Below are 71,864 nucleotides of genomic sequence, written 5' to 3'. Positions count from 1 at the left end.
CAGGGATTAGCGGTTGCTCTGGGTTCAGTGGCAGAAGACTTTGTGGAACGTGTCTGGGGTTTCTTGAGTGTAAAGGAGGGGCTGCGGTCACGGCTGAAAAGCCAAACCAGCAAGGAGAGGGAAGACCACACTAATCAGGCCACTAACCTCTCCCTGACCTATCACTTTCTCACTCCCCTCACCAACCTGGTGGTGGAGAAGCCTGAGGTCCTGGCTGATGGCACCATGGCGCCGGCGCCCACCATCACCCCAGCAGGTGGTGAGACTATCCCAACTGCCAATGAGCTGCCAGGTGACACAGAGGAAGGAAAGCCACAGAAACCTGACGGGAAGCCCTGGCAGCCAGACTTCATCTCTGAGCAACACAATTGGTGAGGTTATGTCTCCTAAATGTGGTTGTAGAGGGTTAGTGAAAAGTCTTTCACCACAGGTAAACACAACTTCTCTGAAAGAATACTCACAAAAATCAAAATACTCACTGTGATTCTGAAAAGGTGGTCCAGTTTTTCCCTGGTGGATGACAGCTCTAGTTAGCCTGGATTATGGAAAAAGAGAAGTAGCATAAATCCAAGGGCACTCCTGCACCATAATCCACTTCAACACAGTTCATAAGCAAAAAAAAAATTTTTTTTGCCAAAATATAGCAAAATAAACAGCTTCCATTTGTTGCTAAGATGGTCACCTTAAATTGTCATTAGCAACTAAGCTTGTTAACACTGGGTCAGCTAATTTCAAACAGTAAACAGCTAATGTCAATGGCAAGAAATAGGCTATTTATTAAACTATAGACATTTACATTTGTTTACATTTGTCATTCATATAAATGAAAATATAGATCTTAGAATATACATGACCAGTGAACACACTGGCGACAAACAAAAACGTGTAGCCACACCCTTGAGAAAATATAGCTAAATACACAGCTTCCCTTTGCTGCTAACATGGTTAGCTCTTTACAGTTATGTATTTATCTACATTTTATTTTTATCCATATGACCATATAACATTTCTCTCCCTTCAGACACCCTGTAATCCACTAATAAATTATCCACCAATGGTTAATGTTACTCATATGGAAGATTTTAAGAGGAAGCACTACACAATGGTAGCCCTTTGACTCATTGCAATGAATAAATATTCTCTTCCTTGTAGGCAAAGTTGAAAGGAGACCAGCCAAGAAATCCATCACCATCTCCAAAACATCAGGTGACTCCACATTCTTGCTCTCTCTCATGTAAACAGTTATACATGTTTCATCTGATAGCCTCTGAACCCTATATAGTGTGTAGCATATATGCACAGCTCCATAGTAAAACATAAAAGAGAGGAGAGGGGGAATGTACAGTAGACTCTCTCTCTACACTCTGTGTGGGCGGCCTGTAATTTGGATGTTCGTCAGACAGTCGGCCGTGATCACACAGACGGCGAGGGGTTCAGGGATGCCTCTGAACATGACCTGGAAAGAGGAAAGAGTGTGCAGGGTCTAATTGAAATACCAACACAGTCCCTACGTGGCACTTTAAACATGCAAGTGCGTGTTCATGAGCACACACACACACACACAAAGGCAGTTTGAGATTAGAAGTGGATGTTGTGCATGCGTTACAGTAAAGAGTAGGAGCCCATCAGAGTCAGTTAGTGAGGGCTAATGACCCTGTCATTACTGTTGTTGCTCTATCATCTACTCTCATCTCATCGCTACTCGTTTGAGCTGGTTCTCACAAGCCTCAGGAGAATCCGGCTAAAGATATAAACTGTCTCATAGAACAGCTCACTAAAACACTGTGAGGAAAATGAAGACAAGGAAGTGTTTACATACATCCAGCAATTCCATCTTTCTGCTCATACCATCAAATCAAAGTCCAGCCTTCTCCCTAGCTCTCATCTCACTAGTTTACACTCAACTTCAATCCAAAAAGTCAGATTAAATAAATGCTTCTTACAGGCCCTCTTGCTACATCCCCGTTGTTTGCAGCTGTGTCTTTAAAAGGTTTCTTTCTTTCTCTCTTTTATCCCCTTTGACAACTTCAGCGGATGGTGACCCTCACTTTGTGGTGGAGTTCCCTCTCAGTAAACTTACTGTGTGCTTTAATATCAACGGTGAGCCTGGACATGTCCTTCGCCTGGTCTCTGATCACAAGTACTCTGGTAAGACTCATGACTGTGTCATTACAGCGACATTAAAAGCCTCGTTTCACTACAAGATCTAAATCACTGTGCTATTCCCCAGGTGTGACAGTGAATGGTAAGCTAATTGGTGCCCCAGCTCCACCAGGCAGCCACAAGCAGCAGCGTACCTACTTCAGCACCATCACCATCGTAGTGGATCATCCCAAACGTGCCTACATTGAGGTGACCCCAAAGAAAGTCATCCTGGATGGTCGAGACCGCATAGTTCTGCCCTGCCACTCCACCGCTGCAGTGGACAGCGGCACACTGTCAGTGTCTATCGTGGGAAAGTCTAATGTGACTGTGACGGTTGCAGGGAACATCAGTTTTGTGATCCTGCTCCATCAGTACAAGAACCCAGCTCCGTACCAGAGAGACCACCTGGGGTTCTACATCGGCAACAGCAAAGGGCTGTCTCACAACTGCCATGGTCTGCTGGGTAAGTGTCATCAAGGGTTTGAGCTTTAATTACACTGAAGACTGGGTAAGACTGTCATTGAACATAACAAAAATCCTCAGGCTCCACTGTCAGACATTAGAAGGAACAATACACAGAACATTACAACACACAATATCACGGTGTCAGACTGAACAAACAAAATAAAGATACTTGGCTCCAAAAAGAGAAATCTATCTTGAGTGGCACCAGATGCAGTCAATATAAGTAATTTAGGAAAAAAAGACCCTTGTTTAGACTGTTCCTGGTAAAGCATGATATTTCAAGGAAAGATTAAGCTTTGAAACTTCTTAAATGAGGTGTGGTGCTAGAGGAAAGGTCAGGAGTTTCCTCTGGGGACGATGAATATTCAAAGCAAATTTTCCTGGGAACTGACTCAGTTCTCTTTGAGATACCTCATCATGGCTAAAGTATTTATCAAGCTGATATTTAATTTGGACTGTAGTGTTCTCAAGGGGACATTAAAATGGGAATTTAAGGGTAATCCAGTAGTTTAGAAGATGTTGTTCTTACTCGGTAACACACTCTTCATCAACAATATAGCTCTATCACGAGACCCATAACTAGCATTGACCAACATCAATGTCCTGTCTGAGCCCAGAGAGGTCCTGCATATGTTTTCATTGACTTTAATTTTACACAACGAAGTAAAAAGACAAAAACATATCATTTAGGCATGGAAAGATTCTTCGCATTAGATTACAGGTAGTGTGACTTGCAGTTTTACCTCGCTGACCCTGCACAAAGACTTTTAGTGTCTAATACAGTTTCCTATGCCAAAAAATGAAATAGAAAAGAAGGCTCTGCACACTTATGTCCAATTTAACTATTTAACAATAAAGCCAAGACTTTAGCCAGTAGACCATCGTGAGGGAGAATTTATGCTGATAAAGATTTACTGGCTAAAAGCTCAGCTTTATCTGTAAATCTTCCCTCACTGAGGAAACTCTGAAACCTTTTATCTTTGTGGGAACAAATGGTCACAATGGTTTAAGACATCAGCAGTAAATCCATCCTATCAGTCAGATTAAAATATCTTGCACCTTTGATACTCTCTATTTTCAGGTCAGTTCCTGTATGAGGAAGTGGGGCTGGCGGAGCTTCCTTCCCAGGGAGACATGAAACCCTCTCAGGTCCTGAAGGTGAAGGATCGCTCAGTGCCAGTGGTTCAGAAAAGCCGGCGGATCTACGGCGGGACGCAGAGCGTTGACTGCTGGTTCGCCCGGAATAACGCAGCCAAGCTGATAGACGGACTGTATGAGGACTATTTGATGTCGCACATGTTCGATACAGGGGACTGGCCACATGGGACTAACAGAGTGTGAGATGACAGCCATAAGGTGTAGAGCAGCGTTTAATTATTCAACTTAACTCCTTTTATCCTGTATCCATAATTATCACATCACAACAGACTGAAACCGTTCCAAACGTCAAGACTTCACATTTCAGCTCTCTTTGCCCACAGTCTTCTCTCTTGAATATATTTTTTTACTATTTCTAATAGAAATAAAATGTTTTATCATATGATATGTATTATTTTTAAAAATTATTTTGTAATTGTAAATAAAACATTTAAACACACATTTTGAGGTTGTTTTTGGACACGTAAAAACACATTTTTGTACCCAAAATTGGGAGTGTGTGTGTGTGTTTTTCTCACACACCTAATGTGTATGTCAACATGTCTTAAACGTGGCGACCCTGAGCTGCAGATCACACCTGGTTACCACAGAGACCAGCCCCAGTAACTAACCCCTTGTCCCAGCGCCGGTGACTACGCGCACACCCTAACATACATAACACACAACTACACACACCCACCCACACACACACACAGCTCCACAGTCCTCCCTGTCATCAGCTGGAGGTCACAGGGCTGCTGGCCCCACCCACACAGGTGTGCTCCGGCCAGGTCCCGCTCAAGGTTGTCTGTCATCGTGCTGCCTCGCCCCCGGCCGCCGCAGGAATTCAGCACCAAATACCGGTTCATGTGTCAATCATCTTTATTCATAGTACAGATTAAAGAGATACATTCGGTAAGAAGCACCGTGGCAGTTTACAGCCCGTTGATGATACTTGAGGACTTGCTGTGCCATTTCATCCACATGTCTGTAATTTGATTTATCAAAAAACAAATACACAAGCTACATCGGAATACAAAACAAAACATTATAGACGGAATATGTCAAAGCTTCCAGCTCTTAAACCATTAATGTAAACAAGTAAAATGGAAATGTTTTGATAATAAATTGCTGAATATATAAAGACACATACATCGATCACCTACTTTAATTCATACTGAATAAAAAACTGAAGTTTGGCAATTATTCTGAAAATTCTTCCATTTACATCACACAATAAAAACCTTCTATTCCACTGTTGTTACCACAGATTGGACCACAATTATATAAAGTCAGATACATGTAAAATATAAACAGAATAAATAAAATTGTGCCATAACTTGCAAACAGCTGCTGCATCTTCCCACAGAGGGTATTACTATGATTAGGACCATTCTTAAGAGAAAAAATAAGATTCTGAGTGGAGAGTTGTAATATTGTGACATGAAATATTGATGTTATGAGAATAAATACTGTATTAATATTGACAAAATAAAGCTATTCTTAATCTAAAGATAAAAAAAACTCATGAGAAGAATTAAGTCGTAACATTTTGAGGAAAAAGGATGTCTTATTTTGAAAAACACTGCCAATCAAAATGGCCATTCTTACCAGACAAAGTAATTTAAAATAATAGTTTCCCATTTTGAAAAATGTTTATTCCCTTTTTGCCCAAAGTTGAATCTGTACGCCATGTGAGGCTACAGCCAAGAGATGATTAGTTTAGCTTAGCTTAGCATAAAGACTGAAAACAGCTCTGTCCAAAGGTAGGAAGTCCAGGAAGTCACTACACCCGGCTAAAAAATAGCTGCCCATATACTCTCTCCATGACATCACACTGTGCCCTTTTCACACTGGTGTATTAATTAGTGAGCTTTAGACCTAGCAGGTGGATTTTGTTACCTTTGGACAGAGCCACATTACTTGTTTTCCCATTTCCAGTCTTTATGCTAAGCTAAGCTAACTGTCTCCTGGTTCTAGCTACATAGGTTGTATCAATTTTCTCATCTAACTCTCGGCAAGAAAGCCAAAATGTGTAACTATTCCCTGGAGAGAATCAAACTTATGATGTTTTTCTCGCAAAACTTAAGACTAAATGTTTTTCTCAAAATATTATTCCTACTCTCAGAATTTTTCTCATGTTTTCTTATAAATTATTACTTTTTAATATCATAAAGTTTTTCCTCAACATTAGCACTTTTTCTCATAAAATTACAACTTTATTGTACCCCAACAGTGGCTCTAATATTCCATCCCATATCACTAATATGAACATCACTGTGGAAATATACTGTGACCTGATCCTTTTCAGTCACGGCATGAACCACTTTTCCAGCCACATATGTTCACTTTAAAAGCAGCCTGTTGCAAAAGGAGTAAAACTTCTCCATATAATCACATTAACAACATGTTTGGTTTGTCAAGGTCGCGGGAGACAGTGAATCAACATGTGTGTGTTTTTAAAAAAATACAAAAAAAAAAAAAAAACACCACTGATCATCCTTCCAACTGAAAGTAAGCAGCCAGAGGGAGAACACACAGGAATGATTATAATTCCACCTTAATTAAAAAGGTGGATGTGATTATATTTGAAAGAGTAAAGTTTTAGAGCACTTTTATATATCTATGTATATATACTTCACTGGTTTGCTCCTCTTTGGAATATGATACATGATAAACGACTCTCCTTTACAGCAACATCATTCCCAAAAGTCCCCAGTGTGAAGAAAGACAGATATATTTCAGTCTTTGTCACTACCACCCGTACATTTCACCCTGCGGGTGCTGCACTCCTTAATAATCCCTCTCCCCACGCGCTCAGTTGTGGTTACTCTGATGTTCTCTCTTGCAGCAAACAGAGGCAGCAAGGTGAGAGGATAAAGAGCTTCTAACTCCCAAAATGCTATTTGATTAACATGCATATACTGAGTCAAGCTCTGGTTGTAGCTATTCACACCTTCAGTGCAGAAGAAGGCAGCTATGGCTGTAGTGTTCACATTCACAGGTTATATGACCTTTAAATTGTGCTTGCAAAGAAGCTGATATTTAGACCTTTAATCAGAGGAGATAAGGATGCAAGGTTTTTTTGTTTGTTTTCGTCCGTATTCAGGCTACTAAGGGTGTTTTGTATAGTGTGAGTGGACAGTGGATAGATGAGTAGGAGGTCACGTCACCTGGGTTTACACCACCACCCAGCTGGGTCTCAGCGGTCCTCCCGAGTAATGCACTTGGGGGACTGGTCCCACATCGCCAGGCTCCTCTTCTCCCTCTGAAGCCTCGTCTGTGTCTGTCTCAACGGTCAGCAGGACCTGAGAGAGGAGATCTTAGTTAGCGGTCGATATTCAACGCAGGTCATGGCAGCATGGTACAAACCATAAAGCTGGGAAATATCTCAGTTCTGCATTCCAGGTCGTAAAGTGGAAAATATCCCTGTTTATTCACAGCCTTGAAGATACTCTCCAGCAGCGGCACAGATTCAAAATTCCGCAATTATATGACATTTACGGCATTATAACTTCCATATGTTGCTTTATGTTGGCATACGACATGTGGGAAAGCTGATGTAAAAAACACTTTAAAGAGCAGGACAGATTCAGATCTTGGGATGAAGATAAGACCTGGAGCATGTGTCTTGTCGTACTACGTAAATGTGACAATTTGCTGGTTGCAACTTTTAATGCATTTCAACATCAACCTTAACAAAAACATTTGATCCTAGTGAATCTGATCATCTCCTTCCATAATTTTGATGTTACAGTCATGATATCACCAGCCACAACAACAGCATTGTGGCCGTAAGCTTCGACCACCACCCCCGCTAAGACCTCATCCAAGTCAATGCCCCTCTGTCCGTCGTCCTCCTCCACTCCCGCTTTCCATAACATCAGCGCGTGGAAACGGCTCCTAAATGTCACTTTTATTCCCAGGATGAAGGCCTGATTTATGGCTGCCTGGCAGATGACCAGGGAAGTGGGAAAAGGGGAGGGAGGGATAAACACTCTCATCCCACTGAACATGAGGGTCATACACTCCAGATTACAAATGCAGAGAGTTTTCAGTTTCTTTGCCCATGTTTTTGGAATTCACTTTCTGCCACCAACCCCTGCACAATGGAGATAGATTTCAATTGTAATTCTATTAATAAAGGGGTGATACATTACATCATTATCCAAGGTGTACTGAATAACAAATAGTAATAGTAATATGACAGTTTTTTTGTAATCTGGATGAACTGACCCTTTAAACAGTGCTCATGAGCACCTCATTACTACATGACACAGAAAACAAACCTAGAAAATATTTTGATGTGGTGCATGTGTGATGAAGATAATCTTAGTGTTGAAAAAATAACTGTTCTTTGTGATTTTGCTGAAAATACTGTATATACACTTTAAAAAAAAAAAAAAAAAAATCTTAAAATGTATATATACAGTAATGACTCAAGATACTAAATTGAACTAAGAAAGTGTCCGGCTGCAAGACAAGTGAATTGGAAGGAATCACAAAATTTCACATCCTTAGGAGCAAATGAATCCTCCAAAGAAAACCAGAATCTCCCAGCTCGACAGTAACGAGGGAAGACAGGGAGAAATATCTGACTCAGTTGTTCTTGGACTAAAATCATCTGGGTTTGTTCCTCATTAGATCAAGTGCAGAGAGAGAAAAGCTGGATGGCGCGGGTGTGTGTATGTGTGTGTCTGTGTCTACATGGTGTTCATCCGCCCAAAACAACAGGTGCAGTTGACACCGAGCGTGACTGTGTGGGTACATCAACCATCAACACCCATTTTCACACACATTAAAGCCTCATTCTCTTCATCAAAAAAAGCAAAGACATTCAACTGTCACATTCTTTTTTTGCATCCATTAGGGTAATACTCTGTGGACATTTGGTGGGAATGTGTGAACTTTTTCATAACATCAAAGGTTATAACGCCGATGAGTCACTTCCAGCAGATGAGTCAGTCTGGTTTCTCTTAGTGGTCTCAACAATTTCATTTATTTTTAGTTATTTTGAAGGGTTTATTAAAACTTTTAGGATTAGTGCTACCAGCACTAAAGAAACACAAGTCAGTAAATAGTTCTGTTAAATGTTCTAGACATAGAATAGGAGAAAATTATTTAAGCCCTCATACATGTGAGTTAGATTTACTCCCGTCAGATGCTAAGAGACCCCTTCATAACCCCCATTCTCTAATAGATTTTCTAATAGAGTAATTTTAGCACATATTTCTGAACTTGGTAACACTTTTATTTCTGCTTAGTTAGATTAAAATGAAAGATAATTTAAAGATGCTATATGTAAATTTTTGCTATTGCTACATAGCTAACATCAGCATTAACAGTTGCATCAAACTTCACTCGTTTACTCGCCAAGAGCTGCCTCCAGAGGTGGAAAGCTACACCAATGTTAACTCTTGTTTTGCTTCAATTGTTACACTTCTTTTCTTCTGCTGAAATTAGTATGCTAAACTAGCTAGCATCAGCCCATCCTGTCTTGTAATACCACTTTGCAATGCTGAGTCACTGTAGTGTCCAGTCTGCCCTCCAACAGAGGATGAAGTAGCGAGTACTGACCTTGTCTTGTAAACACAACAATGCCTGAAGCTTTTGATAAGTTAACAGCTGTTAATGCTAACACTGGCTATGTAGTGATAGCAAAAACTTACATACAGAACCTTTAAAGTAAACCTGTAAAATGGTGAAAAAAATGCTTCTGTTAATTTTTATTCCTGATACATTTGAATATATTTTAAGGTTTAAATTCTAGTGATTTATTTTGAAAACTGGAATTTTATTTATTTGAATTTTAATTTGAATACAAGCAGTTAATTATTCATTTTCAGTGGGCATTAACTGTTTTATTTTATCTTCTGGTTTACTGACATACTTTCACTGTCCATTCGCCCTTGATTCAACCCTTCTTGGAGAATCCTCAGTTTGTGTCTTTGTTTAAATTTCAAATTACAGATCTAATGAGGTTGAACAGAAATCATCTCTGGAACGAAGCAGCTGGTTTAATTATGTATGGGACTAAAAACAACAACCAGCTGTTAACCGAAGTTCACTTCACTCTGTTTTTGGTTCTGGACTCATGAAATTATTCTCACCCGTGACTCCTCGTTGTTCATCCAGGGCAGCGAGTCAGCTTTCTTCACCGAGCTGTCGCAGGAGTCGTCCAGGCTCTTCATCGTCTTGTACTTCCTCATCATCAGGCTGTCCACCACCCAGAACATGATGGACTACATGGGGAGCCAGAGAGATAAGACTGGGGTCACAGCAAATACTGCAGAGATAAGACTCAACTCTGTACTTTTTTAACAACATGTGACAAGTGAATCATGAAAGTGAATCTCACATTGACTATGAAGGGCACGATGAGCATAACCAGCACCAGCTCCAGCTGAGGGTTTGCAATGTAGCTCAGCAACACCTCCTGCAGCTGGGGAAAAAAGAGAAAAGTTTAATATACTGACATTAGGAATATTAGAGCAGATGAACAATATTCTTCACAACAACAAATACAGGTATAACGCTTGCATTTCTAGTATAAAAAAAATGTTTTGTATATTAGAATATGTGCAACTGTGCATTATAACAAAAACTTTTTCCCCTTTATTACACTTACATAATGTAAAGTTTACTTTTCCTTTTGCTGTTAAGGTCTACAATATATTTAGTATATAATCTGTAAATGTTGTATTTTTTATATTTAATTTACTTTGCTTTATATACTTAATGTGATTTTATGTCAAGAAGCAGTTCTTAAATATTTTTTTTATATATTGAAATTATTATATTAAATGTATGAAATGTATCAAAATTATCCAAGACAACAAACTGAAGGAAGGCCTGAACTCTATGATTTTTATTATTATTAGATTAGAACAAACTATGTGACAGATTAATGATACTAACTGTTTATAATCAGAGTTTAATGAACCTTCCTCTTTTCGTCAAAGACAGTGGAGCTATTTTCTATCTGGAAGTAAACTAATAAAACAGCCTTTTTACTCCTTGGAAGGGCATCAGTTGCCATGGTGAGGGCTAATACGAATAAACAAATATGATTCCCAGCATCACGCAAACAAACTGTCAAACTTCAAATACATTAGCATGGCTTCAATGTTTCCATTAGAATCAAAAGACAAGTCATTTTTTTTATCTTGCGCTTGTTTATTCTTGATTACTTTTATCTCCTGATGCTGCCAGAGAATACTGAACGTCAAAACAAACAGAGCCAAAATGGAAGTGGAAAATCTGCAGATTTTTTCATGGAGTTGACCACAAAATCAGTTTTAGTCAAAATGTCAACTCAAGATCAGTCACAGGCTCAGCTGATGCTCATAAACTGCTGTTTCCTCCTGTTTTTTTTTTTTTCATTTGGCAGGTCAAACCACAAGATTTTTCACAAAGCCCAAGATATGACAACGTTACGGGATGCCATCTTTCCCACAAGACCTGAAAGCAGCACAAATAGCCATAGAGTGTCCTTACTTTGGACCATCCGGGGACAAGCAGAACCAGGCTGATCACACCTTTCTCCAGCACCATGATGAGCAGGTAGATGCCGCATTGACCCAGCCACGCTGCTGCCTGAGGAGGATCACCTGAGGGAGACAGGAAACACAAACTTTTATTATCTTTAACTGTTTTGAACTATTTTTAACCAGCAATCTATTCACTCAAATTTACTTCGAAAGACAACGGTGTTATGGGCTTTCTATCAGAATTGTCACCTGTGAATCCATTTGCAGTCAACAGAAAAGGAACAATTCATGCCTTTAATTTATTTTTATGTAACTGTTTTTTTGCAAATAATTAAAAATCTGCATGTAAGTTAATGTCAATTTAATTTGTTTTGGTTTTGAGCTACAGTCTGCTTATGAAGAAGTATTTTTGTATCTTTTCTATCATCTTTAATGAGCAACATTTCATTGCTACTACTACTACTAAATTTTGAAGTGTTCTTCAGCTTGAGCAGTCTTTCCTGCCGTGGTTTGCTGCTAACCAAAAGGTCTGTTAAGCAGGTGTCTCACCACAGCAGACACAAAGGAGGACAGGTCTGTCATTAGGACAGGAAGAGGAGGCACAGACACAGACACAGAGAGTGAACTAAAGGCAGCAGTGATCTAGTGATCATCATTTAATCCAAAAGAGTTCCTGGCCTAAATGAGGCTTCAAATAGAGCCAGAAAATCAAACAGAAATGTGACCCTGACCCTTGGAAAGAAGTTATTTCAGTGAAAATTTCCATCACTGATGAGGAACGCAAAAGAAAAAAACAGCAGAGTGAGTGAGTGTAATAATTGGCCTGGAGTTAATCCTTCTCTGAAACCACTGGGAATGTTTTCCAGACTCAGCTGCAGCTGGAGATGCTGGCGTGCCTCCCTGTCTGCCTCCAGCTGGCCTACACTGCCATCTGGTGGTACAAACCAGGGCTTGCAATTTAACTATAAACTCGAGCTCCCACATTCATAAATATAACTCCTCGGGTATTTTCCATTTTAGAAATAAAAATATCACACTCACCATATTCTCCAAACATCAGCAGCGTCCACTGCTTGTACTCCACCAGCTTGGACACCAACTTGACGGCCAGCCAGATGACCAGCATCCCTAGCGTGGCGTCTAGCAGGAAGTTCATCAGATACCTGCATTAAAACAAAAATCACTTTACTGGTGAGACATCCCTGATGGCTATATCTCATCTTATCATAACTCTACTTGAGATACTGAATAACTCACAGGGAGCACGGGTCTTCTTTGGTGAGCGTGGACAGGAAGACATTGGCAAAGTGGATGAACAGAGCACCAATGGCCTGTTTGGACGTGTCGAAAAACCTGTAAGAGATCAGATTGGCAATCTTTTATTTATGAATCTAACTCCTTTATTCTATTCTGCTGCAGGTCTAAAAACATAATTCAAAACATTTTAATTTCAAGTAAATTAGTCATTTCTGCGAAATCATTTTGAGTGTTTTTGATTTGTTTCTGTCTCTTTGTAGTTGTTCTTTGTCTCCTTTTAGTCATCTCTGTAGCTGTTTTGTGTCTCTTTGTAGTTGTATTGCATCTTTTTGTATCTGTAGTAATTTTGCATTTTTGTGGTCATTTTGTATCTTTGTGGTTGTTTCATGTAATTGTGTGACAGACTTTCCAACTAAAAACATTAATGGGCTCTGGCCCATAGCCTCCTGACACTTTGGGCCTGTTAGACCTGATCAGTAGTCCTTCCATGCATGTTTGACAGGAGGGTTAAAAAGAGAGAAGAGAAAAAAAAGATTTCTGACCAGATCCTCCATGGTCGTCTGATCCCAGCAGGCTCGCGGAACCTCTTCACTGCAAGCCAGAAAGAAACGTCATCAATCGATCAATAATGTTGCCATCAGAGTTTTATTTATCCTGTAATACTACAACATGTAACACAGTTTCTTTGCAGTTTGTTTGAACTCCACAGTGAGCCTTGTCTCTCTGCAGGGCTGCAGGGCAGAGAGGAGCGAGGACAGATGAAATGATCACGTACCATCTTTGTTTGGCCCTGCCACAACACTTCACTCCTCCCCAGTTCAGGGTGAACAGACACCTACTGTTCCTCTATCTCACCATCTCACAAGGTCAGGGAATGTGACTTGGCATGTGAAAACAGGATCGAGGCTTGCTCACGGCCGTGTTTTATATCTGTGTATACCACTCTTTTTCCAGGATTTTTATTTATTACTTGTTATGTCGTTTAAATTGCTAAGTCTAATTGTTAAGACTTTTCTAGACTTTGTCCTGCACTTTTCAAACTTTAGTTATTAGTAAGTTATGTAGACCAGCTTCATCTGGATTGATTTAGGGCTAAAAGAGTTGTTTATTTATCAACATCTTTTACTTATCAATTAATCAGTCAACAAGCAAAAATTGTAAATATTTATTGACTCCTGCTTCTCAAAAAGTAAAAATTTGCTGCTTTGCTCTTTGTTTTTCAAGTAAAGATTTTTAAAAACTTTAGAAGTTGTGAGAATACTGGACACATAAAAACTGGCATTAAGTATATTTGAAGAGAGTCAAATTGGGGAGAAAAAACTGCACAATTTAGATCACAGTAAGCTTCTCAACATTTGCTCTGAAAGTCTGAGGGTCAACAAACTTCTCTTAACAAAAATGCTCAAAATTGACTGACTTAAGTGTAAAACTTTGCATTATATAACTGTGGCAGCAATACTGGATATCCAGCCTTTATCTGGAATATGTGAGTGTGGGAATAGTGATGAGCCAGTGGAAGGAAACTCCCTAAAATAGCTTTGAGGAAGAGCACTCTAAACACAGATCAGCAGAGGGATGCATGGTGCAGGCTGGGCTGTGACTTGGCATACCGCCACTGTGTTCATAGCTGAAGGGCCCTTAATGCTCTGCTGCACATAAATAATTTGGTGTAAATATTAACAGATGCATGTATTTTGACCAAGAACAATAATTGCACACTTGCATGCATGCTGAGAATAGTAAAGGGAAAATGAGGGCGGGTGTAAGGGGTATTGATTTCACTACTAATAAGTAACTGAGTGGAGGTTAGAGCTCATTGATCTAACTCACCCTCAAGGCCTGGCCTAATTCTGCAACACTTCACCGCTCAGAGGGTTCAGCTGCTCTGAACTCGGCTGCTTGATTAGCTGCACTGACCTTTTAAAACTACACACTGATTATTAAACCATATGCGAACACACTTGTGGAAACTACACGCATTTGTGTTTGTGACATTTCCCAGGTATGAATTTACCCTGCACAAAAGGTAAATACACAATACATGTGCATTTACAGGTTGTGAACTCAGACAAAAGGAAAAATAAAACAAATATAACTCAGACTTGGAGTGAATGTTTCCATTTGGCTTATATGTGTGGTAATTGGCATTTATTTATTTATTTCTATCAACTTACACCTGGCTGCTATTCAGGGAAACTGACTGGGAAAGAACTTAAACTATAGCTTAAATATAAACAAAGAAGTTGCAAAGGAAGTCATCTGACATGGGCTTTAGTACACTTGACCATGTACCAATCACACCTTCTAGCTGCAACTGCGGCAGAAGTAGGCTATTAAACTTAGCCTGCAGTGCCAAAGCTGGTGAGATGCCCAACATTCTCCAAGTCAGCTGCCACAGTCACAAGATTTTTTTTAGTAATCAATAGCCATTGTTCATAGTGAGTATATCCACACCCTGGTTCACAAGAAATAATTGTATGTCTCATTTAAAACTAACATTACTGTGAGAACTACTGATTGCATAGGATGATAGCATAATTAAAAACGGTCATATTCCTTGAGCAGTAGCCAAGGTTGTATTTACGATATAAATATTAAATGTCACTGGATAAACATATGGAGACTTCATCAGCTTGCTGTTAGCAGGCCTTTTGTTTGTTTAAGAGCAAATGATGCCCAGATCCAAAACCTGCCATTCCGCCATAGAGACGCTGACGACACCTCTCTGTAAAACATCGCAATTTATGATGCTGCTCTGCTTATCGGCACAAATATCAGTGTAGAATGGTAAACCTTATTATGTGCTTTGACTTTGAGTCTTAAAGGCAAATTCGGTGTACAAATATGCCTCAAACGATGCGTAAACTTATTAAAATATGTACTTAAAAGAATGTTACAAATATATGTCTATACCTCACTGTCTATTTTGAGGACGTGGAGGATCTTAGAGGCGACCGCAATCGACAAAAGCTGAATGTTAAGTTTAATGTGTGGTTAAGTAGTTTTAATGTGTTAAGTTTACAGCATCTTACATATGCCGAAATTAATAGAGGGTATTTATTGGGCAGTTAATGCTTTAAGGGGTATTCTATTTAGTGTGTCACCTTATTGAAAAGCAAGGTAATTTTAAATTAGCATATTTTTCAATGGAATTCGGTGGCAAGCTAATGAGGCTCTGCGAAACAACGTCAACAAAACGCCACGTGGACTCGTGTAACCTTTTAAACGCCTGTTTCTGCACGTTGCATTTTCAGTGTCCTCTACCTGAGTAAAACACAAAAGGCTGTGGCGGCAAGTGAGGATGTTTACAATCAACAAAAATCGCTCGGTGGTGATACTCACACATCAGGGTACTGAAAGCGACGATGGCCAGGAGTCCCTGGATTAAGACACCGAACCTGTCCGTCAAAGCTCCGTTATCGCAGCCGTGAGGGTTCGCCTTGTTGATGTCGGACATGTTTGTGACTTCAAAGGGAGAACTATCCAAGAACCGTTTCACCAAGAAGACCCCGCTGTATCCGTACATGTCCATGTTGACACGGTAAAGAAAAACAACACAGCCGTTGGAGACAAAAGGAGGGACTCACTTCCTCGGTGGGCTTAGCTTCTCTTTACCCGAGAAAAACTAACCGCCGTATTTTCAAATTTCCGGTGAACGTCTCAAGGTGAAGTTTTCCTTCAGTGTTTTCAGAGGCTGATGCTGCATCTCATGATAGCACAGACAAACAAGAGGATCGATTATCTGACTCACATCCATGTTTATGACAAGGAAAACACGTACTTTCAAGTTGCCCGAACAGGAAGCCCAACTTCCGGCAACATTCCTTTCAAAATAAAAGGTGTATAAATTGTTAACAGCTTGCCAGACATTTAAAAGGGTAAAGTTTTTACAGACTTGTCATGTGATCCGCTCTATTTCACAATATGTCCCCTAAATATTTTACACAATTATAACATTACATTATTGTCCTGTTTTGTATGTTTTTAATTATCTGTTTTATGTGTGTTATTGTTTTATTGTTTGTGTTAATCTAATCTATGCAGCCTACTCAGGGCTTGCTGGAAAGCCATTGAAAAACAATAAATTAAGATGTCATGAATTTTGAGTTTTACTTATAAACTTCCACAACTCTAGACAAATCTGACTGAAATTGGAGAGGGCTTAATCAACATGCTTTGGCTTCCTGTGGTATCCTCACAATTCACCTTATTTAATGTAATTAATGGGAATATTTAGGCTGAGAAATAAAGTAAAGAGAGAAAACCGAGATAGAGTGAACAATAGAAAAACGAAAATCAAGATTAAGAGATTAAAATTAACTTAACTGTCAACCTAAGTGGAAATTTGCCTTTGGCTTCTCATCCAACACAAGAAAAAATGTACAGAATTACATATACCACACATGCAATAACTATAGGCACAATTAAGTGAGCAGGTGGGGAATGATTAAGGAGTATGGTGTTGGATTTACAAATTGCTAAATACATATCTTTTTTTTTCTCTTTTTTTTTTTAAGATGACATTGCAGATTCTTTCATGAGAGCACTGCACCAACAGTAAACAGTAACCAAACTGGATATAAGTGGTTTTGGATAGACAGATAACTCTTGGGTGCCATATTTAGAGACTTATTTGTATAATAAATATCTGGTCTACCTCAGTACAAAACACGTTATTACTCCAGGTGTTGCTGTTAGGTCTCTACTACCCAACACTCCAAACTGATTAAGAAATATTCATCATTTAGGTACAAATGAATTAAAGATCATCAGAGATCATTTGTGAGTTTGCCAAACAATCATAACTCAAGGTCCACTTGCACTTTTAACATTATCATGTGGTCTTCACCAGTGATGACCACCACATATGACTGAAAACCCAAGCAACAGGCATTAAACCTGGGGCTTCTCTGCTCCAGTTTGCCCCGGTGGTGATCCAGCACCAACCTGCACCACTCTTTAGTTTACCCCATGACTTCTTTTATTTTGAAGTACAGTTTCCCTCCCGCCCTATCGTGTTTCGCCTTATTTGACGCAGGTCACTGCGGCTCCCTCGGCAGAGTTCCTTGAATGTGCGCGAGACCGCTTCAGATCCTTTTTCTCCCTCTGTCTGTGTGTGTTCGTGTCAGTGGCAATCGGTCATCCGCCCCCGCCGCGCGCACGAGGATCGACGGGGCAAATCTCCGCCTCACGTGTAAGATGTAATAAGGGAGATTTTAAAGTGAAAAGTTTGACAGACTGCTACAACTGATTCCGTGGAAAACTGTAGGAGGTATAGGTACTCACACTGAGAGACAGAGTGGGTGTAGTTGTGGGATTCATGATTACAAAATTACCTGAATTATGCCGCGTAAGGTAGGCACAGAGCCAAAATATAGACAAGTCGTCTCCAACACAGAGACTGTTTTATTTTGCTAAAAAAAGCTGGGATGTCACTGTTTTTTTTTTTTTTTTTTTGTTTTTTTTTACAAAAATATAGAGAGAATATACAGATTATGTCATGAAAGAAGTCATTGCAGATCATGTATTGTGTTATTACAACATAACATTTGCTGAGAGAAGTAAATTAATTGCAAACAAGAAGCATGCATTAGGCCCTACATGGATACATTGTGTGCTGCTGTTGGCTCTGAAATGTAACGAACTGTTGGCAAATATGATTAAATAATGGATCCGTCAATACAAACGCATTTATAGCGAATATAAATAGCTACATTTATTCCCATTAACTAACCACATTAAACCGAGCTGATCCTCCTCACCAACATCAACAATGAGGGAACGAACACATCCCTCTCAAATAATATTACATTAAGATTTACACTCCTTATTTACTCGCACATATTCAGGCTGCTAGTGGAGCCATGGTTGGGGGTGGGGGGGTGTATTCAATCATGAATAAATAGCCAAATAAATTCCTTGTTTTATTTTAAAACAAAAGAAAATTTGGCTTGTTCTGACTTTAACATTAACATTAACATTCTCACGTGCTCCTAGAACCTGCTTCAGTGGAGCCTAAACAAAACACACAGTCCTCTGCCGCGTGCAGAGAGGCTGCGGGCTCATGCACAAGTGTGTGTCTGTGTGTATGGGTGCAAAATGGGAGGCATAATCCTTTCTCCCGCGCGCTTGGAAAAGCCTCTTCTCTGGCAGATTAATGGAGCGCGGCGCACGCTTCAACCATCTGTTCCTCCAGAGGCATCACACCGGCACCAGCACCTCCTCCCCTGTCTTTATATGATTCCTTTGTGTCTTTATATGAATCAGATCCGCCGCCGTAGAATACAACACCGAACTTCCCGTTACAGGTTTCAAAATAAAATCCTTCTGGCGGTTATAAATAATCGTGCCACTATTTGTTACAACAGCCGACACTTATTTTGTAGTAGCGCATATCCCTCATGAATTTCTTGACGACTTTCTGTGTTTTAGGCCGTTATTATTATTATTTTTGTGGGTCATTAAAACGTGATTTAGTCTTTTTTCTAGAGGGTTGAAGAAAATGAGGTTTTCAGTATTTCACATTAAAAGACAAACATAAGAAAAAAACATGAAAAAATACATTGAATTCTGTGTAGCTTAACACTTGGGACCTTTCATATGCATCAGCCAGAGATACTTTGCCGAGCTCTGTTAAATGTTATATGCCTCAGCTAGTTTTAGATTACTCATATGGATAGTTTTTATTTAATTATTCATCTACTCATTCATTCATTCATTCATTTATCTGTTCATCTATTTACTTAGAAAAGTAGTTTTACAATTTGCATTTTAAAGATTCGTCAAACGTCCTGCTTCATTCCGTTTTTGATTTTCATAGTTTAAAAAACCTGTTTTGAAGCCAGGATAACTTTTATCTGAAATATATCACAGCATGTATTTTTTGTAGGAGTCTCCCAACATCCATATAAGGATACTATAGCCATAATATATTGATCCAAGTCAGGTTAAATCAGCAAAACAGACAAAAAATAGACCAAAATACGAATATGCACCACCTCTTTCGGTGAATACGGATACAAACATCACTTATTCACAGGACCCAGTGAGAACTTTTAGTTTATGAGCTGGTCGGGTATTTAGGTGGAAGTCACTGGACGGGCCGTCTTTCAGGGGATTCCCAGAAAATTATGCCTGCATGTGTAACAAATCAATTTACGCTCATACTAAAACTCCACAGGACAATACAGACCATTGGGCGATTGTTTTATTACACATGCTGTTCCCAAACGTCAAGTGTGAACTTCCATGCGTAAAGAGGAACATGATAATTTAGAAATTGCCCCAACAAACCTCGTGTTACACCGGCGGCAGTGGTGGTTTCACTTTCTGTAGGCAGCAGGCCACCTCTGAGAGTTCAGTTTGGGTGAAGTGCCATAAAACTTTCAACACACACACACACACACACACACACACACACAGAGAGAGAGAGAGAGAGAGAGAGAGAGAGAGAGAGAGAGAGAGAGTATCTCACCGGGACTAACTCACATTTCCTGGATGTGGTGTTAATATCTATGAGTTTAGAGGTCTTTATGGACACGCAGAGCCAGTAACCTTTGAACTATGGGCTGCAGAAATGAAAAGTGGCGCAGTGCTCTTCTACCACTAGAGGATAGTGTTGACTTTGATAAGAGATGGAACTGGATTATTAAAATAACAAAAATCTTGGGAAATTTCTCAAGAGCAGTTTGAAGAGAAAAAAGAAAAGAAAGAAGAAAAACGCCCACTGGATGAGAGTAAAGCTGTAAAAAGAGTAAATGGCGGAAAGAAATCACAAATTGTTGATTTTTCAGGCTTAATCGTGCACAGAAGCAGCTTTAACGATGAGACAGTTGTGTTGCTGCTATAGTTCTATGTATGTTCTTAAAATTTTTACCACTTTTATTCTTGTTTTGATTACTCTAAAGCTTCTTTCCCCAGTTAATAATAAATCTGTAGATTAAGGAAGAAATATTGGATACTGAGTTATATCACAACCTGTAAATCCTAAAATGACTGACTGATTTAAGTTCAATTTATCCACCAGTGATGCTGAATTGATGGAAACTAAGGGGGATATTTGTAGGTTAATACCATTACATCAGAATAAGCTTTAAAGCGAAAAAATAATGTTTCGTTGCGTAACACCCAGTTTCCCACTTTGGTGCGTTTGGTTTTGGTGTCGACTGAAGTTAAGTTCCCTATTTATATCAGGCTGAAGAATTTTTTATTTTTTTGCTGCTGCTGCTGCACTGAAAGGTCAATGAAGGAGTTGGCTCGAAAATATCTGTAATGTTTTTTGGACATGCGCAGATGGGAGATGCCATATTGGAACGGGGGCAGCAGCAGCTGAAAGACGTCGCTCGCGTTGCTCTGCTCAGGCTCACGCGAACGAGGAGAGGAGGAAAAAAACAGAGTGGGGTCTCGAGAAGGAGAGGCGACAAAAAACTTGGACAGGTAAGACAGGTGACGGCTCCGGCGGTCCTGGGAGGCTTTTCCGTGGCTGCTGCATTTTGTTATTTCTCGTTATGTCGACGAAATAAACGCAAGGGATAGTTATTTTTCTCCTCCTCCGCTTTAAAAAAAACCCTGAAGTGCTCCCGAGGCGGTTTCTCTAGAAACGAGAAAATAGTCGCGAGCGTACGTTCACGAGCCCAAGTTGTCCAAAGTGTCTCTGACGCGCTGTAATTAACAGCTTTCACCGGCTGGGAGGACACTGTCTCGTGGCACACTCGCTATTACCGTTTATTACGTTGTTTTTCCTCTCTCTTCACGTGTATCATGTATTTAACTGGTTTGGAATTAAGGTAAATTTTAATAACCTGCGAAATAACAGGCAGAGGCAAAGCTGGGACGTTATTTTAATGTGTTTTATTGTCGCGTGTAAAAGAAGACCACAGTGCAATTTTTGTTTGATGTGAACGCGAAGTTGTTTTTTAAAGATAAATGTAAGAAATGACTTATTCCCGTCATTCTCCGCCATATAGATGAGTCATGCGGGATTTTTTTCGTCACCCTTAGGTGCGTGAAAAGCCATCGGAAAATACCGGACACTGCCAAAATGTCAAACCACTTTCAACATGGCGGGTTATGGTGTTCGTTGGGGGAAAACTGCGCCTTAAAATCTTTGAACGAGGAAAAAATAAAACGACGGCAGATAACGCGCCCGGTTCGGTTTCTTTTGGTGGACATACACGAGGTTTAATCAATTAAATCCAAAGTGTGCATTTAGCAACTCCGTGGGAGTTTTTTTCCGCTGCAGTTTTGAGTGTGCAAAGTACATGACCGGAGTGCCAGCCAGCCTGCTGGTCGGCTACACCCCTCACTGCCTCATCTTCCTTATGTGCACTTAACGTTTCCTCTTTCACTTTTATCAAAAAATGCTGCAGCTCATTCGATCTGTCCGTCTCTACAGCACATTTTATAAGATTAATGTTGTTTTTTCCCCAAATAAAACCGACACCAGGATGATTTCATTCCACCTTTAGCTGACAGTCATGTAAATATGTTGATGATTGGACAGTCCGGTGAGATATTTTATCCAAGTATATTGTTTCTGTGTGGGTAAATTTGCAGCGATTAAGCGGATAATTGGGTTAAACCGCGCGTATCTGTTTAATTATTTCTTTTTTTTGCGGGCGGTCTGCAAATCCGGGGTTTACAGCTTTGCATTATTCCCGAGGATTCCTCCTACCAGATTAAATTCGTCACCATAACGAACAGAAACAATAAAAAAGACTGCACGGTGCGGAGCCGACGATACAGACGTTCATGTGCAGCATGAATAAATCATCCTTTAAGGATTCTTGTTGCTCCAAAGATATTTTATTTTCCTTCGTGGAGCCTGTGCGAGTGGGGATGGGTGAGCGCAGTCTTGTAGATAAAGGAAAGGTGCCAAAAAAGAGAGAAGAGCACATGTTAAGGGAAAAATGAAAATGTGGCCATAAAAGTAAAATATATATGATCAGTTTTCCTCACTGGTAAAGATCAATATGACTCCTGGTGTACGTTATGGATGATTTGGAGTGTTGAAGAACCACCCATTCATTTTGTTCATTTAGCTGCTTTTGATAAGGGTTTAACATGTCTGTATTAAAGAGAGGGGGAAAGATAAACAGAAAGAAGCTTAGAGGAAATGTTGATCTTTTCTGTCTTTCTTTCTTTCCTCCATCCTTTCTTTCTTTCTGCTGTTGGCAAACTAACTCTCGGCCTGTATTTGAATAAGGGGAGGATGTAGGCAAATATCAGATGTGGCTTCTCCTGCAGGTTGTGCAGAAAGTGCTGTGCACATGAGTATGTGTGTTGCATAAAGGTGTTTCCAGTCCTTGATGTTGAAATACGAAAGGTCTGGGTTCCCTCCACCCTTCAACTTGATTGCTGTTCTGTTTTTTGTGTGGTCCACCACAGGCAGTTGCTGTTTGCCTTCATCATTTTGCAGTAAACTGATCTCAGCAAGCACATCAGATTTTTGTAATTGAGCATAAACACACACACACATGCTGCATTGTGTACACATCTATGTTAAAAATTGTAGGAAGAAACAGAGGACAAATTGTTTTATCAGAGCCTCCTGTTGCCAAGAGGAAACTAAAAGGAAACTACTCTTGGATGGGTCTAAAAGAGGAGAACCTAATAGGGAGTAATGCAATAAAACCCAAGCCCATGCAGTGGTAGTTAATCTCCTAAATCCCCCATTAAATCTTTGGCATGGATGCGTTTAGGGAAAGGCAGGAGGACGACACGTGGATGCCCAGCGCCCCATCAGGGGCTAATCAATAAAAAAACCCCTCCTCTCAATCTGAGACCGCAGGGGCAACAAATGTCCCGCGTCTGAGATTAACTCTCCCAGACCAGCTTAATCCCCACCCGGGCTGTTTCTTCCAGGGGTGGGGGGGCTGCAGGCCAGTGAGCCTCATCAAGAACAAACGCTGAACTCCAATGACAAAAGATAAACAGATAAATAAATCTTCCAACACGTTGGCTTGTTTCAGGGATAAAGACTGAGACAAATAGTTGACACTGACAGCCACCTTCTAAACAAAAGTCCGTGGATGGTTTTCTGTCCCTGAGGGGTCACGAAACCTGTTCAACCAGCGAGCAACCAAATCATGAAAACTCCACAGGCTCTTACAGGCAGCTGGTAGTGTAGATTTATTACGATAAAGTCTGCTTTTCTGAAGGAATGGGAATTAAGCAGTCTTCAATCCTGCTGGTTCCACCTTTATACATGCATATCTAGACAGTTTTAAAGACCAATATTGGGAGAAACTCATTTTTTTAAACACCCATGTGAACATAAATGTGGTCCAGCTCTCTGCTCATGAAGTGAGCTGTGTTAACTTGATAAAAAGAGAGTAAAATATGTGACCTTTTTAAATTCCAAAGAATGTTGAGAGTTTGTAAAGACAATAAATATAAATTTTTGGGGAAATGACCGATGTGGTCTCTAAGTATTTGGACAGTGACACATTTCCTGTTTTTTTCGGCTTCAACATTTTCAGGGTGTTCACATCTGTACTGAGTAATAAGTGTCGGACCATTTGGCCCCTTTTCTTTCTTTTGTTTAATACATACTGCCTCCAGCTTCAGGACGGCACAGGAGGACAATGACAGGGCCACAGCTCCTACACTGTTCATCTCATGTGGTTGTTAAAACCCTCAAATTAAAGCTCAAAGTCAGCACTTCAACCTCAAAGTCATTGTTCAAGTTCAAGTCCAATGTGCTGGAGCATAGCGAGCCAAAAACAATACAGACGTTTCTGAATGTTCATAAGGGAGCAAGACAGCTAGAATACTTCCATTATGGATGCAGCCATCATTTTCATGATCCATTCATCTGTAGATTGCATTTTTGATAAATCTTTTAATTGTTTCATGTGAAAAAGGTTCCCAAAGTCCAAGGAGACGTCTTCAAATAGCCTGTTTTATATGATTACTGTCCAAACTATAAATATGTTAAATTTACACTCAGAAAAAAGCAGCAAATTGTTGCTGGAACAAGCAAATGTTTTGCCTGTTTACTTGAAAAATGACTTATGGTAGAATCATTTTCAGTTGACTAATCGATTCATTTGCTAATTGTTTCAGCATTACATTCTGCTTGATACAACCATAAAATGGCATCTTTTGGCTTGAATATTTCATTTAGTCCTCAAGTAACAAACCGCAGATGCCTGTGTAACACTGGCAGGGAGAAACAGTCACTTAAGGGGAATTTTAAGGGAAAAACCAGATTCAAGAGCTGCTGTTTGAACTACTCATACAGTATGATGCAACTGTGATGAGTTTTAATGAGTGCTGTGGAGGACTCCATGTTGACAACAGCGATGTGTCAATGCAGCTGAAGATTGTAGGGCACTCAGGAAAGAAACACAGATAGGCTGTGAATGAGGGGGCGGGTGATTGGGGGGAGAAGGGCAGCGAACGTGTGTCATGTGAGCCAAATTAGCTCAGCTTGTTGTTTACGCAATGGATGTATGCTGGAGCCACTGTGGGACGTCAGGGGTGTGTGTGTGTATGTATGTGTGTGTGAGTGTGATGGGGGTGGTAGCACACACATACTCAGTCACACACTCAAGTTGGTTGTGGAGACTGTCACAGCCTTTGTAGCCTCACAGTTCTGTAAATACGCTCAGCTCAAACAGCAGCAGGAGCAGTTTTTTGTGTGCTTTCATTTCCTCACGATTTCAAGGGATGCAGAACTTCACTCTCTGTTCATCACAGGACTGTTGGATTCTCTCACTGTCCTACATCTTCATTTCTTTCTCTCCTGCCTGGGGTACACACCAGCTACCGCCTGATCAAAAAATTTGGATATTTTCTCTTTTTTATTTTTGGGATATTGGTTTCAAAGTAGAGATTGACAACCCGATCTGGAGTTGTTTTTTGGCTTGATTGAGGATCGCTGTGTGGCGGCAGCGTGCCTCCGTGCTAATTGCCAGGTTGATGAAAGTGGGTGGAAGTCGGTGAGTGAATCACTGGTGATGCGACTGCATGACCAAGGACAACCGCCAGGCAAGTGACAAACAAGGTCTGTTGTTGTGAGGATGTTGATTTCCACATATTGTTGTGTTGATTATTCAGAAATGAGGCCGTGTTAGATACACAGTGTTTTTCATTCTGTGTTTGCTTTGTGATCATACACGTGATTTTTAGGCATCTGGTGACTCAGTGGTTTAGACTTAAAATATATACTGTGATTTCAGCATGAGCTGATGTGGGATCAGTAGAAAATTAATCTAAGTCCTTTTTAAACAAAGTGTGTGTGATTGCAGCTTCTCTAATGTGTGGATTTATTGGGTTTTTCCTTTTTTTAAACATTGTACACTGAATATTCTCAGATTTGGTTGTTGTGTTGGTTAAAAAAACAAGGCATTTGAAGACATCTACAAGGACTCTGGGCTTTTTTTTTCTATATTCAGACATTTAACAGACCAAATAATCAATAAATGGAGACGATAGCCTGCAGAGGAATCGTTAGTTGCAGTCTTAATGTCAGTGTCCCTAGTTTGATTCCAGCCTTTGTCGGATATAATTCCCCTTTTCTCTCTTGTCTCTACATTGTCTCTTTCGCTGTTACATAAAGGTTAGAAAACATCTCAGAATACTCACTAATAATATATACTGCATACACAAGTGCTCTGAATGAGTACAATTAATATTAAAGTATGACTGGGTGATATGACCAAAAATGTTTTCATGATAAAAATGTTCATATCAGTTGATATCAATAATCAGCACGACAAATGTTAAATCATTATTTCTGTCAAGTTTAAAGGCTAAGTTTTGCTCCTGAGTGAAAGTTGAAGAAACCAGATGATGAACTGTTTATATATATTTATTATATTGGGCTTATTTACCTTTGGGGGAGATGAGCTGTGGGGCTACATCACACAGCAAAAGCCAAGTCTTTAATGAGTTAGTGACTGTCATTAATAACGAGATGAGACACATCAGGATCGGTTTGATTCAGCTCTGTGAGTGATTGACTGATTGATCACATCATACACTTCCCAGTGATTAATCAGAGCAGTGTGTTACAGTATCAAAAAAACAACAAATCTTCTGAGTTTTTACAAGATGGGGAAAAGTAGAGACAAAACAACCCAATCAGTCACAGTCAGGTGTTGATCTGTGAGGAAAAACAGCCACCTCTGCACTGCCACTGCAACTGTCCACAGTCATATCAGTCATTAAGACAGAGTTCATATTAACACACTGCTACCTCTGTGTTACTTTAAGACTCATTTTGACAAAGAATTGCTAGCAAATAAACACATTAATCTTCCTGACCAATGACCTCTTTACTAAAACTGATGGTGTTTAATATATCATGGTGATTACAAGCTGACATTAAACAGAACATGTCCTTCTTGTGTATGACACAAATACATATTTACTGTTGCACTTCCCCTTTTTTATATTAAGCTACAGTGACACTACTCTGCAGTTCTGTTTATACTCTCTCTCTGTCTCCACAGTGGCCCAAGTGATTATTTTAAGTCACATTAATTTACCCGGCCTGTTGTCTTGCTTGTGTTATTCCAGTTTTTCTACTTTGTTGCACTCTGATTGGTTATCTGATGCCGTTTTGCTGTGGTATGCAAATGCATGTAGCCGGCAGACAATATGCATAAGCAGATATTGCAAAACACAAGCTGAAGAGACAGAGGCGGGTCCTGCAATTCTGAAAATCTGCAAGTTGTTTGTTTTGTTTCTTTTCTTACTCTTTGCCTCTGCATTGGCCTCTACTCTAAAGATCTGCTGTCTTTTCTCTGGGTTCTTCTGTCGATTAGTTTCTTTTCTTTTTGCCTATTCAGCCACAGTGGCCGTCGCTGTTCATGCAAACCACCCACTTCTTCTTTTGTTTATTCTAAAGAAACTGGAAATGCAAAGTGCATCATTTCCTGCCTGCCAGATGATTTTTCCAAGGAAATTCTTACTAAATAGTGGGTGTTTATTTGACCAAACTTCAATGGTTTAATGAACTGTTATAACTTTTAATCACTGTTGTGTTACTGTAAATGGAGTTTGTTTTTTCCTGGAAGCATCAGGGTACTGTAAGTACATGAAGTTGATTTATCTTCTCTGCCCCCAGGGGCGTTGAGGAACGTGAGAGATGTGGTGAAGAAAAACTGAAAACACCTCAGGTCTAAAGAAAAACACTCACCAGGAAGCGGAGGATGCAGTCTCGCACTCAGGAGCAGCCCCTGGCCCTTACCACGGTCAAGTCCTACAATTCAACCAATGGGAAAGAAGAAGAAGTGAATACAGGTGAGGCCCCACAGCTTTATCTTTCATTTAAATGTGACCAGGTCAGTTGCACAAAGCCACCTTCCTGAGATCAAGTCACTGATATGGTAGACGTAGATTGAATGAAAATGCACAAGGAATGTTGCTGGTGCTGTTAAGTGTTTCTTCTCTATGTTATTCTGACTGTTAAGTCTCTGGGTTTTGCTGTTTTTTCTTTGGTTTGATTCCCTTTATTTACAGACTTATTGCACAGACACTGGACAGACATGCTGATGGAGCATTTTTATGAAAAAAGGTTTCACACAATTTGAAAACTGTATTTTCTCTGTGCAAATATCCCTATATGAATGGATAAAACAGAATGTCAGGGGCAACACACAGTGGTATGTGATGCGTGTTGTATGTCAAAACACTTAAACCATAGTCTTCTATGAAAGCCCACACACAGGCGATTTGACACGTCATTGCTCATCAACACATCAGGATTCGTTATTGGCTCATCATCAGCGCGTCAGGTCTCCAGAAAAGCAGCAGCTTTATGAGCTACTACATCTTCAATAATTCCTCTATCTGTATGACACATCCATCCAGTGTGCTCTACAAGCACTGATAAACTGCTACATGACACCGTCAATGTGTTTTTTCCAGCTGGGGTGATTATGTTATTATAAAATATATCATTCTGGCACTACACTTACAAATAGGAGGTTAGTGGAGTCATTAGCTGTGTCCCACTTCCAATCAGGCTTTGATTGAGTAGTGTGTTCATTCTGAAAAAAATCAACAGCAGGCAAAAAAACACAACTGCTGTTGACGCACTGAATACCCCATGATGCATTGCACAAAGCCAATGGAAAGGCTGCTCACAGCGTAGTGGTAAAACAGCTTAGTGAACAATCCTACATATGTACATAAACAAGTATTAAATAGTCACATTCAGATGTTTGTTAAGTTTAAATAGGAAAGTTGGAGAAGTTGCAGTCTGATGCGAATAATATCATTTTCTGTTCTGTTCAGTTGTACACTAACAGTGTACTCTGCCAGCTGGTATATATTGTATTACTTACTGTATGGGACTGGGACAGATGTTGAGGGAGCTCTGCCATTAGCCTGTATTCGTTTACATTTTGGTGAATCTGCACCATGAAAAGTCATGTTGTATTATCTACTAACAGTCCTTGTTTGCACTGTTACCATGGATGTACAAACAATGAATGGATTCCTTTTCATACTGAAGACAATATCTGAATCTGCTGATTATGAAGAGCTGCTCTCACTGAGAAAAAGTGTTTATTCTAGCAGTGTGTATCTGACTGACATCTTTGTGTTTAGGTTTAGCTGAGAAGAAATTGTGTGATTTTTGACACAAAATGTGCCAGCTGGGTGCAAAGGGTTAAGCTCCGTTAGCAAAATGTATGTGTGTGTGCGCATGTGAGTGCTCATGAGAAAAAGTGAGCAGAGACTCTACAATCTATTCGAGACAAACTCCATCAAAACATCAGCCTCTTGCTGTTCCCTCTCATTAGACAGAGCAGGTTCAGTCCCGCACTCTTCACACTGAGGAGTCTCCAGAGACATAGCACACACACACACACACACAACACACAGAAAGGCAATGGAGGGAGGGAAAAAACCCCTGACACATAATACCTTGAATGTATCAGTCTCCCACAGGCAAAGTGAACATTTGTCACCTTCAGGAGAAGCAGACGACTTGCACCATGCTGTGCACACAAACACGTATCATTTTGTGTGAATTTTGTGTTGTGGCGAGATCAGTTGCATTTACAGAACATCAAGACACTGTAATTAATTGCTACCAGCATTCTATCCCATGAATGAAAGGCATTTTTCATCCTCCAGCCAAGGCAGTTTGTGTTGTCTGTGATGACTGACGGCAGATTTTGTTTATTCAGATGCAGATTCCATGGAGGAGGAGGCGGAGTTTAACTGGGAGGAGTACATGGAGGAGACGGGGGCTAACGCCGCCCCTCACACCACCTTCAAACATGTGAGTGACTGCATATGATGTACACCTCGCGCTTAAAGCCCCGTCACACTTGGTGATCCTTTAAATACAGCCTCTTGGATAAGTACCATATACAGAAATCCTTTAACTACATAGTGGAGAGAGCCAGGCCTCGGCATCAGTGTTAATGCTGTTCATTAGAGCGCGCTCGTTCGCTTTGTTCCCTTGTGACGCACAAGTCGTTAGACAACCTTTGCCGGCTTTTGTAAACACAGTTGTGGGTAATAACTGAAGCACAAAAAGAAAACAATACAATGGATGAATACAAATAAGCTTTTTTCTGGTTGAGGAAGGTCATTTTAAATTATTTAGAGACCGAAATTCCACAGCTGAATGAAATAGATAGGGTTTCTGAGTGAAGCACCTATTTTAATTTCAGCATTCCTCATCATCGTCAGTGTCTTTTATTTCCTTGCTCTCAAGTAGGCGTGGTCCGTATGGTTAAAATCCTAATAATAATATGAGGATATAATTATATATCAAGATATATCACAATAGAAGCCATTTCTTTTTCCTATTTGTTGAGGTAAATCTTTAAAAACAGGAAGAAATTGGACTATTTTCCTGTGCGGATTAATCCACATTTGGTGTTCCAGTAGTATTTGGAACAGCAGGATGGTGTATGTGGGATTTAGTCAAAATAAACAACAGTTTCTATGTGTTGTAATTATTAATGTGGACATCAGAAGTTTGTTGAATGACAGCCAGATGAAAATATGAGTAAATTTGCTAAAAGTCAACAGACACCAAAGAGAAAAGTGTCCACAAAATCAGCAGTTTTTATGCAGAATCGCACCAAATGTGTTGCAAAGCAGAAAATGACTGGATGTGTTTGACATGTCTGTGCTACACGAGGCCTGATCTTTATCTCGGATATGTGAGCCAGGAAATGGCATGCAGCTTAAATTCTCTAGAAAACTGAATCATCAGATTAAAAAGGAAATAAGGTACAACTTAAAACATGTTCGAAATGTATTGACAAGCATATCTACTTGATTAGGGATGATGCAATACAGACTGTAAAACACCAAATCTTTATGGAAAGTGGAGAGGTGGCATGAAATGGAAAGTTACTTTTTTTTTTTTTTGGCAGGGACTCTGCAGGACATCTGTGTCTCCTCTGATTCACTGGGTTGAGACTCATATCTGATACTAAAGTGAACTGAAGCAGAACCTGCTGAGTTAGTTCAGACTGACAATCATAGTCCAGGTCAGCTGAGGGGTCATCTTAGCTGCATGTTGCCATCACCAACGGGGCAGCCTGTTTAACATGTCAAACCCACCTGCTTAATCGCTGCTGCTATTGCCTGGTATCCATCCCACACATCTATAAGAACAAATCAAAATTTCTATTTCTGTTTGTCTTCACTTGAAATGCTCATTTTCAGTATCTCATTTGATTGAACTGATACGTGCTGTGTGTTAACAAAACACGTGGGTGCAGAGTAACTGATTTAAGGGGATTTTCCAAAAATGATACTGAATCAGCTAATTGTTTTTTTTGTCTTGCTAAATGACGTTGTTCTTCATCCAAATGCTAAGCTCAGCAGAATTACTGTGGTGCCAAAACAATGATGAATTTACTTCCCAAGGCAAAGCTGAAGTTGCTTAAATATATTCATAATGTGATTCTGACTCAGTTTTTTTCTGTTTTTCATACTAAATATACAGAAAACAAACATTGCTAGTGGTGAAGTAGTATCTTTCCAGGACTAAAGGTTGGCACAGAATGCATTGTCAGTTTCACAGTCTTGTTATTTCAGCTTTGATTAGATATTTCTTGTTTTTTTTTTCCAGCAAAATGATTGTACAGCTGTTTTTGTTAAAGGAACACTCCACTAATTTTACATCACAGTCAGCTGACATAAACTCTTTACTCCTCAGCTTGTGAAAACAGTTTTTGAAATGGCCCAGTATTAATTCTTTGGAACTGCAGTGAACCAATGAGAGTCAAAAACATGATTCAGACATACGTCACATACCAAATGAACTAATCCTGTCAGTTTTGGGGGTGGGTGGGCGCATGGGGGATGGAGGGCAAAGTAAACTTGAACCCTCCAGCGCAGAGCAGACTTGCCAGTACAGAGGGCAAGTTTTCATTAGCACAACTGCTAACACTGTGTCAACCACTGCCAGTTAGAAGCTAATAAACAACATAAACATATAAAAGATGCTAACTACCCATAGCACTCTGATACGCCTGCTAGCCGCCGATTTTGGTTCACAGAAGACTCTTCATCGGAGTCTGGGTCTGACTGACTGACTCTGATGTTTCCTTTAATGCTCTTTCTCCAAACAACCTGACACTGGCAGAATCAGTGGGCGGAGCATTTTCATAAATCCAGAATTCCCCAGTGAGGAAATCAGTGTAGACGTATCTCAAGCCCATTTTACAAGTTTCTTTTCTTTCTTTTATTTTTTTAACCATGTTAATCAAAATATTAATCACTGCAGAGAATTTTTGTATCTGGGAACTTGAACAAAAAGCCTGCATTAAAAAATGGAGTTTGAAATACGTGGGTGTTTGTCAGTCAGAGAGTGTTTAATGAAAGGCAAGTTTTAGCAAGTTTTAAGGGAAGTGTAGGATCCAGTGTTTTCAGTTTGTCTCTCAAAAGTCCCCCAACTTTATGGAGTCGCAATACTAAAACAATGTGATCTTTTTAAACCTGGCTGCCGTCCAGTTATTACAAACTGATGCTGTGCAGCCGAACATTGTTTAATCCACTGTACTTCATTTTAGATCCTATTAGATATTCCAAAATCACAAATGATCCTGAATACTTTAGGCAGAAGTTTATGGGGAATGTGTGATGATATGATGAACATGACAACTAGAATATTCACATGTCATGGAAAGGCCCATATTTCAGCTTACATGAAGAATATGTTTGATACTGTCAGACTTTATGGCATGGTTATTTACATACATATTAACGTTTGATGCATTAAATGTTAAGTCAATTTCAGCGTCTGTGTTGGGTAACTGATTATTGATCCAGTTCCTATTAATTGGCTGTTCTATCACATGAAGCATCGGCACTCGATTAAAAATATTCTCAATGTTATTTTACTTGCGATCTCCCCAAACAAACTCAGCCTGTTCCCAAACCATTACAGAGCTTTGCCTCCATTAACATGTTACATCACAGGAGAGGGCCAGATGGGCGAGTGCAGTTGTTCCTGGATGTGAGGTCTTTATCCACCTCAGCTGACTCTGTCTCTGACCAGCGGAGCAGCTGTCTGTCCCGATGAGGCTCACAGTGCTCAGCCTTTCTGCCGGCAGGAAGCTGGTGCAAAAGGTGGAGACGTGTCCGCTGGTTAAATTTAAGATGTTGAAGAAGTGTGTCAGTGTTTCAGTTTCTTACATCACTCGGAGCGATGAGTGTAATAAGGGCGAAATTAGAATATGTGGCTTTCATGAGCGAGCCCCCGATGTTGGACAAACTGTAGTGATTTGAGCGGCTGAGGTCTCCTGGGAAGCTAAATTGCCTTGTTGGTAAGTGGATTGAGGCACTGGGAAACAGACCATGAATTCCCCAGAAAAATGTGCTTCAGTAAAGTGCAGCCCTCATCTCTCTCTCTCTCCCTCTCTCTCCCTCTCTCTCTGCCTGGACAAATTGAAACAGTGATTTCTCTTGGGCCTGTACACACACACAAACACACACAATCTCACACACACACGCAGTCAGTGTTTGCTGCCGAGACTGCCCGTAGCTCTCCCTCTTACATAAGCCAACCCAGAATGATACAGCACGTTTGCATTGTTGTAGCAGGAAGTCACGGGGCCAGTTGTATTGTGTTTATTTCTAAGATGTTGGCTTTTTCCATTCACTTGTGAGTGTGTGCGTTTGTTGAGTGTTGAATGTGAACATCCTGTTGGGCTTGTAGTGTTCTCAAGAATTGTATGGCAGCCCATGGCTATGGTGGAAACGCATTATGCTGTGCTGCATTCACTGTACAGATTTATCGCCTTTTTCGCCGCGCAAGGACAAAACTGAAAGGCTGTTGATTTCAATCTCACCTGTATTCACCTCACCTGTGGTGTGTGTGTGTGGTTTAATTGATTGTTTAGTTGATAAAATGTAAGAAAAATACACATCACAGTTTCCAGTGCCTAAGTGGATGTCTCTGAGAAACTTGTTTTATCCGGCTAACAGTGCCAAACCAAAAAAGATTCAGTTTACAATTATATAAAGCAGCAAATGCTTACATGTGAGAGGCTGGAGCCTACAAATTTCTTGCTGAAATAACAGTTAAAGAACCCACTGTTCCTAGATTATTTGGCTGTTCTAGTTTAGTGAAGTTAAAGGAAATCAAAGCAGCAGAGGCTGAAATATCCAGACCTGTAATCTTAAGTATCTCAAGCTCCAAAAACACAAGTGCTGTGTCTCAATTCGCTCACTTCCACACTCACACTTGTGTGAGAAGTATAGAAACAGTCAAAAAGTTGAGTGCAGAACAATGGACACTCCACACCCTTAATGGTTGCCATCTTGGCTATGTAGCGTAATGGTAGTGACCACTAATGTATTTTTAAACTAAAGCGGCAGAGGAAGCATCATCAGCACTGATGGTGGCATAATTTACATGTCGTATGAAACAACGGGCACACACAAGAAATAAAACGTCAGTCAAGTGAGCAAAGCAGCCAGTGGATACGTTGGCAGGCGACAGTCGTGGTCACATTTTGTTCATTGGAATTCCCAGTTAGTGCACAATGGCCATGTTTGATTTGAGACAGCGCTGCCCTGTCAAAGTTCATGCTCTGTGCCTGTGAATATACTGTATATAATAATATAATAATGTATATAATATACTGTACTGTTTGCTCAGTGTACTATATGTAAGTGTACTAACTGAAGTATCCAATTTGAGATGGAGCACTCGTAAAAGATATCACCATGAGCCTATCACATCTTTTTGTCAGAGCGTCCCTGCACAATTAGTCTGCACGCCCTCAGTCAGAAATGCTGACTTTCTCTTTCTGTTTTCATCCAGAGCCACAGAGGACGTTGAACACCTGCTTTCACAGGAGGTGTATTACTTCCCATAAACTGAGCTTTATGTATGAAATTAGTGGAGTTCCCTTTTACACTTCACATCTGTTTCCTATAATGCCAGTCATCCCCAAAATACTGACCAATTACATCAATAAGGAGATCACAAATATTTTGATATATGGTTTCTTTGATACCACACAAATCTACCTTCTATCATGAAGCAGCACAGATTAAAACAGTTTGAGTCAGATTCCTGTTGGTTATGATAACATTTTACTTACCAGATTCAATCATTAGATCCACATGGGGACATAGCACTGATGGTAGAGCAGAGTCCAATAGGGCAAGGAGCGTGGGCCGTAAACAGACTCCAAGCTTAACCAACCTGATCTGACAGAGGAAATAAATTGAACTTGTTACCCAATCTGTTGATTAACATCCTTCCTGGTTCACCTTTGACCTGACATGCTTACTCTAGTGGCATGTGCGCACTTTTTCTACAATAATAATAAATGACATTTTTGGTGCATTCATTTCAGCTGTGGTCTAGATTTGACTCCAAGGTGTCAGTAATAAAACTGATAAGAAACTAAAAAAATACATAAAACCCAGGTTGTAAAAAAATGACACAATATACCTTAAATGGTCTGTTTTGTCCTTCCCCAGGTGGAGATCAGCCTGCAGAGCAGCTTCCAGCCCGGTATGAAGCTCGAGGTGGCCAATAAGAGCAGCCCGGACACGTACTGGGTGGCCACCATCATCACCACGTGTGGCCAGCTGCTGCTGCTGCGCTTCAGCGGCTACGGCGAGGACCGCAAGGCTGACTTCTGGTGTGACGTCATGACGGCCGAGCTGCATCCAGTGGGCTGGTGCGCCCAGAACAACAAGACCCTCATGCCCCCTGAAGGTAGGAAGAAACACTTTGATGCGAACACATGTGATCTCTTACACACACACACACACACACACACACACACACACACACACACACACACACACGCACGCACACACACACACACACACTGGGGGTTAGATAAGTATCAGCAAAATCACATAACACATGAAATCTGAAGGAGATTCCTCCCTGGCCTATTTTTTAAAGTCACACTGGACCATAATTCTGCATTACATTATAATCAAGGTGAAAACAGGATCTTAAAAACACAGCTTTAGCACAAACTACTGACTATAGCCAGTTATTGTACTTTCTTTACTAAATGAACGAGTCTGTCATATAATTTGCTGATAAATTTGCATCTTCCCTATTTTAGACATACAGAACAGGAACTTGTTTTTTTTTTGATGCAAAGTTCCTTGAAATCTGTGCCAAAATCTTTTTTTTTTATGCCTTTATCCTTATTGTTTGCCTTATGCTATAACTTGCCATAACAATCAGTTTAAATCTTTTTTCTAAAAGAAGAAGAAAAAAAAAGAAAGCAATTCTGTCAAAAATGAAAACAATCAGCCTTAACATGATTTTTTCTTGCAATTATCATACACACGTGCCTCATAACATGCAATAATCATACTTAACGGGAATATTTTATATATATTTATATGTAATGTATAAGTATGTAATTTAATTTCAGTACAGTACATTAGCAGACTTTGTCTGTGGTATGCAGCTGTTTTTTTAAAAGCTCTGACATCCTGAATAGGAAAATATTTGGACACTTAAAGATATTAGATAGTAACACAAAAGGTCAGCTGACCTTGATGTACACACACACATACAAACATACAAACACACAAACACGTGAACACCTCCCATCTTCGCTCAAAGAATGCTTTAAATAAACTGAGTGGAAAGACAGGTTTTCCTTGAAGTGTTCCGACTGTTAAGACAGCTCAACTGCCGCTTTTCTAACCGATGCCTCACACCCTCACCATCAAGTTCACTCACTGTCAGTTATTTTGTAGAACGGCCATCTTTAGCCTCTAAGAGCATCTTTTCCTCCTCACCTCAACCTTTTCAAAATAAAATGTCATTCTTAACTTTATCCAGCAGCCATTCCTCTCATTGTCCCTTTCACAATATCACAACTTTGGCAAAGCTTTTACAGCAGTGACATTTCCACCTGCAGCAGCCCCCTCTCTCACCCCCAGATAGATGACTCACCCTCCCCAGCCTTGTTCAGACCATTTATTTTCTCGACACTTCCATGCTGATGGATAGCATGCGCCTCTGTTGTTGTGGAGACGACCTGGATATGTTTCCACCGGACTCAGTTGTCCTCGCTCTCACACCAGCTCCATACGTCCTTTTCAATCAGCGGCTGGTCTTTTAACCGACTCCCCTATGCAGCAGCAGGCGGTTCATAAATGTCTGTATTCACATCTCAGTGGATTATCTATGAAGCAGGGAAACAACACATTAAATCTGCTGTCAGCGCTGCAGTGGAGGAGATTTTTCTTTCCCTTTTTTCGTATTACAAGTCGCTACACATGACGTAACTGCAGGTAGTGATTATTTTTATCAGTATATAGATGATTTTCTCAAATTGTGAAAAAAACCCCAAAGATATTCAGTTTATAATCACAGGAGAGTAAGAAATCCAAATTTAAGAAGCTGGAACCAGTGAAGTTTTAGCCATTTATGTTTTTAAATGATTTTACCAATTAGTTTTCTATTAATTGAGAAATCACACTGGTTGTTTCACCTCTGCACTTAAGAATAAAATGTGTAAACCTATTTCAAATCACATCCATTAATTTTGTCAGAAAAATGTTGTGAAATGGTGTGAAGTTTTAAACATGTTTAAATTTCAGCATAAATTAGTAAAGAGGCTTTACTTACCATGTTCAGAGGCAGAGAAAAATTACAAACTCAAATTAAAAACTCTCCATTGTCTTTTTTTTTTGTTTTTGCACAGAAATACATTGAATTGTTGCTGAAAATTTGTCTGTGTAATTATGTGATTTTTGTTTTAAATTCAGTTGAAAGTAGCCCTGTCTCTTAAAAATTACATCTATATACAATAAAGTTTTGTAATTTACAAATATACTCACAGAAACCATAATGTGGAAAGGCAGGTTTGAAACTGAAAGTGAAAGAAAAAACATGTAAATACTTCACTCAAAATCAGTACAGGCATAAACAAAACAGCTTGTAAACACCTCCAAATGACACTAGTGCGCCTGGCCTCAGGGAAACAAGTGAACATCCCAGTCCAGGCAGCATTTACAGTTCCTCCAATTACTAAACTGTACATACTTTGTAGGAGAAAGAGTTGATTAAATGACAACACAATTCTTTATGGCTTTGTTTTGACTGCAGGCAAATCAGACTTGTTTCTCAAATCAAATCTTTTAGGGACAGACTGTCTGGACTGTTATTTGCAAGTGATCAGATCGGATTTGTGTGTCCAGACATCACTAGCCTTTCTGCATTGTAATGTGGTAATGACGTAGGTGTAACTACGCTGATGATGTGGCTTTCCAATGTGTCCGAACCGTCAGAAATGGAGGTCCATCATCTTGCCCATAACAGTTTATTTCTGCGTCTGTCCATGGACTGTTGTTCTTGTTGTCATCCATAGGGCCAAAAAACTATACTTCCTGCACTCTGCTGGTAGCAACATTGATTCTGCTCCCTCCATCACTCTGGATTTGATGGTGTCTTTGTGAGTGACGCAAAACACATTTTGAAATCCGATTTGAGCAGGCAGAGCATCTGGGCGGAATCCGATTGTAATCACATTTCAAACCACCTACAATGTGGTTTGGATCTGATTTGCAAAAATTGCATTTCATGTTTTTTTGGGGGGGTTTTTGGTATCCAGACTTTCTAAAATCAATCCAGATACAGTGTGGATATGACAGAAAATGGATTTGGGCTGGCAGTCTGAACAAGGCCTAGAAAATTCAGTGTAAAACATGTGAAAACCCATTCAGTACATTGAAATAAGAATGAATTTTCATGACAAGTTTATGAGTTAGATAAGACTGACATCATCCCAAAAACACAAACATGTTTCCTGTTTCCTGAGATACTGTATGTTTTATTCAGTCACACTTGTAATATCAATTGAAAGAAGAGCAGCCAAAGTTGAAGAAATTATTCTGCAGAAATAAGCTTTAACTGACCACTAATGTCCTCGACTATTAACCATCTCTTCCTGTCTCTGTCAGAAGGCTCTTACTCCAAATGTTTCCCGTTTTTCTGTTAACAATGACAGACAGCTGACAGCGCTGCGTGTTTAATGATGCAAACTGAAGCATAAATCATGTAACAAGGGCAGCGTCATACTCCCTGAAGATGCTTCTGCAAGATACTGTCAGTTTGTGAATATGGCCAAAAAAAAAAAAAAGTACTTTGTTGCTTCGTTTCAAGGCTTTGCATCATTTTGTGCACATTTGTGTGTGTGTGTGTGTGTGTGTGTGTGTGTGTGTGTGTGTGTGTTGCTGAGTCAGCTGGAATGTGAGAGCAGGGTAAAGAGAGTGAGTGTGTATTTTTGAGTGCTTACACCTGTGTTACAGTTACCTGTTTTATTTGTTTCCTTTTTTTGTTTGTGTGTTTTGTCTCTCAGATAACATTTACCTAAGAAAAGGTAAGCAGCTCTAACAGAGCCTCTGACTAACTCGCCTGCCTGGCTAAATAGTGGCTAACATTAAATCAACACTGTGTCAACATTAGGCCTCAGAGCTGCATGTACAGTGTGCTTCCTCCTCCTCCTCCTCCTCCTCCTCTTCCTCTTTTCATCTCTCTACAGGAAGTGACCTCACAGCCCAGTTGTCATGCTTTGCCTTTTCTTGCATGTGATTCCTTTTCTAGCTGAGTGAGTGTCTTAGCAGAGCGATAACACACACACACACACACACACACGCACACGCACTGCCATTTGTGCCTGCTAAGACCAAGCTGTGCTCGTATGATAAGTAGTGCAAAATGCAGCAGAAACGTGATGCAGGCCTTTTTCTCTCTCATGTGCAACAAACACACACTTGTGTCCTGCATCGGAAAAAGAAGGTCACAAGTCCACAAATCAAAAGAAGGTCAGAGGTGTTTTGACAGATAAAATCAATGAGTCATTAAACTGGCTGAGAACTTTTTGAGGCAGTGGTGTCAACTGCTGATGTTATATCAGGTCTTTTAGTGGCTGAACTATCTCTGAGGAAAACATCATTGATTAACATACATTTCTTTTTCAGTCAATTGACTGTGTATCTGTAAAAGGTTATAATTACATTATGCAGGGTGCTTTGTTGAGACATTCAAGACGAGATGTGTGTTTATACGTAGTTTTGGAAAATTAACTGAAAAACTGAGATGCATAGGAGAATTTGATAACTTTTAATTTCAGACTATACTGCTTCCCCACCTTGTTTTCTTGTTTTTTTGTCTCAGTTGTTGTTGTTGTTCCCTCTTCAGGTTTGGGTGTGGGTGTGTGGGTTTGCACTGTGATCTTTTAGTTTGTGATATGACTGAGAATCATTATCTGAACCTTATCTAAACTCCCAGCGTGTCGCAGTGTTATATTTGTTTTTTAGAAACATACAACATTTGGCAAAGCAGCCTCACCACAGGGTCCATTAGTAGCAGCTCTAAACCTTTTGGTAGTTTCCCACAATCCTCCTCATCAGATAAAGTTTTCCCAGTCGTCACTGAATTATTGATGTCTAAATTTCCATTCTGTTCTGAGCATTTAAAGGACTAATCGTCCATTTTAGCTCACTCTTGACCCCGGAAACAGCTATTCATGGGATATTTAAAGTTGTGGATATGTAAAGCTAAAGAGAATGTGAGAATATGCATTTACAGCCTTATTTGGAAGAGGAATGATGAGGAATGATGGTACAGTGCCTGTCTACTGTCTACTTGTATTATAACAAGGAAAAACCATACCTGATTTGAACTGGGTTGCCATCCCCCTTAAAAATAGTCACCTCATACACTGCCAGCGCTCGAAACATGGGCCTGCTGACACCTACAAACACAAACATGAATGTGAATCATCAACACAGACAGAAAAATTAATATTGAGCATTAAGGCCTGCGATGTGAGAGTACTCATAGTCCCCATGAAGCCTGTTCTCATTGTGGTGTTTAACACAAATGAGTAACAGAGACACCTTTTCTGGAAAGATACAGTGCTTGTTCCTACTTAATTTAACTGAAATAGTCATTTAAGTCAATGCCGTGAGCGCCACAAATCTTCAGTTCATCTCTGTTGGATTTGTATGGTGGCAGAAATCTTGAAAGCAGATATCTTGCCAAATAAAACCAAATAAAACAGTGTAATTTTTTTCACAATTTGGGAGAACAAGGATATGAAATAGAAAAAGCAGCAGCTTGTCATTTGATAAATCCACTAAATGAATTACAACAGAATATCAAATATTATGACAATAACATAATACCAACTTTATATTTTTCACATTTTACAAGTGTCATTGTTTCAGAATCAAATAAAAGATCTGTAAGTGGCAACACAGAATAAAATAAACTGCTTTAAACATGTTAATTAGCTGAAGGCCGTCACAGCAAACTGAGCTTTAAGAAGAAATTTAAAAGGAGACACTGATTTTTTCACCCTGAGATCTTCAAACACAGTTTCACAATGAGTCTGTACTACACAGGCTTTTGATTGGTTTCCTGGTAACGCTGCAGTAGTTTTCAAAATTCCCCCTTTGAGGCTCAATCCCAAAATTTTTGACAAACTCCACCTCTGAAAACTTTTTTCCTCTCTGTGTTTGGGACAATGTGCAGAAACCAGGATTTAAAGTATTTGAATTGGACAAACCACATATGATAAGCACACCTAAATTCCTCGTCAAACCTGCTTACTCACTCATGAAACTCACCCACACACAAACACAAACACACATACACACACAATCTCTCTCTCTGCTCCTCCACTTCAAATGCTCCCCTGCTAACTGATGCGTTCAGCAAAGCTTTTGTGCTCATCAAATCAGCGCCTGAATTAATCAGTGTCTCCGTTTGCAAGAACAGCGCATGAGTCTGCAGCACTGCGAGCGCTTCTGTTGTGTCATTTTCTCATTTTTAGAAATGAAAAAGTAATTTGAAAGACTTGAAAGAGTTAAACAGTGGTGATTTTTCCACCGCATCTTTAGTGAATTTGTGTCCCTTCTGCACTTGGAATATTAGCTGTAACTGATAATGTGATAACTGGGCTGCACAAGTGCCGTTTAAATGAAAAATAATTCACTCGTTTTTGTGTATTTGTTTTAAAGATTATGTAGATTTTAAACAAGAAATTGCATGAAAAACGTAAGGTTTGACAAGTGAAGGCAGATCTTTGAAATTAAATCTTTTTCTCTGTAAGCCTCTGGCAGAAAAGCCAAAAAGTTGAATTCACACAGATCCAGAGAGTGAAATGTCATTCACCCCTACTTTACATATTTACAGTATTTTTACTGCGTATGAAGCCTCTGGTTTGGTGAAGCTTGTTGAGACAGGAGTGGACCTGCTGTGAATTCCCTCTGTGTGAAATACATTTAACCATTCATATAAAGAGCTTTTTTTAAGGGTACATCATAAGTATGGTCATGTGGTGCAGTAGCTACTCTGCAGAACAGATCCCAACAGAGATCATTTGCATAATGAATTCACCACGCTGCTTCCTGCCAGAGCCTGCTGGAGATGACGCTCACAGATAGACCTGTCTCCTGCACTAGGAGTGTGTGAGTGTGTAGTGGAGTGCTGTGTTTTAAGTGTTAGGGTGTATTCAGACTGACAATAGCATCGTGGTGAGAAATATTACAAGACAGCGATTTAGTTTGGGTGTGACCCCTGAACTCTGAAACATTGTGCTTTTATCAGCTGACACTGGGAGGTGGATCTTTGCTTCTGGATCCAGGTTTATGTCAGTCCAGTGAAAGCTGTCTCCAGCATGAGAACAGATTTCTAGGTCAGATTTTAGCTTTTAGAGCAACACAGCAAGATGTTTTGTACATTGTAAGCCTTTAATTACATACTCCAAATAATCATGTTTTACTGCAATGACTCAGAGCTACTTTCTTGAGTATTTGATGAATCATTTGGTCTATAAAATGCCCATTCACAGTGTCCTTGAGGCCAAGATAATGGCTTCATGTAATTTGGTTTGCCCAACTAAAAGTCCAAAATCTAAAAATAACGAGTGTACTTTTGTAAAAGACAAAGAAAAGCAGAAAAATGCTCACAAGTAAGAAGCTGGAACGAGAAAATATTTGGTATTATTGCTCAAATTACAAACAACCACAAACAATCAATCAATAAATCATCAAATCATTTTTAATGTGGGCCATATTTTCCCACGTTTTTGATTGTGACTGGCTCAGATTGTTACTATACATGTCTAACAACCTTATGGAGGATTCCTACAGAGATAGACCTTTTTATTGAAGTAAGATCCTTTTTGTTTAACCAGAAACATTGATACATCACTACCAGACTCCATTGATAAAAACAAGAATTTTACCGTACAGAACACAGGTGTTGCTGGAATATTGCTGCCTCAAATGTTTAGTTAGTTTGTGTTATTGTGTGATTTTCAGTGGTGGAGGAAGTATTCAGATTATTACATTACATAAGTAGAAGTGCCACACAATAACACAAACAAACTAGCAGATCAAGGCAACAGTATTGCAGCAAGTCTCATGTTCTGCTGAGTAAAATTCCTGTTTTTGTCCAATGGAGTCTGGTAGTGATATATAGTGATGTTTCTGGATAAACCAGCCAGGAGCATCTGAGTGTCTCTTCAGATTGCTTTATGTTGTAATTATTATCAACAATCTCTTGTAGGAGAAAACACAAGCTACCCATGTTGACCAGTCACTGCTCTTGCGGTATCCACCTGGTATCAATGTAGCCTCAGCTTCTGTGTAAATTCAGTTTAACAGGGGGAGGAGCTGCAAGCCACCACTGTTTTACACTGCCAGCAACAGTCTAGATGTCCACAGCCGCAGATTTGATTCAGTTTGAGTGTTTAAAATTACATTTCTTAGAAAACGAAAAGCTTAAAAAATGTGACACAGTTAAAAACTCAGCCTTACACTAAAAAAGCCAGAGGTCCTTTTCCACTGCTGTCCCAAGAAAAGGAGGAGGGAAAGCAGCAGTAACAGACTGAGCTGTAAAAAGAAACAGACATACAGAAGGTATTAAAAAATCTAACAAGACAACATCAAACACATACAACCACAAACATTGATGTGATGTTGCAGTAAAAGTTGACCAGAATCAGGTTTTTGTGGAGCTGCACCACACTACACTGACACAGTCAGTCCTATTGAAATAAATGATCTTTAAAAGCCTGGACAAGAGCTCTATTATTGTTCTATTATTATTGGTTGTTGTCTTTCATTGGGAAAGAGTTGATGCTTAACATAACATGGTACAACATGGTCCACTGCACTGAACAGTTTTATTATCTGATATGAGGTTTTGCATATGTTTGCATTATGAGACATATACTGACACAGAGAAATATTCTCACTAATATCATGATTTCAACATAAGAAAACACAAAATTTCAAGACAACTTACTGCAATAGATTTTTTAAATTTTGGAGCCAACTCAAAGAAAATCCTCTCTTAACTGATTAAACATATTATTCTACAAGATCCCACTCAAAATGTTATACTTCTGCTTACTTCAACCTTAAGTTAAAGAAACTCAAGTCTGCACACTGCACCCATTGGCCTTTTCTTTATCCCTCATGACGGCTTTTGTTGTTTAGTGTTCAATAAATGAAATGAGCTGAGGAGCATTTTTTCCTCAGTGTGACCTTTATGACTCAAGTGTCTTACACAAGAAAAGTGCAGGAAGTGTCTCAATTACAGATGGTTTGTATTGTGTGTATAAAACGTGTATAAAAAGACATGTAACAACCCTCAGTCATGGAACTTTGTGTATATTTGGAAAAAGAGGGATTTCTTTAAGCTCAATGCAATGCATGCTGGGAAGCATATGAGTTGAGTAAATAACTGAAGTCATGATTAGCTCTGAAAGTGATAACCAGCCAGCAGCAGAACGTTCTCTGTTCATGATGAATCACTGATTAAGATTCACTTTCCTTGAAATAAAATACTGTCTTCATTTGATGGCACAATTTCCGTTTACACTTAAAATACTGATAATTTAAATATTAATATTAATTGATATTTATGCATGAGAATATAAGCTGTAGTTTTTACAGTGAACCATTAACCTGGTGCCAGTCTGAAAAACAGTTTTAACCTTTCACTGAGAGTGAGCAGCATGGTACAATAACACAAACACGGTGTAAAACAAGATGGTCGTAGTAAGAGAGACAGCTCTAGCTTGGTTCATATTTCAGCAGCCGCCCTGCTGTAACCTCTGTATTTGCATAACCTCACTATAGTTGTGTGTTTGTCCTGTACACTACAGAAGACCTATGTGTGTTTGTATCTTATTCTTGAGTGAATAAGGCTTTGTTTTCATAACCAGTGCACAAGAGGCTTTTTCATGAATGGAGAACAGAATCAAAGGCAGACTACGTCAGAACAATTGACTGCACAAGCACACTGTGGGGCTCTTTAGCTCTCACCGCTAACACATCACTAAGGTAATTCATATTTACACAAACTGCTGTAATATTCCCCGCTGTGTCGTCAACAGGGGCTATAAAAACGTTAACAGTATGGCATCTGAAACTGCCCCAACATAATTCAGCCAAACACAGCAGCGATACGTCTCTCAATAGACACACAAATTACTCTGTGTGTGGTGTTTTACATGTGTCCGTGTGCCGCAGTCATTATGCTTGTGGCCTGTTTGGAAAGCCTGTCAGTTAAAATGGAGTGAAATTAAAATGGCTTTCTAGCCTTTGTGCGTTTAGGGCTGCTCATTTCCATGCCAGCGCGTAATGACTGGATAAGACAGAGGGGGAATCAAGCGTAATTTGCTCCCATTAACTCTGATTAGAATCTGTTGCACTGCTGCAATCGCGGCTAAAACATAAGAGACGATTTTTCTTCTTTAATTATAACATTGATTATCTAAAGTAAAGCTTTTAAATAAGCCGTGTGCACAGAGTGGGGATTATTTACAGAGAGCTGGAACAATATGCAAATATCGAGTTTCATGTACATATATTTTCTTCTTTTCTTTTTTTTTTTACCGCTAGATATTTGCTTGGAGACTTCAGCCAGCTTTGGTGCTAGCTTGGGCCTTCAGGAGAGGGAGGGGGGTGTTAAAGATCTCCTCCCTCAAGGTTAATTATGTACTTATTGTTATGTGAAAGTCAGGCTTTCACCTCTGTGTGTCTGCTGCCTTTGGGATGGAAATGAAGAATAATAGATAATTATTTATATACACAGCACTACAGCATAATGAAAGCACACACTGGGGGAGGGAAAAGGGGGTAGAGGGTAAGTAAAAGGAGACAGAGAGAGAGAGAGAGGGGGAGAGAGAGGGTGAAGGAGGCTGAAGTTTGCATGTTTTAGCTTCTGCTGCTACCATTTGCCTGAGCTCTAAATGGCTTCATGACTAATCTCGGCAGGATCTGTAAAAATAGTTTATCTATTTCTGCACACCCAAGATCAACACAGGGGTGTGTATACAGCATTTGTGTGTGTGTGTGTGTGTGTGTGTGCATGCGCGTGCAAACATCCAGCAGCAGTAGCAGCAAGGAAAGAAAATAGTCTTACAGGAAAAAACACTATTATTAAACAGGCGTGCAGAGAGCGTCTGGGCCACAGAGAGGTTCGCTGTTCACGTTACAGTCACAGGAAAAAATGGCGTCTCCCATGATGTTGACACATTGATTTATTTGCCAGAAAATTCCACAGTTGTTGATTTGATTCAGGCAGGACTTGTGGAGTCATGAGGGGATTTATTGATTTAGGTCTCATAAGTCAATTATATATTTAAAATCCTGAGCAGCCTCTGTGGAGCTAAGTGTCAGTTTTATTTACTCATCTCTGATTTAAAAAGGGATTATAATAACTGTAATAAGAAAGTTTGTCCAGCTTGTTTTGGAAACAGCTGCTGTTGACTGGAAAATGCAAGATTTTCTACAGAACTACAGAGTGTTTAAAGAGGGGAAAGTGGGAGAAGATTGAGCCTTCAGTTTCTGTGGAAGAAATACAACTTAACACTCCAAAACTTTAACTCCTGTGTGAGAGTTTGACTTTTTCAAAGAGAGAAGGTTTGTGAGATGATGTGTACTAGTATGTGTGCGAAGGGTGACAACTTTTTTTTTCTTAAAAACCACAACTTCTCACTTCCCTGATTCCATCATTCACACCTTTAACATTCATGAGGCCAGAAAACGGCCAAGAAAGACAAAATAAGAAAGGTTTAAAACTATAACAGATACATAAAATAAAGAATAGAGGCACATGTCATCTTAACCCTCCTGTTGCCCTTCGTATTGCCCTTCAGATTTCGTATACTTTTTTCTTCTTACTATTATTCAAAAATAAAAGATAACCGCTTCAGAATCACGACTGTCATGCACAACAACAAATCCTACTACACACACACACACACACACACACACACACACACACAAAGGCACATTGTCATCCACCAGGTCACTTTGACCCAGAGGACAACACGAGGGTTAAATGATAACTCTGGCATTTTTTTTACCGTATAAATCTTTGGAATCGGTGAAGTGTTAATGAGGAACGGTGTACCTGGCCACTGCAAAGCAACTGCTGCAATGTAATCCAATGGGCAACTGTCCACGTCAAAGTATGTCCACTAAAGTGCTTGTTTTTGCCACTGCCAGGCTCTGCTTGTTATTCTAGGCATCTGATAACATTGTGGAAAGGATTCCTAAAGAGATAGATTCCTCTTGTTTAACCAGAAACATCAGTATATATCACTACCAGACTCCATCGACAAAAACAGGAATTTTACTGCGCAAAACCTTTGGCATTGCTAATCTATCTCTGTCTTGCTTGGGTCGTTTGTTTGTGTTGTTGTGTAACTTTCAGTTTCAGATGAAGTATTTACAACATTTACATAAGTACCACACAACAACACAAACAAACTGATTGAGGAAGCAGTATTCCAGCAGATAAAATTACTGTTTTTGTCAAAGGAGTCTGGTAGTGATATATAGTAATGTTTCTGGTCAAAAAAAAGGGTATATCTCTGTATGAATTCTATCCATAACAATCTGATCCTGTCAGTGGCAAAAAGAGGCATTTTAGTGGACATAGACAATTGCCCATTATATTACTTTGCAGCAGTGGTTCACTGGCAGGCACAATTTTGTCCCTATCGATCATTTACACTGGAAAACATGGGAAAAAGCCTGAGTTATCCTTCAAGCTATTGTATTGTGTGTGTGTGTATATATATATATATATATATATACACACACACATTATATATAGATATATATAATTTAATGTTTTTTCCCTTGTTTTCTTAAGATTTAAAACAAGATCATGGTAAACACAATATATGTGCTAAAAGACTAGCGTTCTCTCTTGACTCTTTACCTTGGAAATACACACCCACTCACCATCAACAGACCAAATAAAACAAAACAAAAAACGTGTTCCAACAAAAACACTTCACTGGACCAAGCAATCTAAATTCCCAATTTATTTTCATTATCAGCAGTGGCATGCTTCAGTGTATGGACTACTTTACATTTCACTTTCACTTAAGCTTGATGCTAATCAGTGCTGCAGGGAATGTCAGTTCTCACAGTGCTGGAGTCATTCTGTTACTGTGACTCATGTGGCAGCGTTTCAGTGACTTCAACAAGTGTCTTGAGTTTATAGAGTTTTTTTTTTTTTTCTTTAAGCAAGTCACTAACAGGGGGAAAAAGTAGCATCAGTATCCTCCTTGAATGTCTTGGGTTGTTTTGGAAAAGGAGAGGCAGGGATAAACAGGAGGCTTATATCAGGAGTCAAATGAAAAGCAAAGCAGGAGTTATATAACTCTGTTGCACTATGGGAAACAGGAAGCACAGAAACCATGCATCCCCCCTATGCATGCAAATCTGCTGGAACTTGGCTTTTTAGCACTGCTCTGAAGACACAGCTCTGGTCCACCTGGCACATATGTGTAATGCTATTAGTCACATTAGGGAGATACAAATCTTTTCGTATTGTGGGGATTCACCTCCCATGTGGGCACAAAAAGCTGGTCCCCACAGGATTAAATGTTGTAGAGCATTTTGTTACAACCACACTTGGCGTGGCGCGGCGAGGTTTGGCGTTAAGCAGGTGGCGAGTACGAGTCATTTCCAAAGCGATTGTCAATTTTAGTTTTACTTTAAGCCTTTGGGGGCAAGTCTGAGTTTAGTCAAGTCATAGCAAAGTGCAAGTCCTTTTTTAAGTCTCTGACGGTCTCTGGATGCTTACCAGTAAAATGTGAACTTGTGCTTGCAACACAACTGAGACAATGTCAGTTTCAGTCCACATAGTGCGGTACATAGTGCGTTGCTACACAATGCCTGGCCGTCATTGTCTTGTTTTGTGTCTGTGTTTTTCCACAGCTTTCCAGGTCAAAGCTGGTTCAGCTGGTAGCTCGCTGTCAAGTCAAGTCAAGTCTCACAAAAGCCAACACAAATTCTAAAGTCCTAATTTTTGAGACCTGAAAGATAATTCCAGTGTATTTGAAGCTGGGCCTTATTTTCCCAGAAACACTGCTGTATATCACCACCAGACTCCATTGATAAAAAGAGTTATTTTACCTCACAGAACACAGGAGCTGCTGGAGAAACGCTGCCTTGATCGGTTTGTTTGCTTGTGTTACTGTGTGACTTTCAGTTGTGGAAGACGTATTCAGATACTTTACATGAGTAGAAATACCACACAATAACACAAACTAACTAACCAGTTGAGGCAGCGGTAGATCAACAGCTTTAATAAAATTTCAGATTTTTTCAATGGAGTCTGGTAGCAATATATATATAGCGATGTTTCTAGTTAAACAAAAAGGATCTAACTATTAAATAAAAAGGTCTATCTCTGTATGAATCCTATCTATAATGTTGTCAGACAAGTATAATAACAATCTGAGCCTGTCAGTGGCAAAAACAAGAACTTTTTGTTTACATTGCAGCAGCTGTGTAGGGTCGGCTGGGTACACCGTTCTTGCTCAATACTGCCAAAGATTTTTGTCCCCATCAATCATTTATACCCAAAAACTGAGAATGAGGCCCAGGTTCAAAAATAGTGGAGGTATTCTTTCAGTCTGACAGGAGCCAAAATCACATCTGGTCCATTCAGTGCTTTCCATTTATCATGAACATGATCATGTTTCATTAATGCAATAGTTTTCACCCTTTTTCTGATTATTACCCAAAATAAAAAATAAAAAAAAAGAAAAAAGAAAAAAAGAAATTTCTTAAAAAAGAGAAGATTGATTTAAACTTTGAGCTGGATAGTGTTATCTTCTGTAAGAAAACATTACTCACTGCAGTTTACTGTAAATAAGGTCATCTGTGCTGAGGGGAGCTTAAAGAAATTCCTCCAGTAATAGAAAGTGAAGAGAAGAATGGGAAGGATTAATATTCAAAATAAAACAAGACAAAAGACAAATGACAACCAGAACCTACGAGCCATATTAATACCACAATAAACATTTTGAATTGAATTAATTTAAGTTCAGCTAATGCATTTGTATCTGAGTCATCCATCGTCTGGCTGGTAATTTTTTCACAGTATTTCCATCAATATTCTCTTTATTTGAGAATTATTCGAGGTTGCAGTGGTTTCTTTCTCTCATTTGTGCCTCAGATCAGTTTCTTAATGTCACACTGAATCTGACATTTCCAGTTTTGATATGTGCTGCTGTCATATGTGGTCTTAAACTTGATACAAATCTAATTTGTGGCAGTGTGACCTCAACGGCAGCCCCAACAGTCACTTTGAATTAACACACCATTTTCAGTTCAGAGAGGAAGTTGCAAGTAACCTGATAACCTTTGATACCTGAAATTCTTGATGAAACTTTGTTTCCGTTCCCACTGCTGTTCGCACATCTCTGCACAGAAATAGCCACAGTTCTCTATAGAACAGCCTGAATTTGAAAGTTTTCTGCTCAAAGTTGCTGCTATTGTTTGGCACATTAACACAGTTCAATATGACATTAGTTGCTGTTTTTAACTTAAATGTTTGCTTGTGCAGAAGCCTGCAAGACATGCCTTTTGTTTCACATTTGGAAGCTTAAAAATGTAAATAAATCAGATGTCAGCTTTAATGTTTGCAGTGTGAATGGGAAGAAGCACTGAGTTTTTTTTTTCACTTCTCCCACATAAAAATGGCTGAATTCAGAAACATTCAGTGTTAAAATATTGCACATCTGCAGTTTAAAGAAAAAAAACTGTGTTAGCCTTGAAAAACCTGCATTATTAGAAATGCTTAGTGTTTGTGTATGCATGCACTCACTTGCGCATGCCGTTCTCTGGTGATTTCACTTGACAGTGCTCTGTAGTGGCACACATTTAATAATTTACCACAACAAGAGAATGTGCTCACTTACCACGCTTTGATTGTCTGCATGTTGTTTCAGTCTCTGCACTGTGTTTTTCTCTCTTTGCAGCCATCAAGGAGAAATACAGCGACTGGACAGAGTTCCTCATTCAGGACCTGACAGGCTCTAGGACAGCACCTGCCAACCTGCTGGAGGGGGTGAGTGTGTGTTCACAATAAGAATATATCTCCTAGGGGAAGAAAGGACATCAATTATGAAGGATTCATATTTTCTACAATTCTGAATCAATTGAAAACCAAAAACATCACAATGTATCACTACCAGACTCCACTGACAAACATAGTAATTTTACTGAGCAGAACATGGGAGCTGCTGGAACACTGTCGCCTTGATCTGTTGGTTTGTGTATGTTGTTGTGTGGTAGTTTTACTTATGTAAAGGATCTGAATACTTCTTCCACCACGGAAAGTCACACAATAACACAAGTAAACTAGCAGATCAAGGCAACAGTATTGCAGCAACTCTCATGTTCTGCTGAGTAAAATTACTTTTTTTGTCAATGGAGTCTGGTAGTGATATATAGTGATGTGTCTGGTTAAACAAAAAGGATCTTACGCTTAAATAAAAAGGTCTGTCTCTGTAGGAATCCTGTACATAATGTTGTATTTCCCAGAATATCAAGTGATTGCTTTGAACTTTGAAATTACACAAAAAGAAACCACACACTAGAGAGAAAGGCCCTTTAAAAAGGTGCAGTTTGGCTTCTTTTGACTTTTCTGTTTCACTTAGCCCCCCCAAAAAACAAAAATAGTAAAGTCTGTTTTTCAGCTCATGAAGTGCAGCTGTGCAGGCTAATTAACTGTCAAACCTGGATACATGTAGTGTCAGATAATACTGTTTGGGGTGAGTTGAACAAGAACAAGGCTGTAAAACAACTTCCTCTATTGTTACCTCTCGCCCTTTTTCACTGCTCACGTTGTCACAGATCTGTGTTTCACAAGCTTTGCCTGCTGAGGTTTAACTAAACCAATATACCTCTGAGAAGACCTCTGACTTTGAAGCAGCTGTGTGTCTGTCTAACTGAAAACTCTCTCCCTGTGTCTCCTTCAGCCTCTGAGAGGTAAGAACACAGTAGATCTGATCGTTGAGGGCTCGGTCTTGGAGCTTCAGGACGTCTCGGATCCTTTCCTGTACTGGCCTGTTAGAGTCATCCAAAACGTTGGAGGGAGACTATGCCTGCGCTATGCAGGTCTCTCTGAAGACCACCAGGCTCAGGACACCTGGTTGTTCTATCTGGACGTCAGACTCCGGCCTCTTGGCTGGGCCCTGGAGAACCATCTCACCTTAGAACCACCCATAGGTGATCATCTAATCTGCTCACACCTTTTCATTTACCATCAGCCTGAAACTACTTTTCTCAGGATTTAATTATAGTGTATAAGAGAGAGTTAATGAGTCATTTATCACTTGTTTGGCCCAGTTATTCTTTACACTGGCACAGACTTCAAACATTATGTCATGTTAGTTGTATCCAACTGCTGTGGGGCCAATATTACTGCACTGAATCCAACCCCAACTTTAAGTAAGGGCTGCAGCTATGTTTATTTTCATCATCAATTATTCTTATTATTTTCTTAATAGTTTGGTTTTTTTTTTTTAAAGTGAGAAAATTGCCAATACAATTTCCAAGAGCCCAAGATGCCCTTTTCAGATTCTTTGTTTTGCTTGATTAATTAAAATCCAAATATATTTAATTACTATCATGGATTGTTGAAAACACTGGCAAATATTCATATGGATTTTTGCTTAAGAAATATCTTGAACTGATGAATTGGTTGGCAGAATTGTTTTCCTTTGATGTACATTCACTAATGGACAAATTGACTAATTGTTTCAGCTGTAATGTAAATTTATCAAAATTTGTGCTTTAAAAATTGGGAATAAAATTTAAACAAGAGGTTTCTCCTTCAGAATAAAAGCTCTTGCTCTCATGTTTCCCAAAATTTCCAAAAATATCTAAATTTCGGGAAGACTCAAGAAATGATACACAAAACAAGAATTAAACGATATCAGGTGCAGCTATAAAAAACCTGGCATCTTGACTTTGAATGTTTTGAAGCAGATGCTGAATATATACAATGTATATTATACAGTTTATATTCTAACATTAAAGGAGCTATTTTTAAGTTTTTGCTAACGCTACTCAGCCATCGTTAGCATTTATAACCATTTACTCACCAGTTCAGCATCAAACTTCATTTCTTTATTCACTGAAGTTAGCATGCTAACCAGCCCCGACCTGGCCAGACCTTCTCATCACTTTTTTCTGATAGCGACTGAAAAGAGAAAATGGATATGGTCCAAAACAATAATGAAGATTTTAAAGAGTCTTTCAGAAGCTGTTGAGTATCAAAAGGAGAATTCTCATGATATCAGCTGTTAATAACACAGAATATCTGATTTAAGAAAAAGACTGATATTTAGACCATTTGACTCATCAACCATAACTTCTCATATCGTCTCTTTAATCCTCAGAGCTCAGGTCTCTGAAGAACGCCCCTGACTGGCAGCAGGCTCTGGAGGACGCTCGACTCGATGGACAGAAGAGTCCGCTGCCGCTCGAGGTGTTCAAGGTGAGTAAAGGTTCACACTGTTCTGCCCTTCACACAGTGTGACTGAGTGTGTGCAGTGCTGGCACACAGCCAGCCTGCAGGACTACCTGGGTGTGATAACCTGTTGTGTTACCATTACCTCTGTTGTCTGTGGTTTGATTTATGATGTCAAACGTGGATAATAAATGGTTACCAGTAAAGTACAGTAAAGTGGAATTAATTAATTATTCTTTTAAGGAAACTTCCAAGGAAATGAAAGTTCAGAAATTCTTCACATGTGCTTGTAAAATAAAGTGTTAGTGTATGAATTATAATTACATTGATATAAATTCTAATAAACTGATTTAATGTAAGTAAATGCTTTTTTTCTCTATTGCAAGTAGGGCTGCACGATTAGAACTCTTTTCAATCACGATTTTGTTCTCACATGAAAACTCTGCTGTCTTATGCATGAGCAGGGAGACCTACACTGCATTAAAGCAAACACTCCCGAACTTTAAACTGTGCACAAATCTAACATGTGTAAGAGATGAATGAATAACACAGTGAAAGAGAAAGCTTCATAAGAACAAGAACAAATGACAAACCTACAACAAAAAATAGCTGGACTCAAAGGATAAATAGACCAGAGGATTTAAAAAAAATCACTAACACACTTCAGTTTCATTTAAAAAAACTGCTTCCCTTGTTTTTGTATTTCCTTCACAGTTGTGTGCATTTACTGTCAGGTACAGTAGGCCTGAAACAAAACAAAAACCTCTGTCATGCAGGAGGTGTTGTGTTTAAGTTTCCAGTTGGTTTAGAATGAACAGAGGAAGAATCAGGTAATTGGGACATGGAGCGACTCATGAAACTCAAACTGTGCACGAAAAATACATCACAGCACGATACGCACAAATCTAAACCACACAGATTAAGTTTGGCCCCAGGATCACCAGCAGATTGATATAACACTTCATCCACCTTTAACCACCAAACTGGGGATAACGCTTTGTGTCACTGAGCGCTTCATTCATTACCTGCCCACCCAGCAGGGTTTTTGCATGACCTACATTGTCTTGCATGCGTGTGTGAGCGTTATCAGAAGTGGAGCACATTTGTCTTAAAAGTCTTGACTTTACTGTGTCAGGACCACGTAGACCTACCCAAGCACTCCTTCAAGATGGGGATGAAACTGGAGATGGTTTCTCCGTGGGAACAGCTCAAGATCTGCCCCGTTTCTGTCACCAAGGTGAGTCAGCCTGAGAACGTAAGAAAACAATGGAAAAATAAAAATATGTACAGACCAGACTCCTCCTCCCAACATTCCTCAGCTGCCTTTATTAATGCAGCATCAGATTTTTTCCAAGAAGGTGGCCTTGCTCTTCAGGCTCATCCAGGTAGCCTGGTTTTTGACCAGTGACTGAGAGGTGGATTTTCCAGTGAGTGGAGTTTCCTGGGTATTTTATTTCTATGTTCCAATAATCCTCACGTCGGCTTATCATCTCATTATCTTGTTCACTTTTCTTAACACTTGTTTCCTACTGTAAATTACGACTGCAAAATTTACTTTTGACTAATAAAACAGCTATACTGTGCTGTTACATAATAATACAAATAGATCCATAAATCCTCTGTTGTGCCAGTATTCAGTAGTTTAAATACACAGGGTTCCTGTTGAACTAATGTGTTTGTTTGTTTGTTTGTTTTTTTAAGTATTTTTTTGGGGCTTTTTGCCTTTATTCACAGTACAGTGAGAGAGAAACAGGAAACAGGTAGAGAGTGGGGGAATGACATGCAGTAAAGGTCCGGCCGGATTGGGAGTCAAACAAGGGTCCGCCTGCTCAGACCACTAGGGCCCACATGGTATGCACCCTAACCATGAGGCTATGAGGGCACCCATGTGTTTGGTTTTTAAAGAAAATTATTACATGTTTTAATGTTAATATGTTTCTTAAATTCATTAATATTTAACTTTGGTGTTCAGTATTGTTTAAACAGATATCTATTGTTATCTGTTTATTTTTGCCTTTTTGCTTTCATACACAACTGAGGAGCATGTTTCAGTGATTAAGTGTTGCCCTTCAAGTTGATGAAAGGTTAAAATCAAAGCAAGTCTGAGATATCCTGACTTTTAGTCCAAAGTTTGGGTCAAGCTTGAAAAAACCCTGGATCCTACATTTCCCATGATGCATCTCCATGGCATATTTCTTTAAATTTGTGGCATACAAGCATTACCAAGTGCCCCTAAAAGGAAACTGAAGGAGCATATAAGTTGAGTAAACTCTTTGTACCTGGTCGCCGGCGGAGTTAGGGTCAGGGACTGGGTTAGGGTCAGAGGTCAGCGGCTGGAGGATGGGGGGTTAAGATGTTGCATTAGAATGATGGTAAAGTCTCTGCTATCTCTTTCCTCTTCAGGTCTACAATGAGATCTACTTCCAGGTCATGCTGGATGATCTCTCTGTTGACGCTAAGCCACAGTTTGTGGTGTGTCACGCCAACTCGCCTGGCATCCTGCCAGTCCAGTGGTGCCTGAAGAACGGCATGAATCTGGAGAGGCCCCGAGGATATGAGGGCCAGGACTTCGACTGGGCAGACTACCTGAAGCAGAGCGGGACCGAAGCTGCTCCTGACGCCTGCTTTCCTGATGTAAGACCAGGGTGACTACATGCCCTATTTTAAACTGTGACAGACTTGTTTTTCAAGCATTTGATTCAGTGTCCTGATCAAGTTATATTTCAGATCTGGGCTGGCCGTCTGAACAAGGCTAAAGAGACTTGTCCACTGACCACTTATCCTGAATTCTGAATAAATGAAAAATTGGCTTACAGTGTCTGAAATATGGGACCAAATTCTCAGTGTGGCTGCTGCTGTGACACACATTTACAAACCAACCAGTCGGAAAATGCATGAACTGATGCAGAATACAGTGTTGCACCAGCAGCCAGTGTATTGTGTGGTGGTCAAGTAAAAAACAAAGCCAGCAATCTTGTTTCTTGCTGCATTTTTAAAACACGAGAGCAGCACAGATGGACGATGTGATGATGGCAAATCTCTGTTTACATTTTTGTTGCTATTTTCATCATATAAAGTGTCTATTTTTTAAATATCTCTTACAATGTCCCTATCTTGATAAATGTCAGTGGACTGAAAACACTGCAACACTGACAGAAAGTCTTATATGTTGTCTTTTATAAATATATTAGACTGGTGTCAATAAACTGAACCAAACAGCGCTATGATTCACTGGGCTTTTATCACACAAAACTTAATCTTCCTCAAAACTGACACTGTACAGTCTGACACAGATTTTATTAGACTCTGGCACAGTGAACCTGCAAAAATCACTGTTATTGCTCCTTGTATAAAAGCCCTCAGGGGGAAAATCAGGGTTAAATCAGTTTGAATATCTTATAATCTCAGCCCAGCTTCAGGTTATCTCAGGTTAGATCGCTGTCCTGAATGTAAAATAAACTCTCCCTCTCTCTCTCCTCCTGTGTGTGTGTGCGTGTGTGTGTGTGTGTGTGTGTGTGTTCAGACATGGCAGAACAGAGGCTTTGCCAAGGACATGTGGCTGGAGGCGGTGAACCCTCACCGGCCGGTGGAGGTGTGTGTGGCTCAGATCACACAGGTCAGAGGACGCCTGCTGTGGCTCCGACTGGAAGGTACAGACGTGTGCGTCTGTGTGTGTGTCTGTTGGTGTTTGTGTGTGTGTGTAAGGAGGATTAAGTGTCAGAGGACTCCTGCTGTGTCTCAGAGTGAAGGTAAAAACCTGTGTGTGTGACATTACCCTCACCTGTCCTCCCCTCTCTCTGCTGTCTACTTGTCTCCAGGTGTGGCGAAGCCCCTGTCAGAGTGTCTCGTGGACGTCGAGTCCATGGACATCTTCCCTGTCGGCTGGTGCGAGGCCAACGCTTACCCTCTGACCCCTCCACTCAAACCTGTCTGTACGTACACACACACACACAAACACACACACATATACATTTATATCCCAGCGAGTGACAGCTTGAAACAAACTCTTTTAATTGTCTTCTCCACAGGCCAGAAACAGAAGAAGATAGCTGTGGTCCAGCCAGAGAAACAGTAAGAAAAACAAACACTTATTTACCAAGACTTGCCACAGGTGGAGAATGAAAGAAGTGGGTTTTTGGAGGTGAAATATTTTGGAGTTGAAACTACAAATATTGCACAATAGAGAGTTTGAAATCCAGTCCCTTCTCAAAACAGCCTCCTCTCCACCAGCTGCAGCCAGACAAAGTACTTTCTCACTGAAGGATTCTTCCACTGGACTGTCTAAAAAGTTGGAATATAACATGATTCAGGGTTTTTTCTGTTTATATTATGAGATAAATAAGGATCTACAGCTGTTTTAGACAACGCAGTGCAGACACTGATTATTTTCTGTGCACAATTGGCACAAGATTAGCCACTAAAACAGAAAAATTATCTATAATCTTTCCATCCGACCATTCACTCAACACAGCTTCACAATTTCCAGAACAGAAAAAATCTAAAATATAGTCAGAGAATGTGAGAAATAATTTGTTGTCCCAAAAATCTCCTTGGCATTTCAGTGTTTTTTTCTGGCGTGTCAAGTGGATTATTACTTCAAGTTTTAAGTTTTGCTGCTTAAATGCACTAATATTTGTACTGGTATTACTGCAAAACAAAAAAACAAAAATGTGTCTTTATAAATAAACTCTACACTGATAAATGGGGTTTCCCTGCTCCTGAAATGTGTTTTTCAAGTGTTAAATGGAAAATGAAACTGGAATATTGGCCACTCGTCTTTGTAAACCAATATATCACTGTAACTTAACCACAACCGTTGTTCTGTTTCACTTAAGCATGACAGTGAAAATTGTTCTTTCTACCTGTGAGCCAAAAAAGAAAAAACTTGGTAATGGTTTCTTCAGAAAACCCTCAAGGTTTTTCTCGCTATCTCTCTCTCTCTGTCACTCTGGAGCCATTAATTGAAACAGTGGCTTTTTAGAGCAGAAATTGCCTTCCCCCAGGCGCTGATTGATTTTGTTGACAAATGACATGTTACACCGCTGGCCGCGGGAAATGGCGGTTCCCAGAGCAGGAGAAATATGTGGTCTTCAACAGCACTTTGTCAGCTCTCTCATCTAACCTCTAATTCCATTTCTCACCTTCAGGGGAATCTTTTCATCAATACCTCTCCCCCCAACTCACCCACCCTCACCCCTGCTGCTTTCTAACTCACCTGCTCCTAAATCTGACACAAACTGTAGTAGCTATTGTGGAGATTGTGGAGATTGATCAGCGGAACGAGCGATCGTTTGGTTCCCTCTGTTGTTTCCTGTTTGATTAGATCAGCTGGGTAATTTTTATTGATTAGTTTGACTGGATTGATTTCCTTTTTCCCTGCAGGTTGGCTCCGTCCCAGCCAGTGGAGACGACTCCTGTCAACTACTGCCAGCCCGTTGCCATGGATCCAGGTAATCAAAAGCACATGATTTATCTTCAGTAATTAATGCTAATGAACTGCTATGATGAGAATAAGAGGGGAAACCCCACTCTTCAGATACGCCCACACTCGTAAACATCGCCACGGTTGTGATGCTCTGCGTTTAGTTTGTGTTTTAACTTTCTCGTCTTCAAAAGCCCTTTTTAGCCCTTTTATATGTTAAGAGCGACAGCTTTTTATCATGCAGATATAGGCGTACCTTAAGTCTATATTTAGACATGACAGAACCTGTACAACAAATACAGAGCTCAGACAATATTTGGCAAAAGTAGTAATAAAGGACAAGTGTTTCAGTTCTCACACAGGCTGTATTATTGACAAACTATAAAACGTATTTTGCTGTTGAAGCCTTAATCAACGACCACTGTGAGTGTAGGAGAGAGTAGTTTGTCCCCTTTTCTCATACAATAAGTTCTCATAAGTTCACTCATTGACTATGTTGTGTGATGGATGAGGGAAGCTGTCATGTTACAACTGACTGAGGATAACAATAGAATTAAAGTTAGAATCACAGCTGCAGAATTGCAAACCTGCAGAGACAGATATCGAATAAAAATATGCAATATATACATGAAAATAAGCATTGATCAGCAACATGGTGAGAAAGGTTTGAGTCCAATAAGATCTGTGTCAAATGGCAGTGTATTACATATGCAGTAATACTGATATAGACAGTGTGTACAGGTGGTGGTGCAGGAGTGTGTTCACCTGTCACGTAGAGGTGAATGAGTCTGTTTGTGAACGGGCTCTGCTGTTTCTGCAGTGTGTTGTGGAGGGATGGATGGTCCATGATGGAGAGTGGTAGGAGTGTGTTTTACTGCCTATTTCCTAAAGTCAGAACAGCATTACAGGAGCTTCAGCTGGGACTCTTTGTTTAATTCCTATATGCTCACATCCACTATGTAAAATGCTGGATATCAGTTTATTTATAATACCAACACTAGGTTTAGTTTTTTCGCGTCAGATCTGTCTTATGTGGGTTAAGAGTGGGTTAAGTGAGAACTAAAACTGACTTGTTTTGACATGCGTGGGATCAAGTCGTTAACGGGTAATGGGTTTGGAAAGTTACAATAAATAAATCACCACACGAGGGGAAAAATAATTTCATGGTTGATCTTCTCACTGAATAATCTCACCACTTATAAAAACGACCACAGTAAAAATCAGTTTTTCATTAAAACAGTTTTGTGTCTTTGTGTACAGGAGATCATAATTAAGCGATAAAGATAAAATTACAGTGCTCCTAAAAACAGACATGCTTCTCTTTGAGTACTGTTGTCGTCTTTACATTAATCTGCCTACCTTTAATCCAAACTCCACTTCTGACTGAGTCCGTTTCCAAAGTGGCTTTAACATAAAACACACAAAAATAACTCTGGAACTTATTGAGACACAAAGCATCTCAACACAAAGAAAAACACTATTGTTTACATGTAGGTGATGAAAGTAATACTGACAGCGTAGTAATTCATATTATAGAAGGAAAAAACCACATTGGAGACAGAATAGCATTGTGCACGCCTGATTTGATTCTACTGCAGAATACAAAGAGCAGAGCACAACAAGATGCAACTTGTGGTTTGCAATGTGGCCTGTTCAGTCTCATTTGCCCTTTAGTGAAGGTTTTTTTTCTCTCATAAAAAACACTTACTACAAAAAGAATCAGTCTCGATTGAGAGGATTTCAACAGTTAAATGTTTTTTGCTCTTCTGGCTCTTAAAGTGCCAGGTCTCAGCCTAAAGATGAGCAGTTTTACATCAATATAGAAAGAAAGTGTGTTGGAGATACAGTCTTTTTAACAGATAGAGGTTAAATTCAAAAGTAACTGGACACTTGACCATTAAATGTTTCCTGGGCAGCTGTTCGTCATTTCAGTGTTTATACAAAAATGAGCTCATAGTTCATTGAGAGTCACCATTTAGACTGAGGTGGAGTTGTCAGTATGAGGAGTAAAGAGCTACATGTGCAAATGAAGGAGAGAACACTTAAGCTGTAAAAATCTGATATCAAAGGTAGTTGGTTTGCCAAAATCAACTTTTGGTTACATTCAGGACAGGTGCACACAGGAAAACTAGAAAATGGCCCGACCCAGCCTGGTGGAGCATTAAATCATTTGCATGGTGAGGAAAACCCCCTCTGTCATGGCAAACCAATACCACTCTCCAGGATGTAGATAGACATGTTCCTGTGTCTAGTCACGAAGGCTGCAGTTTGCAAAAAGGCACAAAAAACTCCAATAAAATGATAAAAAAAAGAAAGTGTACATTAAAAAAAGGAAACAGTTCATGATCCAAAGCCATCACCTCATGTGTAAAACATGGTGGTGGTTCTGTTTCGGCTTGGTCATGTATGGCTGCCATAGAGCTGATGCATTGGTGCACTGATGCACTACATTTTTTGATGATTTTACTGCCAACAGAGGCAACAGGATGAATTCAGAGGCTCAGATTCAGCCAAATGCAGCAAAACTCATCGACCGACATTTCATCATTCAACAGGACACAGATTTTAACATACGGACAGAGCAACCAAAGAGCTTCTCAGGGTGAAGGGGTGGAGTGTGACTTGACTGGCTGAGTCAGTCACCTGTTCTCAGGCTGATTGAGCTGCTGACGATCAGACTAAAGACAGAGAGACTCTACAAGCAAGCAAGAGCAGATATCACTCCAGAAGATATGAACTTTTGAACCCCTACACTTTGGGCACCATGTGTTAAAAGGACTACATCTCCCACACAGCTTTCTATATTGAAGTAAACCTGCTCAAATTAAAGCTGAGACTTTGCACTTTAATGTTAACATCCATTATTTTATTTCAGATTGAATGTACTGGAGCTCAGAGCCTGAAGAACATCTGATGTGTAACTGTCCAAATACCCGTGGTTTGGACTGTATGCAGCAGATGAATATTTCCCTGTGAATGTTGCTGCAAAGGAAATCCTCATTTCTCACTAACGCATTAGAGAACTGAAATATTTACCTGCCATCAAATGTTATTTTAGCTGCAGTGAAACTACTACATCTGTATTTGGCTTTTTATCAGCTGGAACAAGAAAACTACGCCCACAAACAAAAAACTGGAGGCACAGATGCCTCTGTTAGAGTGTTCTAAAGCAAATTTCTCATTAAAGAAACACTTAGTTTTATCCAACATATCAATTACTTAAAACACAGCTTTAGGACTGCGTGCTTGTGCATATAGCAGCCTACAACACAAGAAATCACAGGTTTTAAGAGAGCCCTCAGGTTAAACAGATTATGTAAACCACTTATTATTATTTATTACTGTTACAGTAGTAACAGGTTTTTTTTGCGTTATGGAGTTTTACTGTGCACTTAAAAGACAAATATATTTAGGTGTGTCATCTTTCATTTTCACTTCCAAATAAGATAATGGAGGATTTGTTGACAGCGATCTGGTTGGTCTGCTCTAATGGAACATGTAGTAAAGCTGTGGAAAAACCAGTTTTGCTGCATCCCCAGATCTCAATAATCATAAACTGTTGCCAAAACCGATGGGATTAAAGCCAAAATTTTGAAATTAAGTGTAACTCTAAATGCATGTGAGCAGCCTAAGTGAAGCTAGAAGATCTGCATCTGTATGTAAACAATACGTATGCTCAACCAGGGCGAAGCGTTGTCTCCATGAGACCTCTTGCCCTCTTTTCCAAGTTCCCTGTTTAAAAACCACCCACTTGCTCATGCATATTCATCCCCTTACCTAATTACTATTCACCCCTGGCGGTGTGGGTTCCAGGTGCCGGCAGTAGTTGGGGGCTGCAGGAAGGGCGGCGAGCAGCATCGTTCAGTCGACCGTCAATTCATTTCAGCAGCACAGTTTTGCTGTGTTTTCACCTGTGTGGTGAAATGCTGAGAGTCACATGCTAATGATATTAACAGCAATAAAAATAAATATATTTATATTTACCCAAAGGAGAATTGTTTTAAATAAATAAAACATACAACTTCACAGGCAGTAAAATGGTAAACTGTAGGTCAAAGGGCTTCTTGCTCTGTGCAGTAGTTTCCTTCATGAAAACACAGTATTCTGCTAAAGTAACAATAGTTTTGTTGACTTCACACATTTCATACAAGGGATTATTTGTATTTTTTTAAAAACTTGTTTTCTTGTCAGTGGGCCTCAGTGCACTAATCAGTTGTTGCTAGAAATGTCAGTTAAATCTGATCACACCCACACAGTCCTATTGAATAGATTAGCTGAGTTTTTAAATTCTTTGTAAGTAGTAACTAGATAATTGTTTCCAAGCTTAAAATTTGACTGTGGCATGTTAATTCTTGAATATTTAATGTAAAATACCACAGATTTGATTCCAGTGGCTTTAAGAAAGTTGTGCATTATGCTGTCGACCTCCCATTAACAGACCCAGAGTTAACATAGAGGCAAAATGAGATCTAAAGCAAATTGAATTTGAAATCATTCTGCCAGTTTTTAAGATAAAGTTAAGCTCCACAAAAGGGAAAGAGTGAGTGAGTGAGTACACAATGTGACCCATGCTTCTGAGAAGAGTAAGTCTGTTAGTCATGCCCACTTTGGAAATTAGATTAAATCACTGTCAGTAGATGGGAAAGACCCATTGTCTTAGTAGCCAAGGACCACATAGATGTTCTCTATTTATTCTACAGTCATAGTTATATGGAATTGAAGACCAGCCATACTTTAAATTATTTTTTTAATGCCATTATCTTGAGAAAATAAAAGGCAGATTTCCTGAGGTAATGAGATAATTTATCACATTTTCTACTACAGGATGATTATGGAGAACTAAAAAATGAGCGTCACTAGACTTAATCCTTTTAGATCACCATTATATTGATGCATGCTGGCATGGCATCTCTGATAAACATTAGAAATAAGATGAAACAATGTTGTTTTGGTAGTGGGTTGATTATTTCATTATCTCAAAAACTTGTTTCATTGAGATAAAGAGATCAATTAACTCGTTATCACAAGAAAACAGACTTATCTTGAGATAACAGAGTTAGGGGAAAAAAAATCCAAAAACTTTCCATAAGCCTGAAGATTGCATTGTTACAGTTCTGTTATCTAAAATGTGTTCAGTTTGCCTCTGTGGTTTGTTAAGGCTCTGACTGAGGGCCTTTAGAAATCAATTTAAGTATTTCTCAGCATTTTAAACCCTTATTCTGCACCTACACAGATCTGGAAACCAAAAACTGTTATAAAACTTCTGCATCTCAAGATCAAAATAAAGAGGGATAGTGCTTTTACTTTTAAAACCTGTCTGTGTAGCCTGGTGTTTCTGTCATTTCTTCTTCCAAATGTATTTTTCTTTTTAACAGATGTACCTTTCTTTAGTGCGAGATCAGTCTGTGTTTGGCTGAAATAAGGTTTTACTACAGTGGCTCAGGACAAACATTAGAGCTAAAACTAAATCTTTAGTCTAAGGAACCAAAAAGACCAGATCCTGCACACCATGGTTCATCTTTATGTTTACTTTTATTTTGATGACTCAGTGCAGTGATGATTAATTCCCTAATGTTTGTTTTATCACAAGCAGGCATTTGCCAAATACTTTCTTACATATGACACATTGGTGAGGGGAATTTATTTATTTATTTTTTTTTAACTTATTGCTAGTTTAATAGTTTTGTGTCTTCATTATTGACCTGTTGGTGGTTAACATTCCTGTTTATATTCTTCCCTCTGTCCCAGGCTCAGCCAATGGCAGATATTGCTGCTCCAAGATTTTTGTCAACCATCGCTGTTTCTCAGGACCCTACCTCAACAAGGGACGCATTGCAGAGCTGCCGCAAGCTGTCGGGCCCGGAAAATGCACACTGGTCCTCAAAGAGGTGGGCTGATGTCAAAAGCAGTGGGGGGAGACGGAGAGGAGCAGGTTTAATCAAAGGGTTACACACTTTCAAAGGGAGAAAGGAGGGCCTGACAGGGACTGAAAAGAGGGAGGAGGTGAAAGATGGTGGGGCGAGACAGCGATGTCTTGTTAACCACCTGCAGTTTCCCAGCAGTGCCTTCATTTTAATGTGAGGAGCTGTCAGTCAAGTGTGTTTACACATACACACCATCACTACCACCCAGCAAAACAACCTCTTAATTTCTCCAGAGACTGTGTTTGTGTGTGCACATGCACTTTCTGTGTGTGTGTGAGGTTGTAGTTTTGCAAGAGTCCACGATTTGTTTAACAAAAAAAAAGTGTGCTCCATGTTTGTCCTTTCGGTTTTGTTCGGATCCTCCTCCATGTTTATATCAAGAGTTTATTCAGTTGAACCAATGAATTTATTTTATTTTTTAAAAATCTGAGCTCTGCTTTTGCCTCCAGCTGCTGAGCATGCTGATCAACGCCGCCTACAAACCTGGACGAGTCCTGAAGGAGCTGCAGGAGCTGGAGGATAAGAGCTGGGACTGCCAAGAGGAGACCCTCAAAGCCAAGTGAGGAAACCAAAATACAAAAAAAAAAAAAAAAAAAAAAAAAACAAAGTTCAGTGCAATGTACACCACAACAGGCCAGAGCAGATTCTTTTCCCATTTCAATGGTGATTGTCTAGATCTGGACATTTTCAGGGACAACTTTACTCATCTATGAAGCCCTAACATTTCACTCCCTATTGGCTTTCATGCTTAATGTTTTCTAAATCATAATAAATCATACACATCATCACATCTTTCCTACTGTTAAAATCATTAGCATGCCTCACAGAAGAACCTGGTGTTTCTTTTTTACTCTCTCTGTCCCTACCAGTCGTTTTTGCACCCATGCATTGAATTTTTTATGTTATTTTTTTGTTGCTGCAGTAGTTTGTGTGAGGTTTGCGTTTTCTCCCACTGCTGGCTGTGCAGAGCCAAATTATTCCACAGCTACAGGCTGCATGCTCGTTGTTTTCTAATCAAAAAATAAAAAAAAAAAAAAAATCCCCCTTTTTCCCGGGGCTGAAACAGCCAGTCACAAGTTGTAGTGAGTCATGGCGGTGTCCTGCAGAGTGCAGTGATCATGTACGTGCTTGAATGTTTTTAATTTCTCGACAAAGGGGGGGTAGCTTTTAATTTTCTGGGGCATTTATGGACCAAAGAACCAATTTATTTCTGACTCTGGTGTCCACAGTGTAGAAAGGTTCAATCAACAAAACAAAATTAGGAGATAATTTGTAATTTATCAGCTTTTTTTCATCTGTTTTCCTGATTTATTAATATTTAGATGATGTTCTAAGGAACCTCAGCCTGATTTTGTGACATGAAAAGTAGTTTTGAGCAGAGTGACAAACACTGGAGTTGTTGGGTCCTTGAATTTGAGGGAACTAAGCCTGGAAAGTCTTGAATTTCATGTTTAAGAAGGTGTGTGAACCCTGCTTATAAGATACAATCTCAGTTTTGATGTGCATCTGTTTGAATGATCAAGAAGCCACCTGAGCATAGACTAACTTCAGAGCAGCCACAGCTCACCTCCCCTGACCTTAGCCATTAGACGGGAGATTGCAGAACTGACCCTGCATCTCCTGGAACACCCTCGTCAACGAGGCGATCTGACTTCACGCCAGCTCTCCTAAAACTGCCCACTTTCACATCACTACCTCACAGGCAATCATCATTCACTGTCGGGTGCTTTGATGGATTACAGATTATCCATTGTTCTCATAAATAAAAGGGTAATCACTGTGTCGATGTAACCACATCCCCTCCCTGCTCCATCGTCCTTTCCTCATTTTTTTTATCCCCCTCCCCAGATACAAAGGGAAAACCTATCGCTCCACTATCCGAATAGTCCGCCTGGCAGACCAGATCCCAGACTTCTGCCGTAAGGTGTGTGTGAAGCTGCAGTGCTGCCCGAACCTCTTCAGCCCCGTCCTCGTCACCGACAAGTGCCCAGAGAACTGCTCCGTTCAGACCAAAACCAAATACAGTGAGTGTCTGTAATTATACGCATCACTTCCTTCGCCACAGCTATGAAGAAGACCCAAATCAAAAAGCCTGTGACGCTGCAGAGTGTATAATTGCCTCTGATGAGTAGCTAAGTTGTTGTTTTGGGGTGCATTGTTTTCAACATCTGCTGTGCGTCCGCAGCCTATTACTATGGGAAGAAGAGGAAGCTGTCCAAGCCGATGGGAGGAGAGGAGACAGCGGAGGGAGAGCTGGCCAAGCCGACGCGCCGCAGGAAGAAGAGGAAAGCTATCTTTGTGCAGAAGAAAAGACGCTCGTCCGCTGTGGACTACACTCCTGCTGGCTCACCACAGGTTAGATAACACTTCTCCTCTTCACTTTCCGCCTCGTCTTTCTTCTTTTCTCTATTTTTTCCTTCCCCACTTATATTGTGTCGACAGGCGAGCTGCGCGCTTCTGCTCACACGACAACAAACTCATCCCTAAATAATACGACACAGGCAGGAAGACGAGGAACAGGCAGGAAATGGAGCAAAGACGTTTAATTTAGTTCAGACACCCTATAAGTTTTACTCACTCGTAATTTACGTCTTGGTCACACCAATTACAGGCCGTCAATTTCCAATATGTGCTTAGGTTTTAGTGTGATGTTGTACAAAGAAAAAGCCAGATCTTAACAACTCTTTATTTTAATTAATGTTTTAGGAGTGTTTTTATGTCTTTGTGTTATGTTTTGGAGTGTTTACTGGTAAAAGGCCCAAATGCGGCTCAGGAGGTAGAGCGGATCATCCCCTAACTAGAAGTGCAGTGGCTTGATTCCCAGCTCCTCCAGTCTGCATGTTGCAGTGTCCTTGGGCAAGATACTGACCCGGAATTGCCATGAAGAGAATCAATAAGACTAGAAAAATGTAATGTAATTTACCTTTTGCAGTCCATTTATTGGTCAGACTGGCTGGCAGGTGGTTTCTTGGTCTTGGCTGCAACTTTTCTTGTTGTCTTGTATCTTGAGTCTATAAAACAATTACCACAAATATTAATAAATCATTCTTCACTCTAAAATGCTACAAAATAATTAACTTGTTCCTGCTGCTCCAGTAATCTGCTGATAACCACGTAATACAGGTCGCTGTTTTTACAATAATCTCAACGTAATACCATTAAAATTATTGGAAATTAAAATAAGTAATTACCATATTATAAAGCAGCTATTCATCCTCCCTTATGTTCCAAACATCGCCACTGTTTTTTCAAGGTAACACCGTAACACTATAAATTATATGTTTAATGCTGTGATTTGTTGCCTGGAAACACTGGTGGTACTTTGTGTGCAATAACTATGAATAAACACTACCTGTTTCTATTTAATTCATGCTAATATTAGATTAAACCAATGTATATATTTATTTTTTTACTGAATTTTTTACTGACTACCCGAATGTTTTGTACAGTTTCCTTTCTTATAAAAGGGAGACGATTCAGTAAGTGACTTGCAGAGCTTATTGAATCTGGGTATTTTACCAAATTGGAACCAGCTACTGGAACCAAATCTCGGGTAGAGAACTCCAGATTCTTGCTCTCAGTGGAAAGTTGAAACTCAGCATGAGTCATGGCTAACATCACTTACAAGGGACTTAAGACTCATCTCACCTCTCTCTCTGCTCAAATATCTTCCCCTGTGTGACCATCACTTTGACTGTTATCAAGCATTTTATAAAAAGATTTAGACTTAATCGTGCAGAAATATTGTTCACAAGGAAAGAAACAGTTGATTAATATTTTATACTAACTGGCCAAAATGTGCTGTACAACTTCACATTTAGAGTGTCAAAGGTGTAAAACGAGTGCACCTCACCTCTGTGATTCTGATCCTCACTGCTTCCCTCAGGACAGCGATGAAGGAGAGGAGGATGAGGAGATGGCGCTGCAGTCGGGCAGCGAAGGCAACAGCTCGGAGCCTCGCGAGGACCACACTGATGCCTCCTCAGTGGAGGTGATCAGCAGCCGTCCTCGTCGGGCTGCGGCGCGCTGCAGGGCTGTCAGTGCGGGAAACGCCGCAACCAGTCAGGAGGTCCCCGAAGGCCGCAGGAGGTCAACTCGCTCGCTGTCTACCTACAACCAGAACAACAACAAGTATCAGCCGCCCAAAGGACAAGACATGCAGGTGAGACAGGTGGAAAAATACTGGGAAATGAAAATAACCTGAATTAGTCAAGTTATGTACAAAGAACAGCAATGCAAGTGTCGGTATGTTATTAAAGTGTGTCTTTAATGTGTGTGTCAGGTGGAGGAGGAGGAGGGTCAGCTGGTTTTAGACAGAAACCCCCTGGAGTGGACTGTAGACGAAGTCGTCCAGTTTATCAACTCTACTGACTGTGCGTCCCTGGCCAACATCTTCCAGGAGCAGGTACGTAAACACACAGATATCTTTGTGCATCTATATTTGTCACTGACCCTTACCCTAAGAGTTTAACCATCACAACTGAGTGCATAGTCCTAACCCTAAAACCAAGTCTTCAAACAGCCATTTAAACTTGTGAGGCCCAGCATTTTGGTCCCCACGAAGCTGTCAGACCCCATAATTATGGTGGGCTCCAGGTTTTCAGACTCCACGAGTACAGTTAAACAAGCAAAATTATCCGTAGCTCCTTACTCTAACCTTAATCATCACAACTGAATGTCTAGCCTTAACTTTTTTTGTCCTAACAGTGATACAGGTCCCCATGGGTTTGGCCCCACTGGGATATAAAAACAAGCCCACACACACACCCTCAGTGCTTTTCTTTTATTTCTGTGTGTATATCTTCATCCACAAACACATCATTTTGCAAGTAGGAAAAAGTAAATTGACCTTTTTTCCCCACTTATATTAAGCTGATATTTGTCTTATATTACAGCTCAGATATCAGGTGGTCAGTCGTTCATTTGACGGAGTGTTTGATTAGATATTTATTTTCCTGGTGATGTCAGATGAATCTGTCGCAAAATGATCAAACTCCTTATGTTACAGCTTCTTATATATTAAAGCAAAGTAATAGATCTGGGACTTTGGCTTTTAAGTTTTCTGTAAACTGCAGTTAATAGCATCTTTGTCTCTTAAAACAATCTGTGAGCATGTCACAGATTGACGTGGTAAAAGTAAAGTAAAATATATACCAGGCCAGTTCAATCAAATCAATAATCAATAAATCATAAATAAAAATGTGTATCTCTTCCTGTACAGGACATCGACGGTCAGGCCCTGCTGCTGCTGACCCTGCCCACAGTCCAGGAGTGTATGGACCTGAAGCTTGGCCCTGCCATCAAGCTGTGTCACCAGATAGAGCGTGTCAAGGTCGCCTTTTACAGACAGTACGCTAACTGATTGAGGACTCAGCTGATCGGTCGAGAGGAAAGTTTGTGCACAACGTGGATGTATCAGATTAACTGCCACCTGGTGGAAAACTTTGTGGACTTTTTGACCATGTGGAGTTGAGTTTTTATGGATTTCCCAACTCACAAGAAGAAGGAATATGTTTTAGAGCGGCTGCACTGGAAAAAGTAGAAACTATGCGCAGCAACAAAGTGAATTCTGGAGGATTTTTACCCACGAGGAGCTGAAGGATTCATTTCTGGAGTACTGTTGGTGTGAAAATGTGATGCAGTACCCACATGAACTTCAAACAACACGCACACATTGGAGTGGATCCGTGTGCTTTGCTGATCTGTGAAGAAGATATTTTGAGAAGATGAGGACTCCATGACTTTTCATGTTTATTTCTTACTTTTCATTCCCATTTTATTTGTGATAGAGAAGCATTATAGCATTTAAGTTAAAATAATTATTGAAGACAAAGACATTTCCCCTTTTTTGTGTGACATAATTGGTTCTAAAATCTATATATATTTAACAACCCAGGAAGTAATATATTTGGAATATTTATTGTAATCCTTATTTATAAGGAGGAATCTATCTATTTGGATGCTGAGAAAGAATTGAAGAGTTCTATCGTAAAATCAACTCCTTCTCCACTGAAACTAAACATAAAGGAAGTATTTGTTATTTCACAAACAGAAACCAAAACCTGCATTAGTTTAGATTCACACCTCAGTTTCTGGTCACAAAGGAGATAAAAACAGCTGTGTCCCATGTGCTGTTGGAGAGAATAATGCCCTCCAAAATACTTTGAACCCACTCTCCTCTCATTGTTACAATCACATGCAACAATCATGTAAGCTATTTTGTGTCCATCTATGCAAAGGTGTTGCAGATATTTTTGATAAGTAAGAAAATAAATTTCTATTGATTTTTATATCTTTCTTGTCTTTGTTCTTCAGCTCCTAAGTTTTACTGCTGCTTCAGGCTTGTACTTGGAAAAACTGCAGTTGTGTTTGTTGATATGGTTTGAAGATCACTGAGGCAAAAGTCCCTGAAAAAATCCCCTGGGAATCATTTCAGTTTACGCTTTGTAACTCAAGGTCCACTTACTGGCTTTTTTGATTAAGTAACTGGAACAATGACTCACAGGATGATGAGCAGAGTGCCTCATTATCAGCTATTAGGGTATGAATTATTAGTAGAAAACTGATTTAAGTGTTACTATATAGTGCTACCCCACAGAAATTAAATATACACTAGAGACAGAGCTCTTCATACATATATAAAGCCACAGTTGTTTCAGGGAGGGTGAAGGATTAACAGTCACTCCCTCCTGCATGGTGAGATATAGGAAGTCAGACCTCGCTGTGGTTAACAGAACAAACGCAGAATGATGCACACAGTCATAGTTTAAAGAGGAACCACA

General features: G+C 39.8%; 3 protein-coding genes and 2 long non-coding RNA genes across 9 annotated transcripts in view; 2 read left to right on the top strand and 3 right to left on the bottom strand.

Moving 5' to 3' along the window:
- Positions 1 to 1,144, bottom strand: part of LOC108895917 (uncharacterized) — a 9,832-nt gene extending 8,688 nt beyond the window's left edge. The window contains exon 1 of the long non-coding RNA XR_007815010.1: positions 480 to 1,144. This is a non-coding gene — a long non-coding RNA (uncharacterized LOC108895917). The remainder of the gene's footprint in view (positions 1 to 479) is intronic.
- The window catches only part of itih5 (inter-alpha-trypsin inhibitor heavy chain 5), a 15,496-nt gene extending 11,287 nt beyond the window's left edge, over positions 1 to 4,209 (top strand). Inside the window, 5 exon segments of the mRNA XM_018694892.2 lie at positions 1 to 376; positions 1,153 to 1,206; positions 2,032 to 2,148; positions 2,231 to 2,608; positions 3,692 to 4,209. The exon segment at positions 1 to 376 is cut by the window's left edge and continues 150 nt beyond it. Coding sequence (XP_018550408.1) covers positions 1 to 376; positions 1,153 to 1,206; positions 2,032 to 2,148; positions 2,231 to 2,608; positions 3,692 to 3,951 — 1,185 coding nt within the window. The 3' untranslated portion in view covers positions 3,952 to 4,209.
- A 402-nt stretch (positions 4,210 to 4,611) lies between these two features.
- tmem110l (transmembrane protein 110, like) lies at positions 4,612 to 16,448 on the bottom strand. Its single transcript, XM_018694957.2, has 8 exons — positions 15,837 to 16,448; positions 13,037 to 13,085; positions 12,495 to 12,590; positions 12,279 to 12,400; positions 11,245 to 11,357; positions 10,106 to 10,189; positions 9,858 to 9,989; positions 4,612 to 7,055 (listed from the first exon to the last, which is right to left on the bottom strand). The coding sequence occupies exons 1-8, from the start codon at positions 16,024 to 16,026 to the stop codon at positions 6,927 to 6,929; spliced, it is 915 nt and encodes a 304-aa protein (XP_018550473.1). The 5' UTR covers positions 16,027 to 16,448; the 3' UTR covers positions 4,612 to 6,926.
- A 4,322-nt stretch (positions 16,449 to 20,770) lies between these two features.
- sfmbt2 (Scm like with four mbt domains 2) lies at positions 20,771 to 71,372 on the top strand. 5 transcript variants are annotated; one of them, XM_018694952.2, is made up of 21 exons: positions 20,771 to 20,930; positions 27,571 to 27,746; positions 29,642 to 29,736; positions 35,421 to 35,661; positions 39,284 to 39,304; positions 51,239 to 51,327; positions 52,241 to 52,490; positions 53,666 to 53,763; positions 54,872 to 54,973; positions 56,140 to 56,370; positions 57,260 to 57,386; positions 57,555 to 57,668; positions 57,765 to 57,807; positions 59,119 to 59,186; positions 64,907 to 65,046; positions 65,532 to 65,641; positions 66,931 to 67,106; positions 67,268 to 67,437; positions 68,969 to 69,244; positions 69,365 to 69,487; positions 70,304 to 71,372. In XM_018694952.2, exons 2-21 carry the CDS (start codon positions 27,656 to 27,658, stop codon positions 70,442 to 70,444), a joined length of 2,706 nt encoding a protein of 901 aa, XP_018550468.1. In that variant the 5' UTR covers positions 20,771 to 20,930; positions 27,571 to 27,655; the 3' UTR covers positions 70,445 to 71,372. The 5 variants fall into 5 exon arrangements, with proteins under 5 accessions (XP_018550468.1, XP_018550471.1, XP_050933550.1 ...); XM_051077593.1 differs by lacking the exon at positions 20,771 to 20,930 and adding an exon at positions 25,019 to 25,487; XM_018694953.2 differs by lacking the exon at positions 20,771 to 20,930 and adding an exon at positions 25,019 to 25,503.
- On the bottom strand, positions 35,668 to 47,456 carry LOC108895940 (uncharacterized). The gene is made up of 3 exons (XR_001963051.2): positions 40,600 to 47,456; positions 37,764 to 37,795; positions 35,668 to 37,105 (listed from the first exon to the last, which is right to left on the bottom strand). It is a non-coding gene; the product is annotated as an uncharacterized LOC108895940 (long non-coding RNA).
- Positions 71,373 to 71,864: the final 492 nt, after the last annotated feature.

This window comes from Lates calcarifer, linkage group LG18, assembly GCF_001640805.2.
Source record: "Lates calcarifer isolate ASB-BC8 linkage group LG18, TLL_Latcal_v3, whole genome shotgun sequence".
Taxonomy (NCBI): Eukaryota; Metazoa; Chordata; class Actinopteri; family Centropomidae; genus Lates; species Lates calcarifer.
This window is presented reverse-complemented; position numbering and strand designations above follow the sequence as displayed.

Coding starts and splice junctions, on each gene's coding strand:
- tmem110l (XM_018694957.2), bottom strand. CDS start 16,026: ATGGACATGTACGGATACAGCGGGGTCTTCTTGGTGAAACGGTTCTTG. Junction 13,086..15,836: donor CGCTTTCAGTACCCTGATGT/GTGAGTATCACC, acceptor TCTGGCTTGCAG/TGAAGAGGTTCCGCGAGCCT. Junction 9,990..10,105: donor TCGTGCCCTTCATAGTCAAT/GTGAGATTCACT, acceptor CTCCCCATGTAG/TCCATCATGTTCTGGGTGGT.
- sfmbt2 (XM_018694952.2), top strand. CDS start 27,656: ATGCAGTCTCGCACTCAGGAGCAGCCCCTGGCCCTTACCACGGTCAAG. Junction 56,371..57,259: donor CTGACGCCTGCTTTCCTGAT/GTAAGACCAGGG, acceptor GTGTGTGTTCAG/ACATGGCAGAACAGAGGCTT. Junction 65,642..66,930: donor GAGGAGACCCTCAAAGCCAA/GTGAGGAAACCA, acceptor CCCCCTCCCCAG/ATACAAAGGGAAAACCTATC.